Genomic DNA, 72,089 nt, shown 5'->3' on the forward strand with positions numbered 1-72,089 from the left:
ATGACTCTGATCGTGGGTTCTAACCCCACCCGTGGCATTGTTTTTTTGCAATCGTGTCGTTACGATTTCGTGAGTCAGTTTAATGGTTGAAGTATCTTCGGCCCGGGTCAGTGCCCAGTAAGTTAGGTTCATGTGGGTCAGTGCCCAGTAAGTTAGGTTCATGTGGGTCAGTGCCCAGTAAGTTAGGTTCATGTGGGTCAGTGCTCAGTAAGTTAGGTTCATGTGGGTCAGTGCTCAGTAAGTTAGGTTCATGTGGGTCAGTGCCCAGTAAGTTAGGTTCATGTGGGTCAGTGCCCTGTAAGTTAGGTTCATGTGGGTCAGTGCCCAGTAAGTTAGGTTCATGTGGGTCAGTGCCCAGTAAGTTAGGTTCATGTGGGTCAGTGCCCAGTAAGTTAGGTTCACGTGGGTCAGTGCTCAGTAAGTTAGGTTCATGTGGGTCAGTGCTCAATAAGTTAGGTTCATGTGGGTCAGTGCCCAGTAAGTTAGGTTCATGTGGGTCAGTGCTCAGTAAGTTAGGTTCATGTGGGTCAGTGCTCAATAAGTTAGGTTCATGTGGGTCAGTGCTCAGTAAGTTAGGTTCATGTGGGTCAGTGCCCAGTAAGTTAGGTTCATGTGTAGGAAAATTTGTTGATGTAGTGAAATGGTTAATAGAGCCTGGAATCGCTGGAATCCGCACCATGACTGGAAATTACCTTCCTGGAATTGCTGGAATCTGCACCATAACTAGAGATTAGCTCTTCTAAGTGGCTTCAAATTCTAACCACTGTTGTTGTTTCCTGACCATTAAAGGACCTCATTGGAAATAAGTCACTCTGACTTTTTTGGGTTAACCCAGGTTCTCTTACACTTAAGTTGTTATGTACGACAATCTGTGTAACTGTATTTGTGTAGATAAATTAGACACATATGCAACTCTTGGGTATCTTTATTGAGGAAACGTTTCGCCACACAGTGGCTGCATCAGTCCATACAAAGGAGAAACTTGAAGAACAGGAGGAGAATGAGGTAATCAGTCCCTCAACCTTGAGTCGATGTGTTCAGTCCATTCAAGATTGAGAGACTGAACACATCGACTCAAGGTTGAGGGACTGATTACCTCATTCTCCTCCTGTTCTTCAAGTTTCTCCTTCGTATGGACTGATGAAGCCACTGTGTGGCGAAACGTTTCCTCAATAAAGACACCCAAGAGTTGCGTATGTGTCTAATTTATCAACATGTCGGTTCTCTGAACCATTCATCTACAAATGTATTTGTGTATACCTGAGTATACTTACTTAAGGTTCCCGCGGATATTATGTACTGTGGATCCCTATTGTCTAATTTCCTTGAATAGTGATACTGATCCATGTTCAGTAACAAAAGAATGTCTCTTCTGATCGGCTTCAGAATGTTAATAATGATACGTTTTATAAGTAGGATGACACTGTTAAGTTACTTGGAATCATTGTTGGTGTTTGTTATCAAAGGAGACCTTGGTGGTTACTTTGAACTGTGTTTAATAACTAGAGAATGCTTCTTCTAATCGGCTTCAAACCCTAAACGTTGCTGTTTTTTTAACAGGATTTTTTTTTTTTTTTTTATCGATGTTGAGGAGTGTGGATGCCAGTTTGCCATTTTTTAAGCAATATTATCAAATCGAATATTCTTTAAAGAACCAAAATCAAATATTTTTTCTAATATGACCAGAGAAATTTACATAGAATAACTCAGGAAAATAAACAATTGGGTTTTTATGACTTTTTAAGTTAAACGAGGATAATGATTCCCTAGACTTTCCTATTTTCAGTATTTATTCAGCACAATTATTCTCCTCTTTCTCCATAATTATTATATATAACTCGAGAACGTCTTACTGGATCGGCTTCAAATTTTCAACACTGAGTCACTGTGTGTATAGCAACAGCTTGTGTGGGATGGTACCAACTTTGTGTTCCTGTCAAAACAGGAAACATTCTTTATTCAATTTCTAATATACATTGTCTAAATACAAAGCTAATATTATTTTAGTGAGTTTTTCAGCCCATACACCTGGAAAATCCTAGAGGGACTAGTATCGAACTTGCACACGAAAATCACTCACTACGAAAGCAAAAGACTTGGCAGACGATGCACCATCCCCCCAATGAAAAGCATGGGTGTCACTAGCACGTTAAGAGACCATACAATAAGTGTCAGGGGCCCGAGACTGTTCAACTGCCTCCCAGCACACTTAAGGGGGATTACCAACAGACCCCTGGCAGTCTTCAAGCTGGCACTGGACAAGCACCTAAAGTCAGTTCCTGATCAGCCGGGCTGTGGCTCGTACGTTAGTTTGCGTGCAGCCAGCAGCAACAGCCTGGTTGATCAGGCGCTGATCCACCAGGAGGCCTGGTCACAGACCGGGCCGCGGGGGCGTTGACCCCCGAAGCTCTCTCCAGGTAAACTCCAGGTAACCTACAAATTTTTCAAAAAAAATTTTTGAGAAATATTTTTCTAGCCGTTCAGAAGATATTTTTTTTTTTATCTAAAATCTGCAGCGAATGTAAAATATTAATTTTGAAGTACGTAATATTTTAATATTTGCATGGTCTCCATGATATAAACGAGAGATCAAATCTCACGGACTTTTGTTAGACACAGCAAACTGACTGTTTAAGCTGTTATTTGAAATTTAGCTAAACAGGAATTATCTGAGAGTATTGCCGAGTGATAGCAGTAATACTATTATTGCTATCTACCGTCACTGCTACTACTACTACTACTACTACTACTACTAATACTACTACTACTACTACTAATACTACTACTACTACTACTATTACTACTACTACTATTACTACTACTACTATTACTACTACTACTATTACTACTACTACTACTACTATTACTACTACTACTACTACTACTACTACTACTATTACTACTACTAATAATCATAATCATAATAATAATAATAATAAAAATAAAAATAATAAGTCATTATTATTATTATTGTTAGGAATATTATTATTATTATTATTATTATTATTATTATTATTATTATTATTATTATTATTATTACTACTATTATTATTGTTATTAATATTACTATTATTATACAGGCACTACATGATACAACTTATACAGACCATAACTGACATCACTTACATACTATATAGAAAGACCCTTGTTATGCAGAACATTTCTGACAACTTAATCTCGTTCCTTCCCCAGGATGTTACCCACACCAGTCAATTAACACCCACGTACCTACTTACAACTAGGTGAGCAGAGACAGCAGGTGTGAGGAAACATACCCAACGTTTCACCCGTGCCAGAGATCGATCCCGGACCCTCGGTGTGTGAGCTGAGGACACTACCAACCAAGTCACCTTCACAAACACACACAAATACACACATATACATGCCCACGTATACACAGCACACATGTACACAATCATACATGAACATACATGAGCTTTCACTTAAACGCATTCAGATGGGCAGTACATACACATACGTACACACAGATATTCATATGTATAGATTTGAACAAAAGTACATAAATACATAATCTTTTTTAAGCACACATACATAAAAAAATGCATATGATCCTACACATATACATAGACACATATGAGTATGAATATTCATACGTACTCAAGAGTGCACTTTTATACATTCACACGTGAAAAGACACACTCATACAAATGCACAAATATACATATATACTTGTATACATAAAAATGTACATTCTTACATATATCCCCATAATCATACACATACAAAAAAATATATATGTGTAGATGTATACATTAGCACACTCACGCATACATAAATGAATACACAGTTCCATACTTTACTGTATTACAATTTTTATCACTAAATGCTATTTTTTTTGGCGTGCATTGAAGTAGAGGAGGCTGAGCTTATGGTACACGGGGATACCTTTTTCAGATGGAGAAATATCTCTGATTACTTTTCTTCTAACGCTACAGGAGCCAACTGCTTACGTACTTACTTATTAATGTTGATTGTAAAGTCATCTAGTTAAGCACGGAGCAATATTTACGTCCAAACAAGTGGCAGTTCTGATAGTGGAATACGCAACAACTAGTGGGGCAGCAGGTACTGAGAACTAGTGGGGCAGCAGGTACTGAGAACTAGTGGGGCAGCAGGTACTGAGAACTAGTGGGGCAGCAGGTACTGAGAACTAGTGGGGCAGCAGGTACTGAGAACTAGTGGGGCAGCAGGTACTGAGAACTAGTGGGGCAGCAGGTACTGAGAACTAGTGGGACAGCAGGTAGTGATAACTAGTGGGGCAGCAGGTACTGAGAACTAGTGGGGCAACAGGTACTGAGAACTAGTGGGGCAGCAGGTACTGAGAACTAGTGGGGCAACAGGTACTGAGAACTAGTGGGGCAGCAGGTACTGAGAACTAGTGGGGCAGCAGGTATTGAGAACTAGTTGGGCAGCAGGTACTGAGAACTAGTGGGGCAGCAGGTACTGAGAACTAGTGGGACAGCAGGTACTGAGAACTAGTGGGGCAGCAGGTACTGAGAACTAGTGGGGCAACAGGTACTGAGAACTAGTGGGGCAGCAGGTACTGAGAACTAGTGGGGCAGCAGGTATTGAGAACTAGTTGGGCAGCAGATACTGAGAACTAGTGGGGTAGCAGGTACTGAGAACTAGTGGGGCAGCAGGTACTGAGAACTAGTGGGGCAGCAGGTACTGAGAACTAGTGGGGCAGCAGGTACTGAGAACTAGTGGGGCAGCAGGTATTGATAACTAGTGGGGCAGCAGGTACTGAGAACTAGTGGGACAGCAGGTACTGAGAACTAGTGGGGCAGCAGGTACTGAGAACTAGTGGGGCAACAGGTACTGAGAACTAGTGGGGCAGCAGGTACTGAGAACTAGTGGGGCAGCAGGTATTGAGAACTAGTTGGGCAGCAGGTACTGAGAACTAGTGGGACAGCAGGTACTGAGAACTAGTGGGGCAGCAGGTACTGAGAACTAGTGGGGCAGCAGGTACTGAGAACTAGTGGGGCAGCAGGAACTGATAACTAGTGGGGCAGCAGGTACTGAGAACTAGTGGGGCAGCAGGTACTGAGAACTAGTGGGGCAGCAGGTTTTGATAACTAGTGGGGCAGCAGGTACTGAGAACTAGTGGGGCAGCAGGTACTGATAACTAGTGGGGCAGCCGGTACTGAGAACTAGTGGGGCAGCAGGTATTGATAACTAGTGGGGCAGCAGGTATTGATAACTAGTGGGGCAGCAGGTACTGAGAACTAGTGGGGCAGCAGGTACTGAGAACTAGTGGGGCAGCAGGTACTGAGAACTAGTGGGGCAGCAGGTTTTGATAACTAGTGGGGCAGCAGGTACTGAGAACTAGTGGGGCAGCAGGTACTGAGAACTAGTGGGACAGCAGGTACTGAGAACTAGTGGGGCAGCAGGTCCTGAGAACTAGTGGGGCAACAGGTACTGAGAACTAGTGGGGCAGCAGGTACTGAGAACTAGTGGGGCAGCAGGTACTGAGAACTAGTTGGGCAGCAGGTACTGAGAACTAGTGGGACAGCAGGTACTGAGAACTAGTGGGGCAGCAGGTACTGAGAACTAATGGGACAGCAGGCACTGAGAACTAGTGGGGCAGCAGGTACTGAGAACTAGTGGGGCAGCAGGTACTGAGAACTAGTGGGGCAGCAGGTATTGATAACTAGTGGGGCAGCAGGTACTGAGAACTAGTGGGGCAGCAGGTACTGAGAACTAGTGGGGCAGTAGGTTTTGATAACTAGTGGGGCAGCAGGTACTGAGAACTAGTGGGGCAGCAGGTACTGAGAACTAGTGGGACAGCAGGTACTGAGAACTAGTGGGGCAGCAGGTACTGAGAACTAGTGGGGCAACAGGTACTGAGAACTAGTGGGGCAGCAGGTACTGAGAACTAGTGGGGCAGCAGGTATTGAGAACTAGTTGGGCAGCAGGTACTGAGAACTAGTGGGACAGCAGGTACTGAGAACTAGTGGGGCAGCAGGTACTGAGAACTAGTGGGGCAGCAGGTACTGAAAACTAGTGGGGCAGCAGGTATTGATAACTAGTGGGGCAGCAGGTACTGAGAACTAGTGGGGCAGCAGGTACTGAGAACTAGTGGGGCAGCATGATTTGATAACAAGTGGGGCAGCAGGTACTGAGAACTAGTGGGGCAGCAGGTACTGATAACTAGTGGGGCAGCAGGTACTGAGAACTAGTGGGGCAGCAGGTATTGATAACTAGTGCGGCAGCAGGTATTGATAACTAGTGGGGCAGCAGGTACTGAGAACTAGTGGGGCAGCAGGTACTGAGAACTAGTGGGGCAGCAGATACTGAGAACTAGTGGGGCAGCAGGTTTTGATAACTAGTGGGGCAGCAGGTACTGAGAACTAGTGGGTCAGCAGGTACTGAGAACTAGTGGGACAGCAGGTACTGAGAACTAGTGGGGCAGCAGGTACTGAGAACTAGTGGGGCAACAGGTACTGAGAACTAGTGGGGCAGCAGGTACTGAGAACTAGTGGGACAGCAGGTACTGAGAACTAGTTGGGCAGCAGGTACTGAGAACTAGTGGGACAGCAGGTACTGAGAACTAGTGGGACAGCAGGTACTGAGAACTAGTGGGGCAGCAGGTACTGAGAACTAGTGGGGCAGCAGGTATTGATAACTAGTGGGGCAGCAGGTACTGAGAACTAGTGGGGCAGCAGGTACTGAGAACTTGTGGGGTAGCAGGTTTTGATAACTAGTGGGGCAGCAGGTACTGAGAACTAGTGGGGCAGCAGGTACTGAGAACTAGTGGGGCAGCAGGTACTGAGAACTAGTGGGGCAGCAGGTATTGATAACTAGTGGGGCAGCAGGTATTGATAACTAGTGGGGCAGCAGGTACTGAGAACTAGTGGGGCAGCAGGTACTGAGAACTAGTGGGGCAGCAGGTACTGAGAACTAGTGGGGCAGCAGGTTTTGATAACTAGTGGGGCAGCAGGTACTGAGAACTAGTGGGGCAGCAGGTACTGAGAACTAGTGGGACAGCAGGTACTGAGAACTAGTGGGGCAGCAGGTACTGAGAACTAGTGGGGCAACAGGTACTGAGAACTAGTGGGGCAGCAGGTACTGAGAACTAGTGGGGCAGCAGGTACTGAGAACTAGTTGGGCAGCAGGTACTGAGAACTAGTGGGACAGCAGGAACTGAGAACTAGTGGGGCAGCAGGTACTGAGAACTAGTGGGGCAGCAGGTATTGATAACTAGTGGGGCAGCAGGTACTGAGAACTAGTGGGACAGCAGGTACTGAGAACTAGTGGGGCAGCAGGTTTTGATAACTAGTGGGGCAGCAGGTACTGAGAACTAGTGGGGCAGCAGGTACTGATAACTAGTGGGGCAGCAGGTACTGAGAACTAGTGGGGCAGCAGGTATTGATAACTAGTGGGGCAGCAGGTACTGAGAACTAGTGGGGCAGCAGGTACTGAGAACTAGTGGGGCAGCAGGTACTGAGAACTAGTGGGGCAGCAGGTACTGAGAACTAGTGGGGCAGCAGGTACTGATAACTAGTGGGGCAGCAGGTACTGAGAACTAGTGGGGCAGCAGGTATTGATAACTAGTGGGGCAGCAGGTATTGATAACTAGTGGGGCAGCAGGTACTGAGAACTAGTGGGGCAGCAGATACTGAGAACTAGTAGGGCAGCAGGTACTGATAACTAGTGGGGCAGCAGGTACCTCCTTACCAGTAGCCGGATTTAACAGTGAGTAGTTAGATTCAGCAATGAAGCCAAAGATGGTCCTGTTTTTTCTCTTCCCAGAGAATCAGTCTCTCAGGCATGGAATCAGGAACATCGGACAATCCTGCGACCCCGGAATAGGAAGGCTTGATCATGGGCATTTCACTAAATTTACGATGCTCTGTCTATTTTTCCCCGTAAATTATTGTGTCTATCCCTTGATCGGAATCCCCCAAGGTAAGGTCATAATTCTCTTCAGACATTTTCTTCGGCATTGCCTTAGTTATGACTAAAACCGAAGTCTTCTGGGGTTACAACAGGTTTGGGATGCCATCGAGAATTAAGAATGTTGTTGCTGATCAACAGTTAAGCATTTATGAGAAAATCACCCAGATACTCCTGCAATTAAATAACCAGTATAATACTAGCTTTTACGAAAATATGCAATGGAACACGAAACATAGCCCCCTACACACTTATAATAATAATAATAATAATAATAATAATAATAATAATAATAATAATAATAATTTTATTTCTACAAGTACATGTACAAGGTATACAGGCCTAGGCTGATATCAGTGACATAGTACTATATAGAAAGCCCCTTGTTATGCAGAGCATTTCCAGGATGCGACCCACACCAGTCCACTAACACCCAGGTACCCATTTTATACTAATGGGTAAACATGGACAGCAGGTGTCTTAAGGAAACACGTCCTAATGTTTTCCAGCCATACCAGGGATTCGATCACCGGACCTCAGCGTGTGAGATCGAGCTAGGGGATATCGTCTCACAAACTGGAAGTAACAAGCCCTGGTAGTACTGAAGGCAGGTCATTACTCCTCCTTAGAAAAGATTTGACTATAGTAAAAGGTGCCAAAGAAACATCTATGTCCTGCTGATTTGTTTCATAAATACGTAATTATTTTCCTGAGAGGTTGTGGCATAGCTGACGTACCACTAGGAGCACCTTTGTTTAATTTTAGGAGGGTAACTGTTATGCCTTTGACTGCGTAACGTAAATAAATGTCCTGGCTCCTAATGAGTAAACAACCTGCCTAGTCTAGGGGCATTTAAATTACTCAGCATAAACCAACATAGGACCAGCTTGTACGTTCCCATTAAGTGTTAATTAAATGGTTAGTATTAAATTATAAGGAAAGACACAAAAGCTCACTTATACAAAAACTATATATATTAATAGTAAATTAACATGTAAACCATACAACCTACTCTCTACATATGTAAAAATCACACGCCAGTTCACCTTTATCCAGGACTCACATTAGCTCACAAGCACACTGCTACTAGTGGATAAAAACATTAGCATTTATAAACAGGGAGACTCCGTGACCTTCCCTCCCTTCTTCCGGTCTCTAAGCCTGCATGCAACACACTACACGAGTACTCTCCAAAAAAACAGGCCCTTGCACACTAGGGGTTAACAGGTAAACATGAGAGCATCAAAACCAAAAAAATAACCTATGGCCTAAATTCCCCTAAATCCCCTCACCTACTTACACCAACGCCAAACTATGACGACTGGTCCCAGTCGCCGCTCTTATTGTACTGACTAATAAACACACCTCTCCTGCTCCTGTCCTGTCCAGGAATAATATGCTTCCAGTTTCAGAACAAATCCTGGAAAATGACATATATGGAGCATTTTTTATATACATATTATAATACACTGCGTAATAGTGGCCCTGGTGTGGCCAGGCTTTTAGCAGTACTAACAAGTAATGGACACTGGAATCTTGTCATGTGTACTTTTCTGGTTTTGAAGCATGCGTCATGTCTCAACTCTGGCTTCCATAAACAAACCATACCACTGGTGGGAATAGAACCCGCGATCAGAGAGTCTTGAAACTCCAGACCGTCTCTTTAGCAGTTGTAATAAAGTTGGTAGAATTACCGACAATATGTAAAGTAAATGGACACAAGTGCAACTAATGTGACATTTATTGTGGCAACGTTTCGCTCTCCAGGAGCTTTATCAAGCTTGATAAAGCTCCTGGAGAGCGAAACGTTGCCACAATAAATGTCACATTAGTTGCACTTGTGTTTCTTTAGCAGTTGCTACAGTATGGTCTTTTAAAAAGACCCTTTCCTCTGGCCCAACTGACTAAGGCATTATCCACTATGATCATCTCAGAAAACTCATTGAAATTCGAAACAATAGCGGTCTCACACCACTTGGTGAATATTTCAACTGTGCACGCAAAAACTCCACGTGGAATTGATCTGACTGACGCCTGCTTAGTTTAAATTTCCGATTATATTTGGTGGAAAGACACTGATATGCACTGACCACAGCTGCTGTCAAAATGATGTAATTAGAGAAATATTCATCACTCAAACCAGCTGCAATGTGAGGGAAAAGTTCAATAGATAGGAGTAGCGAGGGAGTATATAGTAACAATAGCTTCATTGCCGGCTACTGTTAAGGTAGGGTAAGTTTAGCTCCCGCTATTCCCCCCTTTTTTTCCCCCACCCCGAAAGTGATAGCTTGATTGGCGGCTGCTTGTTAAGGTAGGGTCAGTCTAGCTCCCACTATCCCTTCCCCTCCCTCTTTCCCCCTCCCCGAAAGGTGACGTGTGGGGCTCCGGCCAAACAGTAATCACTCGACTAACAGCTCCCAGCACTACTGTAAGTACATGCCTGCTCATATTCTAGTGGACTTATTGGTTGAAAACTTCACTTTTGACAAATAATAAACTTAGTCCTTTCAGTCTTGCTCTACGTTAAATGTCTTAATAATCACCACGTCTTTTAGGTATTGTACTTATCATGGAGAGTGATTTCTTAAGCAGTGGGTAACCTGTCTCTCTTTCCAGCTTGGAATGACAGAATGGGTCACCAGCCAACCAACGAGTAGAATTGAAATAGCTGGACTAACGTCCTGAGACGTCCCATGTTTTATCTACTTGCCTGTGCACATGTATGAAGAATCAGGACATAACCTTTCATCATTGCAGCGGTAAAGAACCTGATTTCCTGTCATCTGGATAGATTATTTACGGCTATAGACTCTGTGAAGAACGAGCCGGTGGGTTGTCACCAACACCTGCGACCCTCCCCCCACATCATCAGCAACGGCTACGATTTCAACAACACGCAGTGTCACCAACACCAGACACCCAAGTTTTATATATATTAGCGTTGAATTCAGATATCATTTATATTTTTCATTTTTCATTTTCTTTAATGTAGGATCAATATTTCATATTTAAGTGTTTTATATTTTATATTTTCTAAATAATAAAGTGTTTATGTTCGTCAGTTTTTGTTCTTTTTCTATGCATTAATTTTCCTGAGGAGGAGCCAGCCTTGGTAATACTGACTGAAGTTGTTACAGGGCAGAGTAAGCCTTCACAAGTGGCGACCTTGCCAGGATCAACTCGACTGAATCAAGATTCAACTCCATCACGAATCTACCATTGGAACTTCAATGCTGCATACCACCAGCCATGAGTAATCATTCTCTATGGTAGGACTACAGTACAGGTATTTAAAAGATTTGGTGATTGTTATAGTCTCAATTTATTGTAAGTCAAGTCAAGGCAGGAATACTAGTTAATTCTGCCACCTATTTTTGTGTGAGCTTGAAACACTTTGGAGGATTAGACTCAAGGGACCCGAGATTTTCCAGTGACAATTTGTTTCATTGAGCTCTTTATTATATCAAGGGAACTGTCGTAGGACACTCTTGATTTGTTGGTGAGAAGATTGGATGGTCAAGGGACCCCATTCTACTTGCTGTTTGCTCGGAGACGGCATAGAACCCTTCGTTTTCATTAATACATATTGTTTAATTGAAGCAGGGATCGAGCCCTCTGGTTTATTTACAGTTTGAGCAGAGCAGGAATTGAACTCTCTGTTTTCTTTGAGACCCGTTTCATTTATCCCCTGGTAGTTTAAGTTCTTGCAAATATGGAGGAATACCAGTTTTGGATGAATGCTGGAAGTAAGTTAGGGATAACAGGGAAAAATTTAGAATCTTTCATTAGTGCTAAGATCCAGGAAAGACTTGAAAGAGAGAGAATTGAGAGAGAAGAGAGACTGAAAGGGAAAGACAGGAGGAAAAGGAGAGAGAGAGAATCGAAAGAGAAGAGAATAAGGAGAGAGAAGGAATAGAGAGAGAGAATCAAGAAAGACAGAAAGAAAAAGAGAGGATAAAAAGGAGAGAGATCGAATTGAAAGAGAAAACCAAGATAGACAGTTAGAAAGAGAGAGAGAAGACAAAAAGGAGCGTGATAGACTTGATCGTGAGGAGAGAGCTAGAGTACGTGAGGAACAAGCTAAAGTATGTGAGGAATAAGTTAAATTAAGAGAAGTTGAGGAAAGAGCAAAGGATAGAGAAGTTGAGAAACGAGCTAGAGAACGTGAGAAAAGAGCTAGAGAATGGGAGGAAAAAGCTAGAGAACATGAATTAAGAGAGAGGGAAAAGGATCGCGAGCTCGAAAAAGCTCGCCTTGAATTAGAGAATAAAAAGTTAACTCTTGCACAACAACAATTAGAGGATGGAAATGGTATCATATACCGACACAGTGGAAATATAAACACATATGCAGTATAATGTGATCCTTTACTGACAACGTTTCACCCACATAGTGGGTTTTTTCAAGTCACACACAGATCTACCTGGGGTGGAAGGTACGGGAGTATTTATAGTCATGTTCAGAATGTTGAGGTCAGGTGGAGAATGCTGCATCTGATGATCTACCGGGTGGAGTTATAGAGTCTTGGGTAGCTTGGCAGGGGTATTGGACAAGTTGTGAGTAGACCTTCTGCAGTGTTCTATGTTCTTATTTGGGATAGCGATCCCACATAAGAACATAGAACACTGAAGAAGGTCTACTCACAACTTGTCCAATACCCCTGCCAAGCTACCCAAGACTCTATAACTCCACCCGGTAGATCATCAGATGCAGCATTCTCCACCTGACCTCAACATTCTGAACATGACTATAAATACTCCCGTACCTTCCACCCCAGGTAGATCTGTGTGTGACTTGAAAAAGCCCACTGTGTGGGTGAAACGTTGTCAATAAAGGATCACATTATACTGCATATGTGTTTATATTTCCAACAATTAGAGGAAGGAGTAATTGAACATCATGCAGCTAGTGCACATATTCCAACACCTAATTTACCTCCCTTCACAGAGGGTGAAGACATTACTTCATACATTATCAGGTTTGAAAATACCGCTACCCTCTATGAATGGCCTGCTGACACCTGGGCTACCAGGTTAGGAATGTTATTTTCTGGTACAGCTTTGAATATCTATGCAACTTTGTCGCAGGATATCATATGTAATTATAACCTACTGAAGAAGGCAATCCTTAAAGCATATCAAAAAACCACAAATTCTTATAGGAAAGATTTCAGGTATGCCACCTTACAGCTTGGCCAGAACTTTCAGCAGTTACAGGTAACACTTTCGTTTGTTCGACTTTTGGATAGAGAGTTCAGGAATTGATCACAGTTATGAATCTCTTAGAGACTTCATGGATGCTGACCAGTTCCTGACAGCTCTTCCTCACCAGATACGAACATTCATTAGAGAACGTAACCTGATTAAAGCTGAGGAAGTTGCTGAGGCCGCTGACTTGTATGCTGAGGCTCACAATTCCTATAAAGACCTAAAGTAATCGAACCCTAAGGGCAAGGGTTTACCAGATCTTAAGAAATCAAAGCCTCTAGTGGAGAATAAAATGACTTCTTTTATTCCTGTTTGTCATTTGTGTGGTGTTAAGCGACATGAACGTCCAGATTGTCCTTCTAAGAAGGTCCAAAAAGTTGGAAGATGTTTTAAAGACTGTAATGACTAAGCACCCTTCTGTTCAGGAACAGTTAATGGACTTAATGTATCTACCATTTTACGTGACACTGGATGCACATATATAGTCATTTCTGACAAGCTGTTCCCTAATCTTAAAAAAACTCATTCCTCTGCTATACTTTCAGACTACTTGGGCCGTACGGACACTTTTCCTACCATCCGTTGTTACATTAGGTCTAAATGGTTCACAGGTTGGCCTGAAGTCGTACTAGCTCCCATCACTTCTTGCTCCGTACTAATAGGTAATGTAAAAGGTGCCATTCCTCCTTCTGAGGTAGACCTTTCATCACCAAAGATGGACATAAGCTTTACAGATCCTCTTCCTGTAGAGTCAGAGAAGCCCCTCGAAAGTTCAGATGAGACAATGTCTCGTGAGATTCATGTGGGATTAAAAACCAGTGATGCTACTCTCGAAAGCGAGGTAGTAGGATCACCGGTTCACTTGTTACATGAAAGTGAAAATATCACCTCCGATACTATAAATGTCTTGACTAGGGCTCAGACCAAAGCCCAGGCTTCTCCTACTGTCCATCCTTTGATTTTCCCTGACTTCAAGCCTTTAGATATATCAAAGGACTCCTTTATCAATTTACAACGTAATTGCCCTTCTCTTCAGAATTGCCATAATGCCGCTAAACAAAATCAAGTTATCCAAAGGAAAAACTTTTCATATAAATTTGAATATATAAAAGGTATCTTGTACAAGCCAGTATTCAAATTAAATTCAGATGAGATAGACTATTCCCTCTTAGTTGTTCCAAGTCAATGCAGAGAGACTGTTCTTAAAATGGCTAATGACCTGCCAGTGGCCGGACATTTCTCGCATCGTAAAACCTTAAATAAAATTAGGGAAACCTATTTTTGGCCAAAAATGTCCTGAGATGTTACTACCTATTGTAGATCGTGTAAAGTTTGCCAACTGTCATCCTCCCGAGGTACCAGGCGAGTACCTATGGTCAAAATGCCAGTCTTTACGGCACCTTTTGAAAGAGTAGCTATTGACATCGTTGGTCCTTTATCTCCACTTTCATCTGGGGGACATAGATATATATTAACATTAGTTGATTATGCTTCGAGTTTCCCTGAAGCCGTACCCTTAAAGACCATAACTACTACAGAGGTGGCTGAATCCCTTTTGTCCATCTTCTCCAGAGTGGGCATCCCTAGAGAAATTTTGTCTGACCGTGGGACACAATTCACATCTGACTTAATGCAACATCTCTACCAACTTCTGGGAGTGAAGCCTCTCTTCACCACCCCCTATCATCCCAGCTGTAATGGGAGGATTGAGCGCCAACATTCGATTCTCAAGTCCATTTTTAGGAAACTTTGCTCCCTTAAACCTAAGGAGAGGCATCGTTACCTACCCTGTGCTTTGCCATGAGGGAAGTTCCCAGTGACTCTTTGGGGTTTTCACCTTTTGAACTTCTCTATGGTAGACAGGCCAGAGGTCCATTGTCCATCCTTCATGACTTATGGACTAATGAGGAGGTAAATGCTGAGGTTAAGTCTTCTTACCAGTTTCTCCTTGACCTTAGATCCAAACTTGAGGAGACCTCTGACATAGTTTCGAAAAACTTACACTTGTCAATGGACCAGTACAAAACCTATTTTGATTCCAAAAGTCAGAGGAGAAGTTTTAAAGTAGGGGATGAAGTTCTGGTACTTTTGCCTATCAAGTCAAATGAATTATTAGTAGCATGGAAAGGTCCATATAAAGTATTAAAAATTTGTGGGAAGGTTGATTACCTCATAGAAGTCAAGGGGAAACCTAAGCTCTATCATATAAACATCCTTAAGAAATATTACCGAAGAAATTCGGTTAACTGCCTTAATAACTTTGACTTAGTTTTTCCACACGAACTTGATAAGACAACTGAAGAATGTAAGGTATGCGTAATTGACACCTCTAACTTAGACTATGATGAAGAACTACATGACTTGGTGACTCTTGACCACTGGGGGTCAACAAGCATTAATATTAATGAATCTTTGGATGACCATAAGAGACATGAACTACTTCAATGTGTGAGTAACTTTTCAGACGTCTTTACTGATATTCCAGGTGTTACCTCCACGGTAGTCCATATGATTGACTTATTGACGGACAATCCTATCAAACGGAAATTATACCCAGTTCCAGTTCACCTTAGGGATGCATTTGACCGAGAGGTAGACAAATTATTAAAACTAAAGATCATTGAACCTTCAGTATCTGCATATTGTTCACCAGTAGTCATGGTTAAGAAGGAGGATAATTCATATAGACTTGCTATTGACTTCAGAGGCCTTAATGCTATAACTCGGTGGGATGCTGAGCCTATGCCCTTAATAGATAGCGATCTACACAAATTTTATGACGCTTCCTTCTTTTCAGAGATTGATATTGCGCAAGCATATCATCAAGTAATGTTAGATCCTTCTTCTAAGCAGTACACCGCTTTTCCTACACACCAAGGACTGATGTAGTATAGAACTATGCCCTTCGGGTTGGTAACTGCCTGTGCTACCTACGTGAGACTGATGAAGAAGGTCTTGGGTAATATGCCAAATGTTTCAGTTTATTTTGATAACATTTACGTAATGACATCCACGTGGGGTGAACATATCCAAACATTAACATCAGTTTTGCGTAGGTTACGCTCACATGGCCTCACTGCCAAGCCGAAGAAATGTTTCCTTGGGTATAACAAGATTAGGTATCTTGGACTGATACTTTCTAATAACTCTTTGCAGCCTCTCCCCAGTAAGATCAAAGCTTTATTGGAATTTAAATTCCCCAAAACCAAGAAGCTCATGCATAGCTTTCTTGGTTCTGTAAACTTTTATGCATGGTTTATCCCGAACCTTACTGATCTTACAAGCATCTTATCCGACTTCCTTAAAAAGTCTGTGAAGGAACCTCTTGAACTTTCCAACGTAGCTTGGGAAAAGTTTAATGAGATTAAAAATATCTTTTCGAAAGACCCTATACTTAAGATTCCAGATACTAATAAAACATTTTGTTTGAGAACTGATGCCTCCAATACTGGCTTAGGTGTGGTGTTACTACAATACCATGATGGTACTCCCTTCCCTGTATGCTTCCTAAGCCGGAAACTCCTTCCCACAGAAACGAGATACTCCACCATAGAAAAGGAATGTTTGGCTCTTGTGTGGGGTATCTCCAAGTTTAAATTTTATCTACTGGGAAAAGAATTCATTTTAGAAACGGATCACAAGCCTTTGATATACCTAGAAACTTTTAAGGGAACCAACAGTCGCCTCTTAAGGTGGACCTTGGCACTCCAAGCTTTTAAGTTCCATATTGTGTATATCAATGGTTCATCCAATTATTTCTCTGACTGGTTAAGTCGTGACAGTCAGTAGAAGATTTGTTGTCTTACGTGACTTCCACATGTTAGAACTTTTTCCTCGCCTATTCTTCTTATACTCCTTGACTATAAGTCTTGGTATGGGGGAGTGTGAGGGAAAAGTTCATTAGATAGGAGTAGCGAGGGAGTATATAGTAACAATAGTTTCATTGCCGGCTACTTGTTAAGGGTAGGGTAAGTCTAGATCCCGCTATTCCCCCCTTTTTTTCCCCCACCCTGAAAGTGATAGTTTGATTGCCGGCTGCTTGTTAAGGTAGGGTCAGTCTAGCTCCCACTATCCCTTCCCCTCCCTCTTTCCCCCCCCCCCCCCGAAAGGTGACGTGTGGGGCTCCGGCCAAACAGCAATCACTCGACTCACAGCTCCCAGCACTACTGTAAGTACATGCCTGCTCATATTCTAGTGGACTTATTGGTTGAAAGCTTCACTTCTGACCAATAATAAACTTAGTCCTTTCAGTCTTGCTCTACGTTAAATGCCTTAATAATCACCACATCTTTTAGGTATTGTACTTATCATGGAGAGTGATTTCTTAAGCAGTGGGTAACCTGTCTCTCTTTCCAGCTTGGAATGACAGAATGGGTCACCTGCCAACCAACGAGTAGAATTGAAGGAGACGGAATAACGTCCTGAGACGTCCCATGTTTTATCTACTTGCCTGTGCACATGTATGACGAATCAGGATATAACCCCTCATCATTGCAGCAGTAAAGAACCTGATTTCCTGTCATCTGGATAGATTATTTACGGCTATAGACTCTGTGAAGAACGAGCCGGTGGGTTGTCACCAACACCTGCGATCCCAGTCCCCCCCCCCCACATCATCAGCAACGGCTACGATTTCAACAACACGCAGTGTCACCAACACCAGACACCCAAGTTTTATATATATTAGCGTTGAATTCAGATATTTATATATTTAATTTTTCATTTTCTTTAATGTAGGATCAATATTTCATATTTAAGTGTTTTATATTTTATATTTTCTAAATAATAAAGTGTTTATGTTTGTCAGTTTTTGTTCTTTTTCTATGCATTAATTTTCCTGAGGAGGAGCCAGCCTTAGTAATACTGACTGAAGTTGTTACAGGGCTGAGTAAGCCTTCACATGCAAATTAATGCGCTTTACCATATAATGCTGTATGAACCAGTGCTGCCCAATTCTCGACTGGCCATTGCAAAGCTCGAGCCTGATTTTCAAAAGACTCAGGCTCGGAATCAGATAATGAAATTGTCATTTATAATACGGAGAAGCTGTCTCTCTTTTTCTCTTTTTCAAATTCCTCCTTAGCGAAGGCACGCTGCTCCCTGGTGTGCTCAAGACTGACTCTAGCTAAGTCAAGCCTTAACGAAGGTGACTCCCCCGAGTCAAAACTGATTCACCACCTGTTTCCACAGGTAGATAGTTGACCTGTTGTTCCAGAGTCTATACCCTTCCTTTATGATTAAACAATCGAAATGGGGTGTGGCGCTGTGCCCTCTCAGCACCTGAAGTCTCAGCCTGAGACGCCATGTTGCATAAGTCAGACCTTAGTTTCTTGTGGATACACTCACTAAGCTGTGCAGCAGTAATAGTGCGTTAATACTCTGTGCCAATAGAATGAGAAATTCGCTATCAACGCTGTAGTTTTAGCCTGGGCAGGATTTCCTAAGTGAACTGAGATATTCAAAGGCTGTGAGACCGGACATCTCTTTCTGGGTTCTGAGAGAGGAAGCAGAGGCACACACAGTGCCTCTGCTCTTTCAACACATATGTCGAAACAGGGCAGCTACCTGAGGTGTGGAAGACAGCAATTGTAATCCATGACTCAAACCATACCACGGTGTCAGGGAAAGGAAATCCTGTGTCACAAATCTTCTGGAGTTTTAGAACAAGGTGCCAGAAGTATGAAAGGAGAGAAAGTGGTGGGTAGACTGCATATTCTTGGAGTGTAAGAAGGCTTTCGACACAGATCCACACAAGAGATTAGTATGAAAGCCATAGGTGTTGGCAGGAATAACAGGAAAGGCACTGCAATAGATCTGAGAATACCTGACAGGAAGGAAACAGCAAATAATGGTACATGACAAGGTGTCAGAGTGGGCGCCTGTGACGAGTGGAGTTCGGCAAGGGTCAGTCCTAGGACCAGTGCTGTTTCTGATATATGTGAATAACATGAAGGAAGGAATAGATTCACAGGTGTTCCTGTGAATCTATAATGCGGAGAATTCAAACGGATGAAGATCAGGCAGGAATACAAAGGGACCTGGACAGGTTGCAAACCTGGTCCAACAACTGGCTTCTGAAGATTGGGGAGGGTGAAAAAAGACTGCAGACGGAGTAAAGGCTAGGAGGCCATAGGCTGCAAACCTCACTGAAGGATCTTGGGGTGAGTATAATACCAAGCACATCTTCTGAGGTGCATATCAGCCAAATAACTGCTGCATCATATGGGCGCCTGGCAAACCAAAGAATATCGTTTCGACACCTGAGTAAGGACTTATTCAAGACTGTACACCGTGTACGTCAGGCCCATGTTAGAGTATGCAGCACCCGTAAAGAACCCACACTTGCTCAAGCACGTCCATAAATTAGAGAAACTGCAATGGTTTGTAACAGGACTAGTCCCAAAGCTAAAGGGTATGTCCTACGAGGAGAGGTTAAGGAAAATCAACCTGACGACACTAAAGGTTCTGTTCTGTTGTAGATTCGCCGGTACATTTGCCGGCTCGGGTCTGTTCCAGATGGTGACCCGGCCTTGGCTCCCAGGAATGGGAGTGTCTTGACAGGCATGCCAGCTGCGCCGCAGCTGGCGATGCGCGGAATGCTGCATAGCTGCACAGCAGCATGCGGTGTCGGGAAGGGCCGAGAAAGCAGCCATTACTAGGTCCATTAGAGCCATACCCTAATTTTAGGCCGTGGCCTGAGTGCTAGGGAACTCAACTTCACGGTGTTTGGTAGATGGGAAGCTTGTTAGTGGAGTGAACCATTTGGAGGTATCTGAATTTCTTCCTTGACAGGTAGTCCATTTTAATCAGGGTTTTCATGTTTGCTATACGCTTGCTGATGAGTTGAAGCATTCGTGCAGTGGTGCAAACAGAATTCAAGTGGTAGGCAAACTTAACAGTACCATCCTAGAGTCCATGGTGAATTTCTCCGGCAAGCATTTCGTCACTGTGTTTGTCAGTTGTGTAGAACCTGATATCAGCCAAAGCCACGTATTCAGGCTCATTATCAAGGGCTGAGGCAGCCACAGGAGGACTGGCAGTGGTGACAATTGAAGGAGTGACTGAGTGAGCCGAGGCAGCGGGAGGTTCTTCATCGGGTGGTAGTGTTTTAGCTCTCTTGACCGGGTAGATTGCGTTTGCTTGGTCTGTAAGAATGCGTTTGACACAGTTCCACACAAGAGATTAGTGCATAAGCTGGAGAACCAGACAGGGATAACAGGGAAGGGAATTAGGGAATGCCTGTCAGGAGGATAACAGCGAATCATGGTACGTGGCGTGGTGTCATAGTGGGCACCTGTGACGAGCTGGATTCTACAAGGGTCAGTCCTAGGACCGGTGCTGTTTTTGGTATTTGTGAACTACATGACGGAAAGAGTAGACTCAGGAATGTCCGTGCTTGCAGATGATGTGAAGTTGATGAGAAGTATTCAATCAGACGAGTACTAGGCAGAACTATAAAGATATCTGGACAGGCGGAATGCTTGGTCCGGCAACTGGCTCCTTGAGTTTAACCCCTCCTGAGGCGCACACTAACCAAATATCTGCTGCAGCATACAGGAGCCTAGCAAACCCAAGAACAGCAGGACCCTTTACACCGTGTACGTTAGGCCTAAACTGGAGTATGCAGCACCAGTTTGGAACCCACACCTAGCCAAGCACGTAAGGAAACTAGATAAAGTGCAAAGGTTTGCAACAAGACTAGTCCCGGAGCTAAGGGGCATGTCCTACGAGGGGAGATTAAAAGGGATATCGACCTGACGACACTGGAGGACAGGAGAGATAGGGAGGGGGAATATGATAACGACATGCAAAATACTGAGAGGAATTGGCAAGGTGGACAGAGACAGGATGTTCCAGAGATGAGACACAGCAACAAGAGGTCACAATTGAAAGTTGAAGATTCGGATGAATCACAGGGATGTTAGGAAGTATTTCTTCAGTCACAGAATTGTCAGGAAGTAATAGATTCCGAAGTGTCCATGTTTGCAGATGACGTGAAGTTGATGAGAAGAATTCATTCGATCGAAGACCAGGCAGATCTACAAAGGGATCTGGACAGGCTGCAGACCTGGTCCAGCAATTGGCTCCTGGAGTTCAACCCCACCAAGTGCAGAGTCATGAAGATTGGAGAAAGGCAAAGAAAACCGTAGACGGAGTACAGTCTAGGGGGCCAGAGACTACAAACGTCACTCAAGGAAAACGATCTTGGGGTGAGTATAACACCAGGCACATCTCCTGAGGCGCACATCAATCAAATAACTGCTGCAGCACATGGGCGCCTAGCAAACCTAAGAACAGCATTCCGACATCTTAATAAGGAATCGTTCAGTACCCTGTACACTGTGACCGTTAGGCCCATATTGGAGTTTGCGGCACCAGTTTGAAACCCACATCTAGCCAAGCACGTAAGGAAACTAGAGAAAGTGCTAAGGGGTATGTCCTACGACGACACTGGAGGACAGAAGAGATAGGGGGGACATGATAACGACATATATAATACTGAGAGGAATTGACAAGGTGGACAGAGGCAGAATGCTTCAAAGATGGGACACAGCAACAAGGGGTCACAGTTGGAAGATGAAGACTCAGATGAATCACAGGGATGTGAGGAAGTACAGAGTTGTCAGGAAGTGGAATAGTTTGAGAAGCGATGCAGTGGAGGCAGGATCTATACATAGGTTCAAGAAGAGGTATGATAAAGCTCACGGTTCAGGAAGAGTGACCTAGTAGCGACCAGTGAAGAGGCGGGGCCAGGAGCTGTGAATCGACCCCTGCAACTACAGCTAGGTGAGTACAACTAGGTGAGTACACACACACACGGGAAAAAGAGGTCAGTTGGAAGTTGAAGACTCAGATGAGTCAAAGGGATGTTTGGAAGTATTTCTTCAGTCAAAAAGTAGTCAGGAAGTGGAATAGTCTGGTAAGTGATGTAGTGGAGGGAGGAGCCATACATAGCTTTAAGACGAGGAACGATAAAGCTGATGGAGCAGGGAGAGACAGGACCTAGTAGCGATCAGTGAAAAGGTGGGGCCAGGAGCTATGTGTCAACCCCTGCAACCACAATTAGGTGAGTACAATTAGGTGAGTACACACACACACACACACACACAGAGTGGGAGCCTGTGACCAGTGGGGCCCCACAGGGGTCAGTCCTAGGACCAGTGCTGTTTTTGGTATTTGTGAACGACATGACGGAAGGAATAGACTCCGAAGTGTCCCTGTTTGCAGATGACGTGAAGGAACTATCTGAAGATCTTCAGATAGTTCCTGACTATGGAACTGAACTTCTCCAGGCTGAGGGACTGACAACCTCAAATCTACGACTTCAAGGGTGATGGATTGATTACATCGTCTTCACATCTCTACTGTTCCTGCCTACTTTCTGTATTCGACTGAAGAAGCCTTCTGTGTAGGCGAAACGTTTCGGAATAAAGTTGCCTAACTGTTGCCTATGTGTCTTACATACTAAGTAGGTCTTGTAGAGGTCTGAGCGTCGCTCAGACCTCTACAACACAATTGTTCTCAAAGATTTGTTAAGTTATACCAGGAATTAATGAAAGATCCTGGACTTCACCTTACGAAAGAGATGAAGTAAATTCGATAGTAATTATGTACACGGTAGATGAAAGTGAAAAAATGTAACTACTCGAAGGTAGTTATATTTAAGAGCTAAGGCCACGCCAGAGAATTTGGTCATAACAGTAGTTTATCGATTTTTTTACGCATATTAGCAATTGGTCCCAACAATGTATGTGCCGGAAATTTCATGCAAATAGCTTAAAAAAATATATTTGTTGCAGTTTCATGCAATTTGGGATCATAATGAAGCATACAGTGGACAATATTATTAACACATGTCATAACTGTTACATGAACTTACAAAAAAGTTTTTTGTAACCACTGACAAAAATAAATCTAAAAATGTTTGTTTTAAATATGAAAGCAAAATGATTATATGTAAATTGTAGGAAAAAGGCAGCCATGTGCATGGTTAAAAGTGTTTATTGTCTAATTCATAACCAGACTTCAGTAATGTGAATCTGAGAGCTACAGCTGGAATCTGTAACAGTTTGTCGGAAACTGCGAGAAGCTACACAGAACTGAGAGGTTAGTGCTGTCAGTGAGTGCTGTTGTGCCTGCATCCAGCCAGAAACTTGTGCTGTCAATAAGTCCCGATGTGGCTGCAACCAGCCAGAACCTAGTGCTGTCAGTGAGTGCTGTTTTGGCTGCATCCAGCCAGAACCTAGTGCTGTCAGTGAGTGCTGTTTTGGCTGCATCCAGCCAGAACCTAGTGCTGTCAGTGAGTGCTGTTGTCGCTGTTTCCAGCCAGAACTTAGTGCTGTCAGTGAGTGCTCTTGTGGTTGTATCCAACCAGAACCTAGTACTGTCAGTGAGTGCTGTTTTGACTATATCCAGCCAGAACCTACTGCTGTCAGTGAGTGCTGTTGACGCTGTATCCAATCAGAACCTAGTGCTCTCAGTGTTGTGGCTGTATTCAGTCAGAATCTAGTGCTTTCAGTGATTGCTGTTATGACTGTATCGAGCCACAACCTAGTGCTGTCAGTGAGTGCTGTTTTGGCTGTATCCAACCAGAACATGCGCTGTCAGGGAGTGCTGTTTTGGCAGTATCCAGCCAGGACCTAGTGCTGTCAGTGAGTGCTGTTGTGGCTGTATGCAGCCAGAACCTAGTCCTGTTAGTGCTGTTTTAGCTGTATTCAGCCAGATCCTAGTGGTGTCATTGAGTGCTGTTGTGGCTATATCCAGCCAGAACCTAGAGCTGTTAGTGAGTGCATTTGTGTCTATATCCGGCCAGAGTCTAGTGCTGTCAGTGAATGCTTTTTTGGCTGTATCCAGCCAGAATCTATTGCTGTCAGCGAGTGCTGCTGTGGCTGTATCCAACCAGAACCTAGTGCTGCGAGTGCTGTTTTGGCTGTGTCCAGCCAGAACCTAGTGCTGTCAGTGGCTGTATCCAACCAGAACCTAGTGCTGTCAGTGAGTGCTGTTGTGGCTGTATGCAGCAAGAACCTAGAGCTGTCAGTGAGTGCTGTTGTGGCTATATTCCGACAGAGCCTAGTTGTCATTGTTTACCTTGCGTGCTGTTATGTGTTTGTGTACCCGCCGCATCTGTGTGTGTGTGTGTGTGTGTGTGTTTGTGTGTGTGTGTGTGTGTGTGTGTGTGTGTGTTTGTGTGTGTGTGTGTGTGTGTGTGTGTGTGTGTGTGTGTGTGTGTGTGTGTGTGTTTGTGTGTTTGTGTCTGTGTGTACTCGCCTATGTGTAGTTGCAGGGGTCCCGTCACAGCTCCTGGCCCCACGTCCTCTCTATGTCCACTCTCTCTCTCTCTCTCTCTCTCTCTCTCTCTCTGGGCTTCAAGTGCTTGATCATACATCTTCCTAAAGCTATGTATGGATGCTGTCTCAACTACATCACTCTCCAGATTATTCCATTTCCTGACAACTATAAGGCTAAAGAAACACTTCTTAACATTACTGTGATTCCTCTGAGTTTTCAACTTTCAGCTGTGCCTTCGTGTTTCTCTTTCCCATTTCTCAAGTATTCTGCCCCTGTCCACTTTGTCAATTCCTCTAAGTATGTTCGTTATCATTTTTTCCTTGCCCTCTGTCCTCCAGTGTTGAGTTTCCTTAATCTCTTCTCATGGTACATGCCCCTATTGTTATTGCAGACCTCTGCACTGTCTCTTATTTCTTGACATGCTTGACTAGGTGTAGGTTTCATACTGGCGCTGCGTACTCCAATATGAACCTGACGCACAAGGAATCTTGAATGACTCCTCACTTAGATGTCGGATATAATACTCAGCCCCTGGGCCGTCTCCTTGAATGAGGTTCGAAGCCTTTGCCCTCCAAGCCTGTATTCCGTCTATGGTCTTTTTCCTCCTCCAGCTTCAAAATTTTGCACTTGATGGGGTTAAACTCCAGAAACCATTTGTCAGACCAGACTTGCAGCCTGTCCAGATTCATACGTAGCCTTTCTTGGTCCTCGTCCGCCTGTATTCTCTTCATTAGCATCACGTCATCTGAGAAAAGAGACTCCTCTGTCTCTATATCTTCCGTTGTCATATTCGTATACAAGAAACAACATTGGACCTAAAACTGATACTTGTGGAACCTCACTCATTAGATGCACTTATTCCGACACCTCTGAACGGATCATTACTTGTTGTTTTCTTCCTGTCAGGTATGCCTTGATCTATATCAGTACCTTTCGTTTATTCCTGCCTGCTCCTCTAGCTTTTGTACCAGTCTTTTGTGCGGTACTACTTCTGAGGGTCCAACAAAATACAATCTACCCGTCTCTTTCTCTCCTGTCTTTTTTCTGTTTGCCATGGAACTCCAGTAGGTTTGAGTCACAGAAATCTCCATGCCTGAAGCCATGTTGGTTGTCTTGTGAACCCAGTCCTTCCTAGGGGCTTCACCACTCTTCTCCTGATAATCTTCTCCATGACTACATACTCTACAAGTCAGTGACACTGGTTTGTAATTAAATGCTGCCTGTCTTTCTCCTTTCTTAAAAACTGGGGCTGCATTTACTGACTTCCACACTGGCATTGCCATGCGTCGACATATGAGTTGAAAATTGTTATTAGCGGTACCCACAGTGCCTCTGCTCCGTCTCTGGGGACCCAGGGAGAGACATCTGATACCACTGCTATGGAGAGATATCATCTGATCCCACTGCCACATAGAAGTTTCTCCGCCTCCTCCCCGGTTGTGCATATTGTGTCCAACACTTGCTGGTGTACTCTACTGCCTGTTTGCTGGAAGCCTTTCCGTCTCCTCAGAGAGTGCCTCCCTAAATCTCATGCTGAGCACTTCACATATTTCCTGGTCAATCCTTGTGAGCTCCCTTCTTTCGTTCTTCAGCCACATTACCTAGTCCTTGACTGTTGTTTTTCTCCTGATGTGCATATAACAACTTTTGGTCGGATTTGGCTTTCAATGCTATGTCATTCTCAGATTGCCGTTGAGCCTCCATTTTCATTCCTGCATACTCCTTTCTGGCTATTTGGCTCAATTTCTTGTTTTCTTGAATTCTTTGAATTTTATACTTTTTTTCCATGCTTTAGCACATTTGGACTTTTGGCTTTGGCCTTTACACCTCTGGGTAAACCATGGGTTCACTTGTTTTCCGATTGTTTCGATTGCACTTGGGTACGAACTTCTCCTCTGTCTCCCTGAACTTTATGGCTACGTACTCTATCTCATTCACTGCATATCCTCCCATTTCTCTCTCACACCGCACCTCATAGAAAAACTTCCTCGCGACTGTACAGTCACCTCTTTTGAAGTTTGGCTTCTCATATCCTTTCCTTGCTGCTACACTTTCCACTGTTACTCTCACAGGGTATTCTAAACTCAGGACTATGTATTCACTAGCACAAAGGGGCCTTTCCAGTGTAACATGTCCTACACTGAAATTGCTCAGGATGAATACAATGTCCAACTTTGTTATTCTCTATTACCACCGCCAGCATTTTAACCCTCCAAGAGTCTAGTCTCCCATGTGGCTCCAGGTTTTCTCATTTAATCTCCTTGTGGTTAAAGTCCCCCATGACCAGTGGCTTTACCCTGCCCATACGGGCCCTTCTGACCACCTCAGCTAGTGTATCCACCATTGCTTTGGTGCTTTCATCATATTAATAGAAATGGTTTTGTTTACTATTGTCTAATACTCTGACTAGTGGGACTGTGAGTATTACTTCTCTCCATCCTAACAATTCCTCTTTGAGAATAATAATAATAATAATAATAATAATAATAATTTTTATTTCTGTGTACCTCTTTATTTGCCAACAGTCTTAGACTGAGTAATCTGCCTATTCCGACCCTGCTGTTCTTTTTCTTATGATTTTCTCAGCTACTTTTCCTTATAGATGCTTTTGAGATTTATCAAGAACAGCCTATAACATACATTTCACCTTAGAGTAAGATTTATCAAGGACTATTGAGGACACACAACATTAAGTTATATCTCCAGTAAGGATGTGGAAAGAGAGGTCTTGGCCAGGGACAAGACATGAAGACAATTGCTTACATGTTAGTGCTTGTTCAGCAAATTAATTTTACAAGAGGAGATGCATAATGAATGTGAAGGTTTACTCAGCCCTGTAACAACTTCAGACAGTATTACCTAGGCTGGCTCCTCCTCAGGAAAATTAATGTATAGAAAAAGAATAAAAACTGACAAACATAAACACTTTATTATATAGAAAATATAAAATATAAAACACTTAAATATGAAATATTGATCCTTCATTAAAGAAAATGAAAAATTAAAAATATAAATGATAACTGAATTCAACGCTAATATAAATGTATATAAAACGTGGGTGTCTGGTGTTGGTGACACTGCGTGTTGTTGAAATCGTAGCCGTTGCTGATGATGGGGGGGGGAAGGGGGGGGTCGCAGGTGTTGGTGACAACCCACCGGCTCGTTCTTCAGATTTTCTAGCCGTCTATAATCCTTCCAGATGACAGGAAAGCAGGTTTTCTCCACTGCAATGATGAGGGGTTATATCCTGCTACTTGCATACACAAACAGGTAAGTGGATCAAAATTTGGGACATCTCCGAACGTTAGTCCGTCTCCTTCAATTCTGCTCGTTGATTGGCAGGTGACCCTCTCTGTCATCCAAGCTGGAAAGATAGACAGGTTACCCACTGCTTAAGAAATCACTCTCCATGATAAGTACAATACCCAAAAGATATGGTGATTATTACAACAGTCAACTTACAGCAAGACTGAAAGGACTAAGTTTATTATTGGTCAAAAGTGAAGCTTTTAACCAATAAATCCACTAGAATACGAGGCAGGCATGTACTTACAGTAGTGCTGGGAGCTGTGAGTCTGGTGATTACTGTTTGGACCGGAGCCCCACACGTCACCTTTCGGGGGGGGGGGGAAGAAGGAGGGGAAGGGATAGTGGGAGCTAGACTTACCTTACCTTAACAAGTAACCGGCAAGCAAACTATCACTTTCGGGGAGGGGAAAAAGGGGAGGGGGAATAGCGGGAGCTGGACTTACCCTACCTTAACAAGCAGCCGGCAATGAAACTATTGTTACTATAACACTACTCCTATCTATTTAACTTTTCCCTCACAATGAATCCCCTCTCATTCTGTTCAATGGTGCTTCGTCATTGTATATATGATCCCTACATGTTTTTCTTGTTTTCCTTGGGGTATACAAGCCCTGCTCTGTGTTCCTTCATAAGACTTGAACAAATTGACGCTTCGGTACTAGTGAGTTCCTTTGTAAGACTTGAAAAATCTGATACTTGAGTACTATGGAGTTCCTTAGTAATACACAAGAAGGCAGTTGACGCTTTAGCACCAGTGAGTTCCTTTTTCATTAACAGTTCGCCCTGGTGTGTTTACACTTATTCGTCAGCAACTGTTGTCATATACAAAAGAAAACAAAAGAAACACTTGTGAAAGTCAAGTGATATACACAGGTACATGTTACCAGGCAATAATGGTTAAAACTAAAAGGTGATTTTCCAAAACTTAGAAAGTCTAGTAGTAACTGTGTCAATAATAATGATCACTATTGCAATAAGTAACTGATAGTGACCGGTACTGATGTTACATGAAGGGTGATGTTACTGATGTTATATGAAGGGTGATGTTACATGAAGGGTGATGTTACTGATGTTATATGAAGGGTGATGTTACTGATGTTGCATGAAGAATGATGTTACTGATGTTACATGAAGGGTGATGTTACTGATGTTACACGAAGAATGATGTTACTGATGTTACACCAAGAATGATGTCACTGATGTTACACGAAGAATGATGCTACTGATGTTACACGAAGAATGATGTTACTGATGTTACACGAAGAATGATGTTACTGATGTTACACGAAGAATGATGTTACTGATGTTACACGAAGAATGATGTTACTGATGTTACACGAAGAATGATGTTACTGATGTTACACGAAGAATGATGTTACTGATGTAACACGAAGAATGATGTTACTGATGTTACACGAAAAATGATGTTACTGATGTTACACGAAGAATGATGTTACTGATGTTACACGAAGAATGATGTTACTGATGTTACACGAAGAATGATGTTACTGATGTTACACGAAGAATGATGTTACTGATGTTACACGAAGAATGATGTTACTGATGTTACACGAAGAATGATGTTACTTATGTTACACGAAGAATGACGTTACTGATGTTACACGAAGAATGACGTTACTGATGTTACACGAAGAATGATGTTACTGATGTTACACGAAGAATGATGTTACTGATGTTACACGAAGAATGATGTTACTGATGTTACACGAAGAATAATGTTACTGATGTTACACGAAGAATGATGTTACTGATGTTACACGAAGAATGATGTTACTGATGTTACACGAAGAATGACGTTACTGATGTTACACGAAGAATGATGTTACTGATATTACACGAAGAATGATGTTACTGATGTTACACGAAGAATGATGTTACTGATGTTACACGAAGAATGATGTTACTGATGTTACACGAAGAATAATGTTACTGATGTTACACGAAGAATGATGTTACTGATGTTACACGAAGAATGACGTTACTGATGTTACACGAAGAATGATGTTACTGATATTACACGAAGAATGATGTTACTGATGTTACACGAAGAATGATGTTACTGATGTTACACGAAGAATGACGTTACTGATGTTACACGAAGAATGACGTTACTGATGTTACACGAAGAATGATGTTACTGATGTTACACGAAGAATGATGTTACTGATGTTACACGAAGAATGATGTTACTGATGTTACACGAAGAATGACGTTACTGATGTTACACGAAGAATGATGTTACTGATGTTACACGAAGAATGATGTTACTGATGTTACACGAAGAATGATGTTACTGATGTTACACGAAGAATGATGTTACTGATGTTACACGAAGAATGATGTTACTGATGTTACACGAAGAATAATGTTACTGATGTTACACGAAGAATGATGTTACTGATGTTACACGAAGAATGATGTTACTGATGTTACACGAAGAATGACGTTACTGATGTTACACGAAGAATGATGTTACTGATATTACACGAAGAATGATGTTACTGATGTTACACGAAGAATGATGTTACTGATGTTACACGAAGAATGATATTACTGATGTTACACGAAGAATAATGTTACTGATGTTACACGAAGAATGATGTTACTGATGTTACACGAAGAATGACGTTACTGATGTTACACGAAGAATGATGTTACTGATATTACACGAAGAATGATGTTACTGATGTTACACGAAGAATGATGTTACTGATGTTACACGAAGAATGACGTTACTGATGTTACACGAAGAATGACGTTACTGATGTTACACGAAGAATGATGTTACTGATGTTACACGAAGAATGATGTTACTGATGTTACACGAAGAATGATTTTACTGATGTTACACGAAGAATGACGTTACTGATGTTACACGAAGAATGATGTTACTGATGTTACACGAAGAATGACGTTACTGATGTTACACGAAGAATGATGTTACTGATGTTACACGAAGAATGATGTTACTGATGTTACACGAAGAATGACGTTACTGATGTTACACGAAGAATGACGTTACTGATGTTACACGAAGAATGATGTTACTGATGTTACACGAAGAATGATGTTACTGATGTTACACGAAGAATGATGTTACTGATGTTACACGAAGAATGATGTTACTGATGTTACACGAAGAATGTTGTTACTGATGTTACACGAAGAATGATGTTACTGATGTTACACGAATAATGATGTTACTGATGTTACACGAAGAATGATGTTACTGATGTTACACGAAGAATGATGTTACTGATGTTACACGAAGAATGATGTTACTGATGTTACACGAAGAATGATGTTACTGATGTTACACGAAGAATGATGTTACTGATGTTACACGAAGAATGATGTTACTGATGTTACACGAAGAATGATGTTACTGATGTTACACGAAGAATGATGTTACTGATATTACACGAAGAATGATGTTACTGATGTTACACGAAGAATGATGTTACTGATGTTACACGAAGAATGATGTTACTGATGTTACACGAAGAATGATGTTACTGATGTTACACGAAGAATGATGTTACTGATGTTACACGAAGAATGATGTTACTGATGTTACACGAAGAATGATGTTACTGATGTTACACGAAGAATGATGTTACTGATGTTACACGAAGAATGACGTTACTGATGTTACACGAAGAATGATGTTACTGATGTTACACGAAGAATGATGTTACTGATGTTACACGAAGAATGATGTTACTGATGTTACACGAAGAATGATGTTACTGATGTTACACGAAGAATGATGTTACTGATGTTACACGAAGAATGATGTTACTGATGTTACACGAAGAATGATGTTACTGATGTTACACGAAGAATGTTACTGATGTTACACGAAGAATGATGTTACTGATGTTACACGAAGAATGATGTTACTGATGTTACACGAAGAATGATGTTACTGATGTTACACGAAGAATGATGTTACTGATGTTACACGAAGAATGATGTTACTGATGTTACACGAAGAATGACGTTACTGATGTTACACGAAGAATAATGTTACTGATGTTACACGAAGAATGATGTTACTGATGTTACACGAAGAATGATGTTACTGATGTTACACGAAGAATGATGTTACTGATGTTACACGAAGAATGATGTTACTGATGTTACACGAAGAATGATGTTACTGATGTTACACGAAGAATGATGTTACTGATGTTACACGAAGAATGATGTTACTGATGTTACACGAAGAATGATGTTACTGATGTTACACGAAGAATGATGTTACTGATGTTACACGAAGAATGATGTTACTGATGTTACACGAAGAATGATGTTACTGATGTTACACGAAGAATGATGTTACTGATGTTACACGAAGAATGATGTTACTGATGTTACACGAAGAATGATGTTACTGATGTTACACGAAGAATGATGTTACTGATGTTACACGAAGAATGATGTTACTGATGTTACACGAAGAATGATGTTACACGAAGAATGATGTTACTGATGTTACACGAAGAATGATGTTACTGATGTTACACGAAGAATGATGTTACTGATGTTACACGAAGAATGATGTTACTGATGTTACACGAAGAATGATGTTACTGATGTTACATGAAGAATGATGTCACTGATGTTACACGAAGAATGATGTTACTGATGTTACACGAAGAATGATGTTACTGATGTTACACGAAGAATGATGTTACTGATGTTACACGAAGAATGATGTTACTGATGTTACACGAAGAATGACGTTACTGATGTTACACGAAGAATGATGTTACTGATGTTACACGAAGAATGATGTTACTGATGTTACACGAAGAATTATGTTACTGATGTTACACGAAGAATGATGTTACTGATGTTACACGAAGAATGATGTTACTGATGTTACACGAAGAATGACGTTACTGATGTTACACGAAGAATGATGTTACTGATGTTACACGAAGAATGACGTTACTGATGTTACACGAAGAATGACGTTACTGATGTTACACGAAGAATGATGTTACTGATGTTACACGAAGAATGATGTTACTGATGTTACACGAAGAATGATGTTACTGATGTTACACGAAGAATGATGTTACTGATGTTACACGAAGAATGATGTTACTGATGTTACACGAAGAATGATGTTACTGATGTTACACGAAGAATGACGTTACTGATGTTACACGAAGAATGATGTTACTGATGTTACACGAAGAATGACGTTACTGATGTTACACGAAGAATGACGTTACTGATGTTACACGAAGAATGATGTTACTGATGTTACACGAAGAATGATGTTACTGATGTTACACGAAGAATGATGTTACTGATGTTACACGAAGAATGACGTTACTGATGTTACACGAAGAATGACGTTACTGATGTTACACGAAGAATGATGTTACTGATGTTACACGAAGAATGATGTTACTGATGTTACACGAAGAATGATGTTACTGATGTTACACGAAGAATGATGTTACTGATGTTACACGAAGAATGATGTTACTGATGTTACACGAAGAATGACGTTACTGATGTTACACGAAGAATGATGTTACTTATGTTACACGAAGAATGATGTTACTGATGTTACACGAAGAATGACGTTACTGATGTTACACGAAGAATGACGTTACTGATGTTACACGAAGAATGACGTTACTGATGTTCCATCAAGTTTAAATAACTCAAAGTAGATTTAATTTTGTTTCATTTTTGAATAATCTTCTGCTTTGCTGACACTGTATGGCGTCAGGTTAATCTTTCCTGACTGCTGCTGACAGTATATGGGGTCCCGTTCATCTGTTCTGACAGCTGCTGATACTGTGGGGTCAAATTTATCTTTGTTGATTACTTATTAACACTCGGTGTTCTTGTTTCCTGACGCTGTTATATAAGAACATAACATATGAAAGAAGGAACACTGCAACAGGCCTACTGACCCATGCGAAGCAGGTCCATGTGCCCCCCGGATTAGCCCAATGACCCACCTAGTCTGGTCACCTCCACTCAAGGATGGAGCCCGGCACCAGACCCAGCAGCACAAGCTAGTCAGGTCCAACTCACACCCACCCACACTCATGTACTTATCTAACCTATTTTTAAAACTACACAACGTTTTAGCCCCAATAACTGTACTTTGGAGTTTGTTCCACTCATCCACAACTCTATTACCAAACCAGTGCTTTCCTATATCCTTCCTGAATCTGAATTTTTCCAACTTGAAACCATTGCTGCGAGTCCTGTCTTGGCTGGAAATTTTCAGCACGCTATTTACATCCCCTTTATTTATTCCTGTTTTCCATTTATACACCTCGATCATATCTTCCGTAATTCTACGCCTTTCGAGAGAGTGCAGATTCAAGGCCTCAGTCTATCCTCATATGGAAGATTTCTGATACATGGGATCATCTTTGTCATCCTCCTCTGTACGTTTTCCAGAGCATTTATATCCATTCTGTAATACGGTGACCAGAACTGAGCAGCATAATCTAAATGAGGTCTAACCAAGGATATATAGAGTTGAAGAACAACCTGAGGACTTCTATTATTTATACTTCTAGATATGAAGCCAAGAATTCTGTTAGCTTTATTGCGAACACTAATGCACTGTTGTCTTGGTTTTAGATTACTGCTAACCAGAACTCCTAAATCCTTTTCGCAATCTGTAGTATTAAGATCTACATTATTTAGTTTATATGTGGCATGGTTATTTAACTGTCCAACATTTAGAACTTTGCATTTGTTAATATTAATCTGCATCTGCCACTTCTCCAACCATTGCATCAGTCTATTCAAATCATCCTGGAGTGCTCTAGTGTCCTCATTAGAATGAATTTGACGGCCTATTTTGGTGTCATCAGCAAATTTGCATATGTCGCTATTTATTCCCTCATCTATGTCGTTTATGTAAATTGTGAACAACAACGGGCCCAACACTGACCCCCGAGGAACACCGCTTGTGACGTGCCCCCATTCTGATTTCTCCCCATTTATGCAAACTCTCTGCTGCCTTTTTCTCAGCCATGCTTCTACCCAGGAAAAAATTTCTCCTCCTATTCCGTGTGCCTTAAGTTTCCTCAATAGCCCCTGGTGTGGAACTTTATCAAAAGCCTTACTGAAGTCCATATACACAATATCATATTCATTACCATGATCTACCTTCTCAAACACCTTAGTGAAAAAAGTTAGTAAATTCGTAAGACAGGAACACCCCTTTGTAAAGCCGTGTTGAGATTTATTAATCAATCTGTGCCTGTCAAGATGGCTACGGATTGCTTCGGCAATTATTGATTCCATAAATTTTCCCACTATGGAGGTAAGGCCATGAAAATAGGTATTACATTTGCCATTTTCCACTTATCAGGCACTATGCCAGTTTGTAGTGATATATTAAAAAGATTAGCCAAAGGTATGCTAAGTTCCTCTTTACATTCCTTTAACTCCCTTGCAAACAGTTCATCAGGACCTGGGGATTTGTTAGGTTTTAGTTTCTCTATTTGTCTGAGGACCATGTCACAAGTTACCTCAATCGTACATAGTTTATTATCATCCTGTTCTACATAATCTATTATTTCAGGAATATCGCTAGTATTTTCCTGGGTGAAAACTTAGAGGAAGTAGGCGTTGAGAATTTCACACATATCCTTATCACTGTCAGTGATCTGACCAGTTACTCTTAAGTGGGCCAATCTTGTCCCTAATTTTACCTCTGTATGCCTGAAAGAACCCTTTTGGGTCTTTGAATCCCTTGCGACCTTAGCCTCATAATCCCTTTTTGCTTTTCTTCTTCCTTTCTTTATTTCTCTCTATAATTGAATATATTGATTTTTTAACTGCCCATCCCCTCTTTTGATACGCCTATGTATGCCTCTGTTTTGTTCAATGAGATGTTTTAATCTATTGTTCATCCATTTGGGATCATTTTTGTTAGATCTAATTTCCCTACTCGGAACAAAAGTTGTCTGGGCAGCTAGAACTATGCTCTGAAAAACGTCATATTGGCAACCAAGATCACCTACCTGACCCATAGTCAGGACATCCCAGTTTAGCCCACCCAGGTAACTTTTCAGTTCCATGAAGTCGGCCAAGCGAAAATCTGGGACAGAGATTTGATTGCAGTTATCTGGGTAATTCCATGATATATTGAGACTAAGTGATTTGTGATCACTTTCCCCAAGCTCATCATTAACCTCAAGATTATTAATTAGTGAATCTTTGTTGGCAAGAACCAAGTCAAGCAGATTGTTTCCTCTAGTTGGTTCTGTCACAACCTGTTCTAAAAAGCAATCCTGAACCGCATCAAGAAAGCCACTAGACTCAAGATTTCCTGTCATATTGTTTCAATCAATTTGTCTAAAGTTAAAATCTCCCATTATCACAACATTTTCATATCTAGATACCTTATGAATTTCGTCCTATAACAGCTTACTGCACTCCCTATCAAGGTTTGGGGGCCTATAAATCACACCCAAAATGAATTTGTGACGTCCCTCGAGAAACTGTAGCCAAACAGATTCTGTGTTCGATGTTTCTAATCTTATATCATGTCTAAGAAAACAATTTAAATTTTCTCTGACTTACATCGCCACTCCACCACCCTGTTGATCCTATCAGTGTGGAATAGCTTATAACCCTGTATGTTGCATTCAGAAGGCATTTCTCTATCTTTCAGGTTGAACCAGGTCTCTGTTATACCAATAATATCTATATTACCTACACTTGCAAGTAATCTTAGCTCATCTGTCTTATTTCGTAGACTCCTACTATTTGTATAGTAAACCTTAAGGGAGCTAGTCACTCGTTGCCCTCTGCTATCTCTCTATGTTGACCAATTGATTTGCCATTACTAGCAACTTTATTTTGAATATTATCTTTTAAACATATCCCTGAGGTATCCCGGTAATTACTGCTGTTTTTAACCTTAATGCTGCAGCCTGATTGTTTCCCACAAACACCTATACCTTTATAATCTCAGTTGAAATTCCTAGACAAGTCATCAATTACCCTCTCAATCGAATTGGATAATGCAACCACTCCATCCCCAGAGAGATGAGCCCCATCCCTTGCATACATATCACGTTTGAAAAAGAATAGGTCCCAGTTATCAATGAATGAGATTGCAAGTTCCTTGCAGTACCTGTCTAGCCAGTAATTTATACCAATTGCCCTAGACATCCATTCATTGCCCACTTCCTTTCTGGGCAAGATGCTACATATGACTGGGGTCCCTCCCTTAGACCTATACAATGTAAGTATGTTTCCCCATGATACATTGTTTATACATTAACGGGTGACATCTAACAACATTTTGGTGCATAACATGAGAAAGGAGGAACACTGCAGTAGGTCTACTGGCCCATACTAGGCAGGTCCTTCACAATCCATCCCACTAACAAAATAACTAAGCTTCATTATACTGAGGGTCATTATTTTATAATAAGTCTTCATTGTACTGTGCATCATTGTATTGTAAGTTATTGTTGTGTAGGTCATTATAGTGTAGGTTATTGTAATGTAGCTCATTATAGTGTAGGTCATTGTAATGTAGGTGATTGTAATGTAGACCATTGTAATGTAGGCCATAATGTAGGTCATTGTAGTTTAGGTCATTGAAATGAAGGTCATTGTAGTGTAAATCATTGTAGTGTACGTCATTGTAGTGTAGATCATTGTAGTGTAGGTTATTATAGTGTAGGTCATTGTAGTTTAGGTCACTGTAGTGTAGATCACTGTAGTGTAGGTCATTGTGGAGTAGGTCATTGTAATGTAGGTCACTGTAGTGTAGGTCATTGTAGTGTAGGTCATTGTTTCTGGATAATTTTGTTATGTTTTATCATTTTTTCGATCAGAAATCTTCCTGGTGACGTCAGTAGTGAGTCAAAAGTACTTCATGGTGACGTCAGTAGTGAATCAAAAATTACTTCTTTTTCCTGGTGACTTTAGTAGTGAGTCAAAAGTATTTCTTTTTCCTGGTGACTCAGTAGTGAGTCAAAAGTACTTCTTCTTCCTTGTGACGTCAGTAGTGAGTCAAAAGTACTTCTTCCTTGTGACGTCAGTAGTGAGTCAAAAGTACTTCTTCCTGGTGACGTCAGTAGTAAGTCAAAAGTACTTCCTGGTGACGTCAGTAGTGAGTCACCAGTACTTGTTCTTCCTGGTGACGTCAGTAGTGAGTCATCAGTACTTTTTCATGGTGACGTCATTAGTGAGTAACCAGTACTTTTTCATGGTGACGTCATTAGTGAGTTACCAATACTTTTTCCTGGTGACGTCAGTAGTGAATCACCACTACTACTACTTTCTTGGCGACGTCAATAGTGAGTCACCACTATTACTTTCTTGACGTTAGTAATGAGTCACCACTACTTTCCTGGTGAGGTCAGTAGTGAGTCACCACTACTTTCTTGGTGATGTCAGTAGTCACCACTACTACTTTCCTAATGACGTCAATAGTGAGTCACCACTGCTACTTTCCTGGTGACGTCAGTAGTGAGTCACCACTACTACTTTCCTAGTGACGTCAGTAGTGAGTCACCACTACTACTTTCCTGGTGACGTCAATAGTGAGTCACCACTACTTTCTTGGTGTCGTCAGTAGTGAGTCACCACTGCTACTTTCCTGGTGACGTCAGTAGTGAGTCACCACTACTACTTTCCTAGTGACGTCAGTAGTGAGTCACCACTACTACTTTCCTAGTGACGTCAGTAGTGAGTCACCACTACTACTTTCCTGGCGACGTCAATAGTGAGTCACCAATGCTACTTTCCTAGTGACGTCAGTAGTGAGTCACCCCTGCTACTTTCCTGGTGACGTCAGTAGTGAGTCACCACTGCTACTTTCCTGGTGACGTCAGTAGTGAGTCACCACTACTACATTCCTGGTGACGTCAATAGTGAGTCACCACTGCTACTTTCCTGGTGACGTCAGTAGTGAGTCACCACTGCTACTTTCCTGGTGACGTCAATAGTGAGTCACCAGTACTACTTTCCTGGTGACGTCAGTAGTGAGTCACCACTGCTACTTTCCTGGTGACGTCAGTAGTGAGTCACCACTACTACATTCCTGGTCACGTCAATAGTGAGTCACCACTGCTACTTTCCTGGTGACATCAGTAGTGAGTCACCACTGCTACTTTCCTGGTGACGTCAATAGTGAGTCACCAGTACTACATTCCTGGTGACGTCAATAGTGAGTCACCACTGCTACTTTCCTGGTGATGTCAATAGTGAGTCACCAGTGCTACTTTCCTGGTGACGTCAGTAGTGAGTCACCACTGCTACTTTCCTGGTGACGTCAATAGTGAGTCACCAGTACTACTTTCCTGGTGACGTCAGTAGTGAGTCACCACTGCTACTTTCCTGGTGACGTCAGTAGTGAGTCACCACTACTACATTCCTGGTGACGTCAATAGTGAGTCACCACTGCTACTTTCCTGGTGACATCAGTAGTGTGTCACCACTGCTACTTTCCTGGTGACGTCAATAGTGAGTCACCAGTACTACATTCCTGGTGACGTCAATAGTGAGTCACCACTGCTACTTTCCTGGTGATGTCAGTAGCGAGTCACCACTACTTTCCTGGTGACGTCAGTAGTGAGTCACCACTGCTACTTTCCTGGTGACGTCAGTAGTGAGTCACCACTGCTACTTTCCTGGTGACGTCAGTAGTGAGTCACCACTGCTACTTTCCTGGTGACGTCAGTAGTGAGTCACCACTGCTACTTTCCTAATCTGCACACAGAACTCACTCTTTATGAAAGCGAAAGACTTGGTAGGCGATGCAACCAACCCCCAGTTAAAAGTAGGAGCGCCATTAGTACAATAATAGAAAACACAATAAGTATCCGGGGCCCAAGACTGTTCAACAGTCTCCCACCAGCCATAATGGGGATTACCAATAGGCCCCTGGCTGCCTTCAAGAAGGAGGTGGACGGATACTTAAAGTCGGTGCCGGATCAGCCGGGCTGTGGTTCGTACGTTGGAATACGTGCGGCGAGCAGTAACAGCCTGGTTGATCAGCCCCTGATCCATCGGGAGGCCTGGTCGTGGACCAGGCCGCGGGGGCGTTGATTCCTGGAATACCCTCCAGGGAGACGTCAGTAGTGAGTCACCATTACTTTCTTCCTATTGACAACAGTAACTATCGTCTCGCTTCTAGTTCTCTGTTCGCCCCTCCCTCCTTCCCTTCCTTCCACTCCTCATTTTCCCTACCTTTACCTCCCTTCTTACCTTCTGTTTTTCCACATTCCTCCATTCTTTTATTGTATCTCTTCCCGTTTTCCTTACCTTTTTCTTGCTTACCTAATTAACATCTTTCATTCTTCCAGCCTTCATCCGCTCAGCCTCCCTCCCTTCCTCTTTCTCTAGTCCCTATTCGCTACACTCATCCATTTTTTTCCTCTCTTCCCACCTCCCTTTCTATCTCTATTCTCCTTCCATTTCTCCTTCATCCTTCTCACTTCTATCCTGCTTACATCCTTCCTTCATCCTACCCTACCTCTACCTTCCTGGTATTCCTACTTCATCCCTCCCTCCTTTACCCTCCTTTAATTTCTCCTTCATCCCTTCCTTTTCTACCCACCTTACATCCCATCATCCTTCCATCCTCTATCCTCCCAGCATCCCTCCTCCATCCTTACCTCCTCTATCTTCCCAGCATCCCTCCATCCTTTCATCCTCTATCCTCCCAGCATCCCTCCTTCATCCTTCCTTCCTTTATCCTCTCAGCATCCCTCCTTCATTCTTCCCTCCTCTATCCTCCCAGCATCCCTCCTGCATCCTTCCCTCCTCTATCCTCCCAGCATCCCTCCTTCATCCTTCCTTTATTCTCCCAGCATCCCTCCTTCATTCTTCCCTCCTCTAACCTCCCAGCATCCCTCCTTCATCCTTCCTTTATTCTCCCAGCATCCCTCCTTCATTCTTCCCTCCTCTAACCTCCCAGCATCCCTCCTTCATCCTTCCTTTATTCTCCCAGCATCCCTCCTTCATTCTTCCCTCCTCTAACCTCCCAGCATCCCTCCTTCATCCTTCCTTTATTCTCCCAGCATCCCTCCATCCTTTCATCCTCTATCCTCCCAGCATCCCTCCTTCATCCTTCCCTCCTCTATTCTCCCAGCATCCCTCCTTCATTCTTCCATCCTCTATCCTCCCAACATCCCTCATTCATCCTTCCCTCCTCTATCCTCCCAGCATCCCTCCTTCATTCTTCCATCCTCTATCCTCCCAGCATCCCTCCTTCATTCTTCCCTCCTCTATCCTCCCAACATCCCTCCTTCATCCTTCCCTCCTCAGCATCCTGCTCTCTCCTCGACTCTGACTAACAAACAACTGCCTGAGATAACGCTGCAACTGGCAGAGATCACAAGAAAGTCATTAGCTTCCTACTTTAAGCGTCTTTATGGTAAAACTTCAACGTACTTTCCACATAGAGAGTCACTGGCGTCTGCAAAGATTTGGTCCGTGTAGGAACTTGGATGGGATATGATGTTGGCGTCTAGTTCGTAACCCCGCTTTAATTAGAATAAATTAAATCGAAAAAATATCAGGTTTGAAAAAGAGTTTATTTGAAAATGGTAAACTCTATATTGGGGGGGGGAGACTGCTTTTATTCTTAACTTCTACCGAATCATAAAATAAAATATACTGCAGTTGGTAGTGGGGTAATGTATATTTTTACTTATAATTCTGAGTTTGATTTTTTCCAGTTCCAGCTTCTGGATCTCTAACCAAGAATAACCCAAAAGTTTTTGTTATATATTCATTCTTCCTTTAAAATCTTGCATCAAATTATCACTTATTTTTAATGACCCATTTGTTAATCTTGACACTGTTTGTTATAACAATAATGTAAGTAACTGTGTAACAATTATTAGCTGAATTAAAGAGAGAGCTAGTGAAGAGTCCTCCAGGTCAAGGCGTGACCTGACCTTCGTAATTAAGATGAAGTCAAGCATTTATAACTTAATTAGAAATTTAAATTTGCAGGGGCCTTTTCTTTGGCCTCTTTTATTTCTTCATGAGCCTCCCCAGGGCTCAGGCTTCGGCCCAAGACTGGGGGTGTGGCTTCAAAAGGATCCTGTATTGCTGCCTCCTGCCCCACAGAACGAAGCCGTCTGCTGCACCACCGTAGCTGCCACGCCTTCGAGCCCCATGGGGGCGGGGTAAGTGGCAGAACAGCTCTGAGTGAAGAAATACACCAGAGAGCAATACTGAACTTAGACGCCACAGCAATGAAGACATGGACAGTAGTCAACTGCTAGTCTCTGTAGACGTGCCAGCTTCTCCCTGCTAGCTCCGTGAAGGCGGGGATTATGGCTGGGACGTTCCCAACGAAGACTGCTGCTTCTGAAGCAACAGACACCACCAAGAAATTCACTGCAGATGGGAACTGTCAACACAGCTTCGAAATCAATCCTCTTCCACCGACTCCAGAGCCCAGAGAATGTAACTCAGTCGAGACGAAGTGCTCACGTCAGTGCAACTGCGAATACGAACCCCTCTTACGACTTCGACTGCAGCTCACGTGCTGCGACACAAACGGTCATTGCAAGACTAAGACACTGGACATGTCCTGCCGAGCATTTAACATTATATTTCATATTTATGCAACATATTTTCCAAAAATTATGACACTGTTTCCTGACTGATCCAGTTCCAAACAAAAACCTCTATACTGTCCCATGGAAACACAGGCATATTGTTCGTATTATTGCTACCAAGAAATCCATCAGAGATGTGTCCACTGCTGTTATTCCTTCTCTAAAGTATATTTTATATTCAGATCAGTTAGGCAGGAGGCTACGAACTGTTCTCCTACCTCAGCTCATTTCAAAGCCCAGCCCTATCCACGTAAGGTATATTATCAGTCCCCGAGATGCCCTCCACAAGAGCCGAATATACCCAGGTTCCTACTTACTGCTAGGTGAAAAGGGGCAACTGGTAAATGGAAACATGCCACACTTTTCCACCCATCCCTTATCATCACCCTCTCCGAGAGATGATAAGGGAAACAAAGGAGATGCTTAAATTGAATATAGAGATATGAAGGGAAAAGAAATGGGAAAAAGAGAGCGAGAGGTCAGTAATTATTCATGGGTTTCAGGAGGCTGAAGAGACAACCTATGATGAAAGAAAACAATGGGAGAAAAAAGAGATTGAGAGCATCATCGCAATAACAGGAGAGAAGGACATGTCCCAGCTGACAAATTTTCGCAGAATTAGTGAATATTTGAGGAAAATCGCCCAGTCAGACTGACATTCAAGAAAAAAGTGGTACAGAACAGGATCCTACAACAGAAACCATTGTTAAAGGACTCCCAAAATTATCAGCGAGTGTACCTGGACTGAGAACACATGACAGACAGGGCAGGAATAGGCAGACAGGGCAGCTCAGCCTGAAGGGGAATACCAAACACAACTGTTCACAGAACTCCCTCAACCCCTACCACCCCATACCAACCAAACACGAAAACCAGAAACAAACCACATTCCAAAGCCCATCACAGCAGACTTACATAATATCCCACCCTGCCTTCCACACCCCAGTCTACATCAACCCCTCCCACCACCCAGAGTACTGGAAAGGAAGCTGAAGGTATGGTACACCAACGCAGATGGAATAACAAAGAGCGAACAGTGGCAAGAACGAATCACTGAGGCATCTCCGGACATCATAGCACTCAGGGAGACAAAGCTCACAACGATGATTACAGATGCAATCTTCCCGACTGGATATCAGATCTTGATGAAAGACAGAGAGAAGAGAGGGGAGAGGAGGAGTTGCACTGCTTATTAAAAACAGTGAAGTTTTGATGAGATTGGAAGAATGGACAGAGGGGAAGCAGTTGACTTCACAGTAGGAACACGTCAGACCTGGATTCCAAAGATGATGATAACACTTTGCAGCAAAAGGCCAAGACAAGAGTACGATGAGAGCAACAGAGCAATGGTGGATGCACTAGCCGAGGTAGCCAGAAGGGCCCACATGGGTAAGGCAGAGTTTCTGGTCATGGGGGATCTCAATCACAAGGAGATTGACTGGGAAAATCTAGAGACACATGGGGGACCAGTAACGTGAGTGGCTAAGATGCCGGAGACAGTATCGGAAAACTTCCTGTACCAATATATTAGGGATAGAACAAGAGAGAGAGGAGAGGATGTACCAGAAAGGCTAGACCTCATATTCACCGTGAACAGTTCAGATATAGGGAATATTACACACGAAAGACCCCTTAGAGCTAGTGATAATATAGTTCTGAATTTCAGATACCTTGAACAGTTAACGGTGTAGAGTGAAGCAGGACCAGATGGACTGGAGAAGCCAAACTTCAAAACTGGGGACTACACAGGTATGAGGAAATTCTTGCATGAGGTACAATGGGAAAGAGAACTAGAGGGAAAGATAGTAAATGAAATGATGGAACTAGTGACCACAATGGATAAGAAGGCAGAGAAGTTCATACCAAGGGGTAACAGAATCAATACATAGACCAGAATGAGTCCATGGTTTTACTGGAGGTGTAAAGAGGCCAAAGCCAAGTGTGCTAGAGCATGGAAAAAGTATAGAAGGCATAGGACTCAAGAAAGGAAGGAATCGAGCCGAAGAACCAGAAACGAATGTGCATGGGAAGGAGAGAGAACCAGTGGCAATAGAAGAATGACAGCATAAACATCCAAATCTGACCCAAAGTTGTTGAACAGTCACTTCAGAAGGAAAACAACAGTCAAGAACCAGGTAATCAAGCTGAGGAAGAAAGCAGGAAAACTCACAAAGAGAGACCAGGAAGGATGTGATGAGCTCAGCACAAGATATAGAGAAGTATTCACAGTGGAGACAGAAATGATTCCAGCAACCTGAGACGGTAGGGTACACCAGAAAGTACTGGACACACTGTACATAACAAAGGAGCAGGTAAAGAAACTGCGATGGGTCCAGATAACATCTGAGAGGGAGCAGAGGAATTGCGTGTGCCCGGAGACAGCTCTAGCACACGACTGAGTGTCAATGATGAAGCTGTCTTACTCTCGGGGTAATGGTGGGTATCCTAAAAAATTAACAAGCTAATGTTACATGACGTTATTATCCTATCATTATAAACTAAATTACTCTAAAAAAATAATAAATGAGATTTTTATAGTGAATAATAATCAGTACAAATTTTTTTACAACGAGTTTGTATTTTAACGAACATCACATAAATCTTTGTTAAGGTCCTAAGAATTTTTGTTGTCAATTTAATTTCACATTTTTTAAATATTTTTATAAATAATGTTTTCATGTTTTTAAATCTTTGTTATGGTTTAAAATTTCTTATACATATTAAACCATATTTAAATAAAAATAAATAATCGTTACGTAATGACTTCGAGAGTGTGTAAATCTGTAGTGGAAGGAAGGCGGGGTAGGGGCGACCTAGGAAAGGCTGGAGGGAGGGGGTAAACGAGGTTTTGTGTGCGAGGGGCTTGGACTTCCAGCAAGCATGCGTGAGCGTGTTAGGAGCGAATGGAGACAAATGGTTTCTAGGACTTGACGTGCTATTGGAGTGTGAGCAAAGTAACATTTATGAAGGGGTTCAGGTAAACCGACAGGCCGGACTTGAGTCCTGGAGATGGGAAGTACAGTGCCTGCACTCTGAAGGAGGGGTGTTAATGTTGCAGTTTTATAACTGTAGTGTAAAGCATCCCTCTGGCTAGATAGTGGAGTGAATGTTCATTGAAGTTTTTCTTTCTCGGGCTACCCTGCCTTGGTGGGAGACGGCCGATGTGTTAATAAAAAAAGTAAGTGTAAGGGAGGTAGGAAACACAATGTTCCAACACAACTCTGCTAATATTATGAGACATTATTCAGCATGGTGATACAGTTAATTAAAAATCACAGAAAATAACTGTTAAAAAGTCATAATTAACAATGTTGTCCATTAGACGAATCTCATTTTCGTTCTAAGTTAACTCTCTCAGTACTCTGTCATAACTTTTGTTAAGCACGTTGATATCCTCAATAATTTAACTCTCCATGAATAACAAAAAAGGCACAATAACGTGACTGGAACAACACACAAATAATGGTCCAAGTGGGACCGAAACGTCGTGGTAAGCTCCTCTCTTCTATGTACGGGTTATTTGTCTATTGTGTATTTAACTCACCATTTTTATTTATGCTTCATGGGTATCCAACACATCATGTCGGTTTCTTCCATCATAACCAGAGAGCAGCTGCTGTAAACTTCCTCTGGCAACATTCAACACGATCTTAAAATACTGTAGTTTTAAAAGGGCGGCTCTGACTGGGAGGTGAGCCTAGGGACTTAGGGGCGGCTCTGACTGGGAGGTGAGCCTAGGGACTTAGGGGCGGCTCTGACTGGGAGGTGAGCCTAGGGACTTAGGGGCGGCTCTGACTGGGAGGTGAGCCTAGGGACTTAGGGGCGGCTCTGACTGGGAGGTGAGCCTAGGGACTTAGGGGCGGCTCTGACTGGGAGGTGAGCCTAGGGACTTAGGGGCGGCTCTGACTGGGAGGTGAGCCTAGGGAATTAGGGGCGGCTCTGACTGGGAGGTGAGCCTAGGGAATTAGGGGCGGCTCCGACTGGGAGGTGAGCCTAGGGAATTAGGGGCGGCTCTGACTGGTAGGTGAGCCTAGGGACTTAGGGGCGGCTCTGACTGGGAGGTGAGCCTAGGGACTTAGGGACGGCTCTGACTGGGAGGTGAGTCTAGGGACTTAGGGGCGGCTCTGACTGGGAGGTGAGCCTAGGGACTTAGGGGCGGCTCTGACTGGGAGGTGAGCCTAGGGACTTAGGGGCGGCTCTGACTGGGAGGTGAGCCTAGGGACTTAGGGGCGGCTCTGACTGGGAGGTGAGTCTAGGGACTTAGGGGCGGCTCTGACTGGGAGGTGAGCCTAGGGACTTAGGGGCGGCTCTGACTGGGAGGTGAGCCTAGGGACTTAGGGGCGGCTCTGACTGGGAGGTGAGCCTAGGGACTTAGGGGCGGCTCTGACTGGGAGGTGAGCCTAGGGACTTAGGGGCGGCTCTGACTGGGAGGAGAACCTAGGGACTTAGGGGCGGCTCTGTCTGGAAGGTGAGCCTAGGGACTTAGGGGCGGCTCTGTCTGGAAGGTGAGCCTAGGGACTTAGGGGCGGCTCTGTCTGGGAGGTGAGCCTAGGGACTTAGGGGCGGCTCTGTCTGGGAGGTGAGCCTAGGAACTTAAGGGCGGCTCTGTCTGGGAGGTGAGCCTAGGGACTTAGGGGCGGCTCTGTCTGGTAGGTGAGCCTAGGGACTTAGGGGCGGCTCTGTCTGGGAGGTGAGCCTAGGGACTTAGGGGCGGCTCTGTCTTGGATGTGAGCCTAGGGACTTAGGGGCGGCTCTGTCTGGAAGGGGAGCCTAGGGACTTTGGGGCGGCTCTGTCTGGGAGGTGAGCCTAGGGACTTAGGGGCGGCTCTGTCTGGGAGGTGAGCCTAGGGACTTACGGGCGGCTCTGTCTGGGATGTGAGCCTAGGGACTTAAGGGCGGCTCTGTCTGGGAGGTGAGCCTAGGGACTTAAGGGCGGCTCTGTCTGGGAGGTGAGCCTAGAGACTTAGGGGCGGCTCTGTCTGGGAGGTGAGCCTAGGGACTTAGGGGCGGCTCTGTCTGGGAGGTGAGCCTAGAGACTTAGGGGCGGCTCTGTCTGGGAGGTCAGCCTAGGGACTTACGGGCGGCTCTGTCTGGGAGGTGAGCCTAGGGACTTAAGGGCGGCTCTGTCTGGGAGGTGAGCCTAGGGACTTAAGAGCGTCTCTGTCTGGGAGGTGAGCCTAGAGATTTAGGGGCGGCTCTGTCTGGGAGGTGAGCCTAGGGACTTAGGGGCGGCTCTATCTGGGAGGTGAGCCTAGGGACTTAAGGGCGGCTCTGTCTGGGAGGTGAGCCTAGGGACTTAAGAGCGGCTCTGTCCGGGAGGTGAGCCTAGAGACTTAGGGGCGGCTCTGTCTGGGAGGTGAGCCTAGGGACTTAGGGGCGGCTCTGTTTGGGAGGTGAGCCTAGAGACTTAGGGGCGGCTCTGTCTGGGAGGTGAGCCTAGGGACTTAGGGGCGGCTCTGTCTGGAAGGTGAGCCTAGGGACTTAGGGGCGGCTCTGTCTGGGAGGTGAGCCTAGGGACTTAAGGGCGGCTCTGTCTGGAAGGTGAGCCTAGGGACTTAAGGGCGGCTCTGTCTGGGAGGTGAGCCTAGGGACTTAAGGGCGGCTCTGTCTGGAAGGTGAGCCTAGGGACTTAAGGGCGGCTCTGTATGGAAGGTGAGCCTAGGGACTTAAGGGCGGCTCTGTCTGGAAGGTGAGCCTAGGTACTTAAGGGCGGCTCTGTCTGGAAGGTGAGCCTAGGGACTTAAGGGCGGCTCTGTCTGGAAGGTGAGCCTAGGTACTTAAGGGCGGCTCTGTCTGGAAGGTGAGCCTAGGGACTTAAGGGCGGCTCTGTCTGGAAGGTGAGCCTAGGGACTTTAGGGCGGCTCTGTCTGGAAGGTGAGCCTAGGGACTTAAGGGCGGCTCTGTCTGGAAGGTGAGCCTAGGGACTTAAGGGCGGCTCTGTCTGGGAGGTGAGCCTAGGGACTTAAGGGCGGCTCTGTCTGGAAGGTGAGCCTAGGGACTTAAGGGCGGCTCTGTCTGGAAGGTGAGCCTAGGGACTTAAGGGCGGCTCTGTCTGGGAGGTGAGCCTAGGGACTTAAGGGCGGCTCTGTCTGGAAGGTGAGCCTACGGACTTAAGGGCGGCTCTGTCTGGAAGGTGAGCCTACGGACTTAAGGGCGGCTCTGTCTGGAAGGTGAGCCTACGGACTTAAGGGCGGCTCTGTCTGGAAGGTGAGCCTAGGGACTTAAGGGCGGCTCTGTCTGGAAGGTGAGCCTACGGACTTAAGGGCGGCTCTGTCTGGAAGGTGAGCCTACGGACTTAAGGGCGGCTCTGTCTGGAAGGTGAGCCTACGGACTTAAGGGCGGCTCTGTCTGGAAGGTGAGCCTACGGACTTAAGGGCGGCTCTGTCTGGAAGGTGAGCCTACGGACTTAAGGGCGGCTCTGTCTGGAAGGTGAGCCTACGGACTTAAGGGCGGCTCTGTCTGGAAGGTGAGCCTAGGGACTTAAGGGCGGCTCTGTCTGGAAGGTGAGCGTAGGGACTTAAGGGCGGCTCTGTCTGGGAGGTGAGCCTAGGGACTTAAGGGCGGCTCTGTCTGGAAGGTGAGCCTACGGACTTAAGGGCGGCTCTGTCTGGAAGGTGAGCCTACGGACTTAAGGGCGGCTCTGTCTGGAAGGTGAGCCTACGGACTTAAGGGCGGCTCTGTCTGGAAGGTGAGCCTAGGGACTTAAGGGCGGCTCTGTCTGGAAGGTGAGCCTAGGGACTTTAGGGCGGCTCTGTCTGGAAGGTGAGCCTAGGGACTTAAGGGCGGCTCTGTCTGGAAGGTGAGCCTAGGGACTTAAGGGCGGCTCTGTCTGGGAGGTGAGCCTAGGGACTTAAGGGCGGCTCTGTCTGGGAGGTGAGCCTAGGGACTTAAGGGCGGCTCTGTCTGGGAGGTGAGCCTAGGGACTTAAGGGCGGCTCTGTCTGGAAGGTGAGCCTAGGGACTTAAGGGCGGCTCTGTCTGGGAGGTGAGCCTAGGGACTTAAGGGCGGCTCTGTCTGGAAGGTGAGCCTAGGGACTTAAGGGCGGCTCTGTCTGGGAGGTGAGCCTAGGGACTTAAGGGCGGCTCTGTCTGGAAGGTGAGCCTAGGGACTTAAGGGCGGCTCTGTCTGGAGGGTGAGCCTAGGGACTTGTTTTCAAGCACATTCATTATTAGTCTTGTTTTTGGGTGGGAGTGAGAGAATTTAGGGAGACTTTATCCCCTCAAGTCCCTACTTAGACCCGCCCCTGGGAATTACCAGGGTGAAGGTACAACCAGGGTGAAGGTGTAACCAGGGTGAAGGTACAACCAGGGTGAAGGTATAACCAGGGTGAAGGTATAACCAGGGTGAAGGTATAACCAGGGTGAAGGTGTAACCAGGGTGAAGGTATAACCAGGGTGGAGGTATAACCATGGTGAAGGTATAACAAGGGTGAAGGTATAACCAGGGTGAAGGTATAACCATGGTGAAGGTATAACCATGGTGAAGGTATAACCATGGTGAAGGTATAACCATGGTGAAGGTATAACCATGGTGAAGGTATAACCAGGGTGAAGGTATAACCATGGTGAAGGTATAACCAGGGTGGAGGTATAACAAGGGTGAAGGTATAACCAGGGTGAAGGTATAACAAGGGTGAAGGTATAACCATGGTGAAGGTATAACCAGGGTGAAGGTATAACCAGGGTGAAGGTATAACCAGGGTGAAGGTATAACCAGGGTGAATGTATAACCAAGATGAAGGTATAACAAGGGTGAAGGTATAACCAGGGTGAAGGTATAACAAGGGTGAAGGTATAACCATGGTGAAGGTATAACCATGGTGAAGGTATAACCAGGGTGAAGGTATAACCATGGTGAAGGTATAACCAGGGTGAAGGTATAACCAGGGTGGAGGTATAACCATGGTGGAGGTATAACCATGGTGAAGGTATAACCAGGGTGAAGGTATAACCATGGTGAAGGTATAACCATGGTGGAGGTATAACCATGGTGAAGGTATAACCAGGGTGAAGGTATAACCAGGGTGGAGGTATAACCATGGTGGAGGTATAACCATGGTGAAGGTATAACCAGGGTGAAGGTATAACCATGGTGAAGGTATAACCAGGGTGAAGGTATAACCAGGGTGGAGGTATAACCATGGTGGAGGTATAACCATGGTGAAGGTATAACCAGGGTGAAGGTATAACCAGGGTGAAGGCATAACCAAGGTGAAGGTATAACCAGGGTGAAGGTATAACCAGGGTGAAGGTATAACCAGGGTGAAGGCATAACCAAGGTGAAGGTATAATCAGGGTGAAGGTATAACCAAGATGAAGGTATAACAAGGGTGAAGGTATAACCATGGTGAACGAGACATAACCAGGATGAACAAGACATATCCAGGGTGAACAAGACATAACCAGGATGAACAAGACATAACCAGGATGAACAAGACATAACCAGGATGAACAAGACATAACCAGGATGAACAAGACATAACCAGGATGAACAAGTCATAACCAGGATGAACAAGTCATAACCAGGATGAACAAGACATAACCAGGGTGAACAAGACATAACCAGGATGAACAAGACATAACCAGGATGAACAAAATATAACCAGGGTGAACAAGACATAACCAGGATGAACAAGACATAACCAGGATGAACAAGTCATAACCAGGATGAACAAGTCATAACCAGGATGAACAAGACATAACCAGGGTGAACAAGACATAACCAGGATGAACAAGTCATAACCAGGATGAACAAGACATAACCAGGATGAACAAGACATAACCAGGGTGAACAAGAAATAACCAGGATGAACAAAATATAACCAGGGTGAACAAGACATAACCAGGATGAACAAGACATAACCAGGATGAACAAGTCATAACCAGGATGAACAAGACATAACCAGGATGAACAAGACATAACCAGGGTGAACAAGAAATAACCAGGATGAACAAAATATAACCAGGGTGAACAAGACATAACCAGGATGAACAAGACATAACCAGGATGAACAAGACATAACCAGGATGAACAAGACATAACCAGGATGAACAAGACATAACCAGGGTGAACAAGACATAACCAGGATGAACAAGACATAACCAGGATCAACAAGACATAACCAGGATGAACAAGACATAACCAGGATGAACAAGACATAACCAGGGAGAACAAGACATAACCAGGATGTGTCATGTGGGTTTCGAAAACGTGGATAGGGTAAAAATACTCACGTAGGCTGGTAGTACTTATAATATAACGGAAAGTGTGGGAAGCACCAACAGCCGACCTGCCTCTCTCTGGCTCCCTGACTAGACTAACTGACCCACCAGTGTCTATGGGTGAGGTGGTGTTTGAAATCCTGCTATGGTCAGCAGCAATATGAATACAGTCAGTGATTCACGCAGAGACGGTTGGTAGTGAGTCATCTACTGGTACACTGGTTACTGGTAACTGGTTACTAGGAACTGGTACTACTACTGAGAGCTCGGCGACGCTAACTAATACAAACTAGAGACGGCAGGTGTACGGCTTGGGCTGATTCTATACAATGTCAAAGTACACAACAATTGAACATTATAACATACATAAGTAGAATATTGGAATGGAAGCTTACGTAACTGAAACTGTAATGAAACTGTAATGCAATACAAGGTATAATATAGCACAACTCATCGAATGAAAGTCAACGTTGAGATTACACAGTAGAAGTGATAAAAAAAAAATTTGATCGATCGATCTGTATTCATGTGATCTACGGATTCTGAGGAAGGAATATATACAAAGAAAGAAGTGTTTAACAGAAGCAGATTCGGTGCACTCAAATCTAGACTGTTAACTCTCAGAATTCGGAGAGAACGTGAACACAAAAAAAAAATTCTTGAATACTGATAAGTTGATACTCTAATTATTCATCTATACAGGTTATTTACATTTATCCTCAACTCTGCTAGGGTGAGATTGACATATGCAGAATGGGTGTCATCTCTGGGAGGATCAAACTGTTGCACTGGCTAACTCATGCACCGACCCACTGGTCAGGTGGCAACTCATCCTCTACCTGAACAGGGTAAGGATAGTGAACAAGGTCAACAAGATTGGTATTAGCTCTGAGACGATCACTGTGACCAGAAGTGTTAGCAAGGAAGAAATGGATCTTACTATCTCTTACAACATGTAAGGATGGTTCAACAAATAGACCTTTTACTTTGCAAGAATCACTGTCAACTAGGACGTTATCACCATCTGGAACACTAGGAACAACAACAGACACTCTAGTGAGGGCACTAGCTGCGACAGAAACGTCTTTCTGCAGACGGCATGTGACATCAACAAGAGATGGCATTACTAGTTGCAAGTAACTGTTTTCCGACAAGGCGTCCCCTGTGGAGAAACTACTTGAACTAGCAGACATTGCAGGGATAGGCTCAGCACTCAAGGTAGTCAGAGCGTCCTCGGACACTTGAGGTAACTGGACACTATCTTGCAAGTCTGAAGTTGCAGGAACACAGACAGGAGTGACAGGATCATCAGTGCCTGACCGCTTGGGTACGCTACGGGAAAATGCACTGGCCTGTAAGGACTTAATTCGAATGTCGTACTCTGCGGCAGTATGGCAGATCTCGGATCCAAGCTGGTAACCCCAAAATGGTACGATCAAGTCATCAATTTGGGCATGCCATCGATAAGGGTCGAGCACAATGCGTAAGTCTCGCATGGAAGCAAAGCCCAGTAGGTCACCAGAGAAAGTAATCTGGTCGACAACGAGGAAAGAAGCAGTGAAGTCTCTACCTTGGATAGAAAAAGTGAGGGAAGTCCGACCTCGGACACGCAGGTGAGAACCAGCTACTCCACTAAGGGAGGACACATGAGTCAGTTCTACGAGAAGGACATGTCGTAACTGCTTATCCCTAAACAAACTAGACCTAATAATATTAACTTGTGCACCAGAGTCCATGAACAAATGAACGGGCGCATTATGAACAGATGCTTGCACTATAGGGCCTATGGTTGCATTGGAAGTTATGTGCAAACAAAAAGGTGGATTGTCATCAGCAAAGATTTGTTCCACTTCATCCCCAAAATCATCTATGTCAGAGACATGTGAAGCAACATCATCAGCAGGATTGTCATTCTCGAGACTGCATAAGGCTTCAAAGGAATTGTGAACGGGGATGGAGTACTCATTATCACCTACTGTCACCATGGGACGGTTTGACTGGGGGCGCTCGAATTCCCCCGAATTGGAAGAATGAGTCTGGTTCTGGTTAGTTTGAGAACCACGACGTCTGTTTCCTCTACGGGTTCTGCGGTTGGAACGGCTACGGAAAGACCTAGAGTACTGAAGGTTGTAGAGAGCATTGCACTCATATGTGTCATGTCCATGTATTCTATGATAAGTACAGTAGGGAAGATCTGACTGGTACTCATCATCAGTACGACGCCTCTTAGGGTAACTATCAGGACAATTAATTGCAGTATGGCCACGGAAACCACAGTTGTAACAAGTCCGCTGAGTATGGTTACTAAATGTACTATGAATACTACGAGGTGATCCTTGGTGATCGCGGAGATGGTTGACGACCACGATTTGTCTCTGTGGCGCAAACAAGAGGTGGTGCAGACTGAGGCATAGGTGTGAAATTACTTTTGATACATGGGAAAGTACCCTGGGGGCACAAGGAACGTACATGATTTAGGGCTGTAAGTGGTTCCATCGTCACAGTTGGAGGATTAGCCTCATAAGCACACACGGAAGCAGGCGGCATTAGTTCTTTGATTGCTCCAAAAGCTGCTATTTTAGCAAACGGTACTGTAGATGGTTTATCCTCGTCAGTGATAAAAGCTGAGGACTGGACAGCATTGATAAATGATGATAAAAGTTTGTCTAATCTAACAGCAAAGACACTCAACGATTCATTAGTCATGGGTGTAGCATTCACAAGTTCCCTAAGAACGACATATGGATCAGCTGTTTTTACTGGTACAAGGAAAGAACGAATCAGTTCCTCATATTGTGACCACTTAGTAAGATTCCTGAAGTCTCGCATATCAAGGAGATCAACAACGTGAACAGCAGCAGGGGATCGATGAAGAGCTTCTTTCGCAAGTCTGATAAGACTTTCCTCTGAAGGAGGACCTTCAACTAGAACATTAGCACGAGAACGAATGGCAGTGAACCATGCTTCAAGACTATGTACATGGCCATTGAATAAAGGTAACGCATCAAGGGAATCACGAGTATAACTATAGTATCTCAGTGTCTGGGTCGGTCTGTCAGTCGCTAAGGAACTGTGAGGACTGATGACAGGAGCAGCAGTAGCCTGAGAGGTCTGAGTGTCGACATTCACTAAAGTATCACTTGACGGTATGTGAGACATAATGGCAAAGAAGTTGCACGAGAACAAATAAGGCAAAAATAATGAACAATAAAAATGATACAAAATGCTAAAATTGAAATAAAAGAGATGCAACTAATTCTGCAGAAGTAATAAAAAAATGTCTAAGATACACTGCAAGAGGAAGGACAACTCAATGTAAAGGACTGCTGGACAAGATAAAAAAATTACATTGAAATTTACAAGTAAAAATATTACTGGAGACTGAATTAAATGCAAAATGAGCTGTCTGTACTCTTGCTAATAAAGGAATTAACTAATAAAATTTTAAATCAATGTAAAAAGTATAAAATAAAATTACTAAATTGTATGCAACGAGAGATAACTGGGAAATTTAAATATTTTCTAAGAATGCATAAACAAAATTAAAATATAATGCAAAGACAACATCAGGAAAATTAATAAAATGAAAAACAAGATGCAATAATGAACTGAGAATAATAATGCATAAAAAATATCAATAAAAGAAAATAATTCACTGCAGAACAAGTGCAACAAAATAAGGCGCAGAAATAATCACTGCAGTAATAAAGTTACACTGGGAAAATGTAGGTTAAATAATAAAAATAAAAATATGAAGAAAAACTGATTGAACACTTTAACTCTTAATTGTAAATTAGACAAAACAATTTACTCAGAGTAACGAAAACACTTTACGTTAAAAAGAAATTGAAATTACACTAAGAGTGAATTTGTTCAAAGAAATATGAAAAATATGAATAAAATAAAACAAGAAACAAACGGGAAGTGTAACACTTACAAGTGGCGGGGCACACAACACTTACAAGTGGCGGGGCACACAACACTTACAAGTGGCGGGGCACACAACACTTACAAGTGGTGGGGCACACAACACTTAATCACGTATTCCTTATTTTAGTATATTCTTACAACAAAATCTTGCTGTGACTGATACGACAAAAATTTGCTGGCAAAAATAATGGTACACAAGTCTGCGAAAAAATTAGAGGAATGAGACACTGCTGGCATACGAAAAAAGACACACATAGAAATAAATGGATAATTTAGGATACTGGGGTGAATATCACTGCATGAAATACAATGACAAATACTGGAGAATACAATGCTGAAAGAATACCAGATTAAAAAATGAATTACTTCACACAGAGTGACTGACTGGTACACTACACAATAATACTTACTACAGACAGAGAGTAGCATAAAATAAACACAGATAAAAAAAAATATGAGATGAGCAATAACACTGAAAAAATTACAAAAATAACGAGTCAAAGAAACACTGAGTCTACACTGAAAACAGAAGGCTTAGAGTACACAAGAAATTCACTAAAAATGTCTCACACACGCAAATGTCTTTAAATGCAAGAAAAATGTCTCTAAACAGAAAATTATCACTGGAGTCTGGAGTAGTAGATGGGATGACTAGTGATGAGGGGAAGGTTGTCCTGTGCGGGTGATACGCCTCCTACGCCTCCTACACTCACACTGTCGTCGTGAAGAAATGCGCTTTCTAGGTGAACTCACATAACTGGCTTTATCGTTGGCGCTCAGCTACAATCTCTTGACCAATTATGTGAGCCAAAACAGTATTAGGACCCGGTACAAGGGTGAAAACAGCCACAGGTAGGTGAGTGAAGAGTGTGTGGCAGGTGGGTGAAGGGAGCGTGACTCTCGCTGGCGCTCTGGCGTGCACTCCACTCACTACCCACGAAGGTGGCTTGATAAGCCACTCTATGCCACAGGGATGGTGAAGACCACTCTTAGCATCATCCAAATGGCGATATATGAGACAATACTTCAGAGGAACTTGCGTGGCTTACTTCTCTCTCTCAGCTGGGTTAGAAGCTGGGTTTGCTGACTGGCTTAACCCATGAGAATGGCTGACTGGAAGACGTGTAACGATGCACACAGCATGAAGAAGCAGGTGGATGACAAGAGACAGGCTGGATGGTAGGCTGAGGCAGGCTGACTAGCGTTCACTTCCACAGTCCGGCTTACTGACTGGCTTAATTGCAAAATCCGGGTCAACCCCTCGGAGACTGAAGCAATTAGCACACGAACTAAGCCAGGAAGCTTGAAAAACGGCTGCAACAGGCTTGCAGGCTGGAGTACACAGGGTGGTGGAGGGTGAGGGTAGCGAGTGGCTGGAGGCGGCGGACGGTTCACCTTTGACCTGCCGGCTACTCACAAACAGTCTTCTAACGTCTTGAAATACCCTTAAATCCACGCTCCCACACCGCTGTCACCATTTGTCATGTGGGTTTCGAAAACATGGATAGGGTAAAAATACTCACGTAGGCCTGGTAGTACGTATAATATAACGGAAAGTGTGGGAAGCACCAACAGCCGACCTGCCTCTCTTTGGCTCCCTGACTAGACTAACTGACCCACCAGTGTCTATGGGTGAGGTGGTGTTTGAAATCCTGCTATGGTCAGCAGCAATATAAATACAGTCAGTGATTCACGCAGAGATGGTTGGTAGTGAGTCATCTACTGGTACACTGGTTACTGGAAACTGGTTACTAGGAACTGGTACTACTACTGAGAGATGAACAAGACATAACCAGGATGAACAAGACATAACCAGGATGAACAAGACATATCCAGGATGAACAAGACATAACCAGGATGAACAAGACATAACCAGGATGAACAAGACATATCCAGGATGAACAAGACATAACCAGGATGAACAAGACATAACTGGGATGAACAAGACATAACCAGGATGAACGAGACATAACCAGGATGAACGAGACATAACCAGGATGAACGAGACATAACCGGGATGAACAAGACATAACCAGGATGAACGAGACATAACCAGGATGAACGAGACATAACCAGGATGAACAAGAGTAACTCTTCTACCCTCAACATCCCGTAATTAACTCTTTTATTTAAATTAAAGATTATTAAAAGCATTAACTGACCACTTGAATAATACTGTTAATATTAAGATAATCATGAGATAAACGAACTGAAAAAATATAGAATTGCACTTCATTGACAATTATCTGATAAACTCTTAATTAGGGATTTAACTCAGGAAGATTAATATTAAATATAAGTGTAGACTGGGTTTACAGGTAAACATAAGCTCTGGATGCAAGGCAAACTGGAGTATTACTTAGAGAGTTAATGGAATGCAACTTTAATTAATAGTTTCAGCCTCCAGCTCCGCTTTCAACACAGGTTCACCACCAAATCCTGCTGACTGCTCACTACATCAGCTTATAATTAAAGATTTCCCGTCTCTCTAGTTTAGTTTGCTTCTAGGGAAACTCCACCATGTGATCAGGCGACTCTGAGGTTAATAGTCACAAGAGGATGTATGTATCCTGAGCTGTTCAGGAGGTTTAAAATGATGAAGTGCACTATGGTTTGTTTCTGTAGTGTCTTAAACTCTGAGATCAAGATGCTGAAGCAGGAGGTTTGACTTCTCAAGGAAGATAATAGAAATTTCAGTTAAGCGGTTAGGGTTAGTGAAGGTAAACTGGTTACCAGCACTGGTATGCTGGTAAACTGGTTACCAGCACTGGTATACTGGTAAACTGGTTACCAGCACTGGTATGCTGGTAAACTGGTTACCAGCACTGGTATACTGGTAAACTGGTTACCAGCACTGGTATGCTGGTAAACTGGTTACCAGCACTGGTATACTGGTAAACTGGTTACCAGCACTGGCATGCTGGTAAACTGGTTACCAGCACTGGTATGCTGGTAAACTGGTTACCAGCACTGGTATGCTGGTAAACTGGTTACTTGCACTGATATGCTGGTAAACTGGTTACCAGCACTGATATGCTGGTAAACTGGTTACCAGCACTGATAAACAGGTTGGTGGCCGGTACAAGTGAATACTTTCCTGTAAAGGAAGAAACATCAAGGTGCAGAAGGTTAAAAGAGTAGATTTAAAGATAGGAAACCACTTTTCTCCAGGACGAATGTATTTCAATAATCAGTGAGGTTAAAGGCACCACTAACTCCTCTGCTAAAAATGGTAAGCATATTTCTGTGGTCGGTGACTCTCAGGTAAGATATATTGATGGTGCTTTCCGTAACAGAGATCGGAAGGCGAGAGAGAGGGTGTGTTTCCAAGGAGTTGGTATTAGTGATATAGTCAACAGGTTGGATAATATGTCAGGTAATGTGAACAAGCCCATTATCTGCCTTAATGCTGGTGGAAAGGGTATTAGGAAGGACAGGAGACTGATGTTATGAACAGGACAGCTATAGAATTAAGGCTAAAGTAGGGATTCCGATTATATAGCATTTTACCTAGAAGAAGAGGGGGCAATGAATAGATGTCTAGGGCAACTGGGACAATTTCTATGGCAAACCTGATGCACAAATAACCCGCACATAGGAGAGAGGAACTTACGACGACGTTTCGGTCCGACCTGGACTATTTACAAAGTCGGAACGTAACGTTGTTGTAAGCTCCTCTTTCCTATGTGTGGGTTATTTGTGTATTATTCTAGTCACGGTATTGTGACTTTTTGTTCTTTGCAAACTTGACAGGTATGTACGGGATGGGGTGCATCTCTCTGGGGCAGGGACAGCAGCATTAGCCAACTCTGTGCAGGTAACTGTTGCTGAGTTGTCTGGTACTTTAAAACTGATAGAATATAGAGGTATGGATGTGTTTGGGAAACAAATAAGTTACATCACGAGGGATGAGTGCCACAAAAATTGCCAGGATACCTCAAGAATATGTTCAGTGGGAATCGTTCATCATAAAGTTACTGGTCAACAAACAAAGAGAGACAAGAGGGCAGCGACTGACCACCTCAAAACAACTCCTTCCAGGGTGATGGACTGATTGTATCGTCATTACATCTCTACTTCTTTTGCTGCCTTCTGTGTTTTGGACTGAAGAAGCCTACTATATAGGCGAATCATTTCAGAATAAAGATACTTAACTGTTGCACATCTTAATTTATTACATGGGTCTATAGGCTTAATACTTCCCACGAATAAAGAAAATATTCCTACTATACATCTGAGAGAAGCTCCTCGTGTTGGTGTTCGATATCCTGGCAATCTTGGTTTCATGACCTTGGTTTCATGATCTTGGTTTCATGATCTTGGTTTCATGATCTTGGTTTTATGATCTTGGTTTCATGATCTTGGTTTCATGAACTTGGTTTCATGATCTTGGTTTCATGACCTTGGTTTCATGACCTTGGTTTCATGATCTTGGTTTCATGACCTTGGTTTCATGACCTTGGTTTCATGACCTTGGTTTCATGATCTTGGTTTCATGACCTTGGTTTCATGACCTTGGTTTCATGACCTTGGTTTCATGATCTTGGTTTCATGACCTTGGTTTCATGATCTTGGTTTTATGATCTTGGTTTCATGATCTTGGTTTCATGATCTTGGTTTCATGATCTTGGTTTCATGATCTTGGTTTCATGAACTTGGTTTCATGAACTTGGTTTCATGATCTTGGTTTCATGATCTTGGTTTCATGATCTTGGTTTCATGATCTTGGTTTCATGATCTTGGTTTCATGACCTTGGTTTCATGACCTTGGTTTCATGATCTTGGTTTCATGACCTTGGTTTCATGACCTTGGTTTCATGATCTTGGTTTCATGATCTTGGTTTCATGATCTTGGTTTTATGATCTTGGTTTCATGATCTTGGTTTCATGATCTTGGTTTCATGATCTTGGTTTCATGATCTTGGTTTCATGAACTTGGTTTCATGATCTTGGTTTCATGACCTTGGTTTCATGACCTTGGTTTCATGATCTTGGTTTCATGACCTTGGTTTCATGACCTTGGTTTCATGATCTTGGTTTCATGACCTTGGTTTCATGACCTTGGTTTCATGATCTTGGTTTCATGATCTTGGTTTCATGACCTTGGTTTCATGATCTTGGTTTCATGATCTTGGTTTCATGATCTTGGTTTCATGATCTTGGTTTCATGATCTTGGTTTCATGACCTTGGTTTTATGACCTTGGTTTCATGATCTTGGTTTCATGATCTTGGTTTCATGACCTTGGTTTCATGACCTTGGTTTCATGACCTTGGTTTCATGACCTTGGTTTCCGCTTCTCATTTTTTTGTCTTCTCTCTTAAGTTAAATTTATTTGTAATGTGAAGTGCATACAAAGTGACGTACAGACACTCAGACTTTTTTTTGATAAATAGACATAAAGGTGTTTGGAAATATAGTTAAGTGACATGTCGAATAACACACAATTATTCATGATATTTGTGTGTGTTATCAGTTACTTAATATTATTAATATATTTATATGCCTTTTATCTTAAGTCCACAAAACATTTTCACCTAATATTGCAATAATTGGAGTCCCTTCAGGATTCTGAAGAGCTAGAGCTCAACTTTCCAGGATTCTATAGCCCAGAGATGGTGCTTAATTGTCCAGAAGAAGTTCTTTTACTATATGATATTAAGGTATTGATATTAAACGTAGTATTTTGCTAAACAAAAATCGTGTAACCATGATCTTTTTCTCAGAAAATAGACATTTTCAATTTCTACACCTGTGGAACATATGGCAACTTCAACACTAAGTAAACATAGTAACTTCAAGCAAGGAACGTATAGGAGAGTTGCAGTATCTTTTGGAACAGCTTATAATCATAACTTCTCTGCACAAAATATAAGAGGAATAAACACACAGGTTCAATTTCCTGTGAGACGAGAACTACTGAGAGAGGTTCCAGCTGAGAAGGGAATTGTATCTCTTCCAACCTTTAGTACAGCTCTGGTAACTCAATCTCATTCACTGCAATGCTCTTACACGATGAAAATGCTCATGGAATTACACATAGTCACAGAGACATATGGTCTCCTGGGAGTAAACAACACAGTTCCTTGTCTGTTCCTGTCAGAGTAGATCCTCCTCAGGACCCAGATGCTCATTAGAGACAAGATATTAGGACTCAAACCTAAAGGCCTTACTAGCTTACAGTTTCCAGCCACACCTTCAATACCTGACTTGTTGACTGGTCTTTGACCTATGGAACAGAGTGACAGGATGGAGAGGATATTTAAGTTACAGTTGCAGTATCCAACTGCCCAACGATGTTAAACAAGGACTGGAATGGAGAAGAAATAAGGTAACATTGATCTAAGATTAACACTCAACAGCAATATACAGTTCCATAAATTAGAATTATCGCAGGCTAAAATTAATCCAAACTTTTTACTAAGTAATATTAACTATCGTTCAGAGTTGAAGCAAAAACTCGAATGCATATAAGTATTTAAGTTTTATTTATGTTTTGGTTACAAAACATAAACAGGTGGGGATAGAACCCGCGGTCAGAGAGTCATAAAACTCCAGACCGACGCGTTAGCCACTGGGCCAGCTGGCTACAACAAGATTCATCCAGCTAGGTATATTGGACGAATCTTATTGTAGCCAGCTGGCCCAGTGGCTAACGCGTCGGTCTGGAGTTTTATGACTCTCTGACCGCGAGTTCTAACCCCACCCGTGGTATAGTTGTTTGCAATCGTGTCATTACGATTTCATTAGTCATACTGATACTTATTTCTGATCAGAGGTGACACTGTCCAGCTACTTATCTAAAACCAAATTTATTAGTAAAATTGGTATATTGAAACTTATAATTCCTGAAGTCAAGGAAAATTTTCTTCTTAAGGAAAATATCTCAGTATTTAGTGACTGAAGCTGACCAGAAGACACATTTTTCTGTTATTATATAGAATCCAACAAAATTTACTTTTACTCAGATTAACCCCCCCCCAAAAAAAAAAAATCACCTATTTAAATGAATCAGCTATTAATGATTCATTTAACTCTGGGAAAAGATTCAACCTAAGGTTAATGTGGCACCTGTGTTATGGGAGGCATTCAGGTGAAGGGCAGCAAAATTTCAGTCTATAGATCAAGAGCCACTAGGCAGCATTAAGGCAAAATAATGCAATACTATAAAATTATACTATTCCATTTTGAGATTAAGCGTCCAAATGGCGCCTACACACTCCATTAACAACACCAATCTGTTTTTTTTAAGTTGGATTCATTAATGTTGAAATTTTAAACGGGTCAATTGAGACTCTAAAATGATCTCAGAGAACCCACCTACAGGAATAGATACACAAATAACCCACACATAGAAGAGAGGAGCTTACGACGAGGTTTCGGTCCGACTTGGACCATTTAAAAGTCACACTAACGAAAAGGAGAGAAGGAGGGAGTATATATAGGCAGGAGGTGTTAATGGTAGTAGTGGGGAAAGTAGTAAAGAGGAGGAAGAGCCAGTCAAATACTACTGAAGAGGAGCACTGTAAAGGTGCTAGGTGCTCACAGAGGGTAAGAGCAAGGACACAGAGGGGGTGAAAATAAATAAATAATGAAGGAACAAATACCCAAGGCAGAAGAAAGACAACCGAAAGGAGAAAAAGGAATGAGGAAATGAGAAGAAGAAGAAAGAGGAAGAATCAGGTTAAGTCACGGGTGTTCTGAAGTTTGGAGCATTTTACAATGTAGTGGGAAAGGAAGGCATCTACAGAGACGAAGCCACGACTAAGATTCATACAAGGAAAGTTGTGTATTAGAGAGGATTCAACCAGACGGCGACTGTTAAAGTCAACAGGATGACTGTGATCTCTGACGTGACAGAAAAGAGCATTGTTAGTGTCGGCAAGCCAAACACTACTTTTGTGCTCCCTAAATCTGTCAGAAAGAGATTGGCCAGTTTCTCCAAAGTAATAAACAGGACAGGAGGAGCAAGAAATAGAGTAGACACCAGGAGCATCAGTAGAGGGAGGAGAGGTATGAACGAGATTAGTGCGAAGAGTGTTAGTCTGGCGGAAAGTAAGTTTGATGTCTAAGGAACGGAGAGAGTTGTTGAGATTAGAAAGACCGGAAATGTAGGGAAGGCAGAGGACAGAAGAGTTCCTATAAGTAGAGTTTGGGAGAGAAGAAATTACGTTTAGCACGTGAGAAGGCAGTCTATGAAATGGGAAGGGTAGCCAAGACGGGAAAATGAGTTATGAAGAGTGGAAATTTCTGACTGAAGGAACTGAGGATCACAGATGCGAAGAGCACCGAGAAAGAGGGAGATATGCTTCCTCTCTTAAGAAAAGTGTTAAGAAAAGTAGTGAATGTACATGCCACTTTACGGAGAAGGCAAAACCTGTATCTGAGCGGTGGACATGGACATCAGGAAAGGAAGCAAGGAATTAGATTCCCATTCAGCTTTAAACTTAATGGAAGAGGCAAGATTATTAAGAGTTTCAAGAAAAGGTTGGAAGAGACTGGAGTCATGATGCCACAGAACAAAGATGTCATCAACATAGCGGAGACAGAGTGAAGGTTGCACATCGATGATAGGAAGAAGAACAGTCTCGAAGTATTCCATGTAAAGATTAGAAAGGACAGGAGAGAGAGGAGAGCCCATAGCCACACCGAAGGTTTGAGAATAATATTTACCTTGGAAGGAAAAGGAATTAGAGCCCACACAGAGGCGGATAAGATCAAGAAAGACATCAATAGGTATAGGGAGATGAAGAAATCCTTCATTAACCTTCTTTCTAAGAAAATCAAGGACATCATCAAGAGGGACATTGGTGAAGAGGGACTCAACATCAAGACTAAGCATCTTACAGGTCGGGAGAGAGCGAACCCGTTCAATGAAATCTTGAGAGTGACGGAGGTGGGCAGGAGAAAAATTACCATGAAAGGGAGTGAGGGTTTTAGCCAGTCACGGTATTGTGCTTTTTTTTTGTTATTCAGAAATAGAACTAAGGGAAACCAGCTACAGGAATAGATCACGAGGAAACCAGCTACAGGAATAGATCTCGAGGAAACCAGCTACAGGAATAGATCTCGAGGAAACCAGCTACAGGAATAGATCTCGAGGAAACCAGCTACAGGAATAGATCTCGAGGAAACCAGCTACAGGAATAGATCACGAGGAAACCAGCTACAGGAATAGATCTCGAGGAAACCAGCTACAGGAATAGATCACGAGGAAACCAGCTACAGGAATAGATCTCGAGGAAACCAGCTACAGGAATAGATCACGAGGAAACCAGCTACAGGAATAGATCTCGAGGAAACCAGCTACAGGAATAGATCTCGAGGAAACCAGCTACAGGAATAGATCTCGAGGAAACCAGCTACAGGAATAGATCTCGAGGAAACCAGCTACAGGAATAGATCTCGAGGAAACCAGCTACAGGAATAGATCTCGAGGAAACCAGCTACAGGAATAAATCTCGAGGAAACCAGGTACAGGAATAGATCTCGAGGAAACCAGCTACAGGAATAGATCTCGAGGAAACCAGCTACAGGAATAGATCTCGAGGAAACCAGCTACAGGAATAGATCTCGAGGAAACCAGCTACAGGAATAGATCTCGAGGAAACCAGCTACAGGAATAGATCTCGAGGAAACCAGCTACAGGAATAGATCTCGAGGAAACCAGCTACAGGAATAGATCTCGAGGAAACCAGCTACAGGAATAGATCTCGAGGAAACCAGCTACAGGAATAGATCTCGAGGAAACCAGCTACAGGAATAGTCTACAAAAAACTGAGCAGAGGACACCTGCACTTGCCAGTTGCTCTGCAAATCTTTACTTAGTAATAGTTAACCCGGACTGACAATTTTAAGTCGATCTAATAAGACATTAAGTTATAATTATTACAATTACCATAAAAACGCTCTTTCAGCGTTTCTTTTCTGTTTAAAAATCGTTTACGATAAAACATATGCTGCTGTGTTTAAAAAAAATCGTTTTGATGAGGAAAAGTCTATAATATTTTCAAAAAAGTCTTATATGAAGCCCAGACTCAGTAAGAGCATAAACAATTTAATTAAGATACACCAGCGTTTGAAGCCGATCGGAAGAGAGATTTTAAATCATTACATATAAACGAAATTATTTAATAAAATTTACTATCACAAATTTACATAGCGTAAAGTGCAACTCAAGTTTCCTTTTAATAAAGGCCATCAGCACCAAAAGTTTGAAGGCTACCAGAAGAATCGTTCTACAGAAATTGCTCTGTATCCATCGATTTCAAGTTTTTAACAATTTAATAAAACTTGAGATTCATCTCATGGGCTGCATCAGCAGTGTTAATATTTAGAAACCAGTAAGACGACGAATTCTTTAATGAATGGGAATTAAAATCACTATTTGTGTTTCTATAAGACATTTGTCCCTGTCCCTGTTCACCCATCAGTGTAAAATGGTGTTAGTGGACTGGTGTGGGTCGCATCCTGGGACAAAACTGACCTAATTTTCGGGAAATGCTCAGTATAACAAGCGGCTTTCTGTATAGTAGTATGTCACTGATGTCAACTATGGTCTGTGTACCTTGTACATGTAGTAAATAAAGATATATTATTGTTAATGAGATGCTCAGACTGAGGCTTGTAAAGCTCCGTAACACCGCCATCATTACCTTGTGGAACACTTCTCCCTCAACGAAGGTTCTTTGATCCTGGTGACGGCCTCTTGGATATGTGCTCCAGTTCCCTGAGTTAAACCTGAACGCCTTACACATCCCCTCACAGGTGCTGTATAATCCTACAGGTTTAGTGCTTCCCCTTGATAATAATAATAATAATAATAATAATAATAATAATAATAATGATAATGATAATAATAGAACACTCACCAACGGGCAAGTGGCCATAAAATTAGAAATTAGAACTGAACTCCCTATGGTGGATAGAGTAACTCAATATAAAGTCAACGAGCCTATATAAATGGAATTCTGATGGTTAGTTTTCAAGCAACTGCAAATCTCCGAAGCACGAAAATTTATGCCCTTGCCCGACAAAGGGAGTATAAATCAGAATGTTGCAAACTGTGCAATTGTTAATAAAACACCCAATAACTATTTTTTAAATTTATTATACAAACAGACAATATCAAAAACATAAATGGAACTTGTATCAAAACAGTTTGTATGTATTAGAAAAATATAAAAATGAAACAAATAGCAACAAGGACACATTGCAAAGGGATAAAACTTTTAAGTCCCATATTCCTGAGATTCATGAGGAAGACCAATTATTCTTGTTCCTAATTCATAGTATGGTAGTCCTTGCTAGTCCGTGGAATCTGTCATTATCCTTTTCTGTGTTGTCATTGAAATGAATAGCACGTCTAAGTAACCTAAACCTCTTAGACCCCATGGCTTTTGCAACCTGGGGGATCCTAAATGCACTTTTCCAATAGTCTTCAAGTGATGGTAATTGAGCAATACCCATGAACAATAAAATACCTATGAACCTCATGATCTCTTCAGAATCTGTTGCAAAATTATTATTTATGTTTTTTTGCTTGGCGTACAAATTTGTTTGATATGCTATGTTATCTACCATGTCTGGAGTACAGGAAATAGAAAAATACTCATATGGAGACCTAATTACAAGAGGCTTTTGATGTTTATATGCCAGCAAAGGATCATTTTTGAGGTCAACCTGAGACCACTGAGATGGACCTTGAAGAGCAATATCTTCATAAATATCTTCCTCATCTGGGTACTCCTCGATCGTAACACCTTTCTTTTTCTTCACTAATTTCTGCTTTTTGGCTGGCCTTTCTTCCTCCTCATCACTTGACACCTCTGCATCCAGTGGCAAGTATTCATCACCACTATCCAGCAATTCTGGGTCATCTACTTCTGGTTCTGAGTCACTGTCGTCGAAAATGCAGACATATTTTGGCCTGGTGCTGGAGGGCTCCCCATAAAACAACTTCTCATTGATCTGGAAGGACAATAAAAACCTTCTGTATAGATCCAGACCACTACAGAATTCATATATACAATAGAATTTTTTTTATAAATATTTATTTTACTGAAATTGTACTTTGTCACCTCTCGGGCAGCCATGAAAATTTGAGGGCTTCCTTTGTTGCACTTTTTTCAACTGCATGCTACACTCACATTATGCTTCACAGGGACTTTATGTATATATCAAAATATGCCTAAACTATTCATGTATGCACTAAACACAACAATAAGTACTTACCGACATTGTAAAGGGTAAAATCCAAGAGTATATTAGTGACACTGGATGGAAAAAACCCACTCTGGGCGACGCCAAGCCACAAGTGTTCATGTTTTGTTCTCTCAACCAATGGGAAGGCGGCAAACGCCATCACCACTTAGCTGAAGCGACTCAGGGAAGTCTTGTGATTGGTTAGAATTAAAGAACGGGAATCCAGATGCGCGGCGCGTGTAGGATGACACGCGCAAACTTGCACGTGTTTAAGCACGAAAACTTTAGGGCCTGCCCGATAAAGGGTTAAATGTCAATGAGAAGAAACGTTCCAGAGTAATCATATGGATTACAACGTTTCTCTCTCTCTCTCTCTCTCTCTCTCTCTCTCTCTCTCTCTCAACATATATATATATATATATATATATATATATATATATATATATATATATATATATATATATATATATATATATATATATTATCACACTGGCCGATTCCCACCAAGGCAGGGTGGCCCGAAAAAGAAAAACTTTCACCATCATTCACTCCATCACTGTCTTGCCAGAAGGGTGCTTTACACTACAGTTTTTAAACTACAACATTAACACCCCTCCTTCAGAGTGCAGGCACTGCACTTCCCATCTCCAGGACTCAAGTCCGGCCTGCCGGTTTCTCTGAACCCCTTCATAAATGTTACTTTGCTCACACTCCAACAGCACGTCAAGTATTAAAAACCATTTGTCTCCATTCACTCCTATCAAACACACTCACGCATGCCTGCTGGAAGTCCAAGCCCCTCGCACACAAAACCTCCTTTACTCCCTCCCTCCAACCTTTCCTAGGCCGACCCCTACCCCGCCTTCCTTCCACTACAGACTGATACACTCTTGAAGTCACTCTGTTTCGCTCCATTCTCTCTACATGTCCGAACTACCTCAACAACCCTTCCTCAGCCCTCTGGACAACAGTTTTGGTAATCCCGCACCTCCTCCTAACTTCAAAACTACGAATTCTCTGCATTATATTCACACCACACATTGCCCTCAGACATGACATCTCCACTGCCTCCAGTCTTCTCCTCGCTGCAATATTCATCACCCATACTTCACACCCATATAAGAGCGTTCGTAACTATACTCTCATACATTCCCCTCTTTGCTTCCAAGGACAAAGTTCTTTGCCTCCACAGACTCCTAAGTGCACCACTCACCCTTTTCCCCTCATCAATTCTAAGATTCACCTCATCTTTCATAGACCCATCCGCTGACACGTCCACTCCCAAATATCTGAATACATTCACCTCCTCCATACTCTCTCCCTCCAATCTGATATCCAATCTTTCATCACCTAATCTTTTTGTTATCCTCATAACCTTACTCTTTCCTGTATTCACTTTTAATTTTCTTCTTTTGCACACCCTACCAAATTCATCCACCAATCCTGCAACTTCTCTTCAGAATCTCCCAAGAGCATAGAGTCATCAGCAAAGAGCAACTGTGACAACTCCCACTTTATGTGTGATTCTTTATCTTTTAACTCCACGCCTCTTGCCAAGACCCTCGCATTTACTTCTCTTACAACCCCATCTATAAATATATTAAACAACCACGGTGACATCACACATCCTTGTCTAAGGCCTACTTTTACTGGGAAATAATTTCCCTCTTTCCTACATACTCTAACTTGAGCCTCACTATCCTCGTAAAAACTCTTCACTGCTTTCAGTAACCTACCTCCTACACCATACACCTGCAACACCTGCCACATTGCCCCCCTATCCACCCTGTCATACGCCTTTTCCAAATCCATAAATGCCACAAAGACCTCTTTAGCCTTATCTAAATACTGTTCACTTATATGTTTCACTGTAAACACCTGGTCCACACACCCCCTACCTTTCCTAAAGCCTCCTTGTTCATCTGCTATCCTATTCTCCGTCTTACTCTTAATTCTTTCAATAATAACTCTACCATACACTTTACCAGGTATACTCAACAGACTTATCCCCCTATAATTTTTGCACTCTATTTTGTCCCCTTTGCCTTTATACAAAGGAACTATGCATGCTCTCTGCCAATCCCTAGGTACCTTACCCTCTTCCATACATTTAGGTACCTAGGGATTGGCAGAAAGCATGCATAGTTCCTTTGTATAAAGGCAAAGGGGACAAAAGAGAGTACAAAAATTATAGGGGGATAAGTCTGTTGAGTATACCTGGTAAAGTGTATGGTAGAGTTATTATTGAAAGAATTAAGAGTAAGACGGAGAATAGGATAGCAGATGAACATTATATATATATATATATATATATATATATATATATATATATATATATATATATATATATATATATATGTCGTGCCGAATATGTAAAACTGGTCAATTAGCAAGAACTCATTTAAAATTAAGTCCTTTCGAAAAATTTCTCTTATACGTTTAAAGATATATTTTTTTCATTAATGTTAATGTAAAAATTTATAATTTTGCACCAAAAGGAACTTAGAAAACTTACCTAACCTTATTATAACAAGAACAATTTATTTTAGCCTAACCCAACTAAAAATATTTTAGATTTGTTTACAATAATTTAATACTAAACAAACACAGTGAAATATATTTTTTTCGTTAGGTTCAGAATGATTTTGGCGAAATTATTGCATACACAGATTTTCACTTGTCCTATATGGCAAGATGAGCGTTGCTATTTAAGCCAAGATCGCAAGTTCTGCCTATTCGGCACGACATATATATATATATATACATATACATATATTTATACATATATATATATATATATATATATATATATATATATATATATATATATATATATATATATATATATATATATATATATATATATATATACATATACATATATTTATACATATATTTATATGTGTGTGCGTGTGATTAGATGGAAAACAAATTTGATATTATTTTACTCATAAAACAGAAAAAAAACTCGCTCGAATTTCACTCTTCACAATCGTCAAATTCGGAGGCGCCTTTTTCAATATTTAAAGCAACGCAGCAGAGTTATGGAGGTTATCGGAGATATTCCAGGATGCTGGGAATGGGTCCTAGAACATTGCTCATAGGGAACCTGCACGTGCTAATTGTTCCTAGAATATTGTTCTAGCTACTACTACTACTAGTAATAATATCTTTATTTACTACAAGTAGATTTACAAGGTATACAGACCATAGTTGACATCAATAACATACTACTATATAGAAAGCCACTTGTTATGCTGAGTATTTCCCGCAAACTAGGTCAGTTTTGTCGCAGGATGCGACTCACACCAGTCCACTAATACCCAGGTACCTTTTTACTGATGGTGAACATAGACAACCAATGTTTCTTCCCTCGCTGGGAATCGAACCCTGACCCTGGCCAAGTGAAGCGAGAATTTTAGCCATCAGGCCACGGGGCCACTAATGGTGACAGTTTGAAGCCTATCGACAGAGGCCTTCTCGTTTTATGAGCAAAATGAAAATGATAAGTTGGAAAAAAAAATTCTGGTAATCACATAAATGTCAGCCTTCAGAGGCATTTAATACCATTTAAAATAGAAGGTATTTCTTTCTCATTGTCAGCGAGCTCTCCAGAGTTATTCTAAGTTCGTCTAACTTTTCTCTAATCCTTGTTTTATATTCTTGGGAAAACTTTTGTATACGTCTTTGTATCCTCCGTAACTTTAGTTTCGTAGCTTCGTTTAGCTTTTCTTAAATTTTTTTTTGACCTGTTTTTAAATATTAATATATTGATTCATAGATGAGACACAAATCTATTGATATGCCTACAAATTCCTGTCCTGCCTCCTTCTTTCCTTTTTGTTAGTGTGACTTCGTAAATGATCCAAGTTGGACCGAAACGTCGTTCTAAGTTCCTCTTTTCTATGTGCCGGTTGTTTGTGTGTTGTGTATTCCTTACCTTTCACTTAAGTCTCCTGTTCATCCAATTTGGATCATTTTCTTTCATACTTATTTCTGTTTACAGTGGAACCTCTGGTCACGAACGCTTCCGAACACGAACAAATCGGTTCACGACCAAAAAATTCTCCAAATTTTTACATCTGATCACGAACACATAATCGGGTGCCGAACAAACACGGCATTTTCATATTCCGCTTCATTTTTTTCGCACGCACCAATTTTCCTCACTTCCTGTAATTATGACAGTGATAAATTCGGATTAACAATGTTTTATCAGCAGGTCGTAACGAAACAGCTTCTCGCAGTGCCAGTACCCGGCTAGGGTTTGCCATACATGATTTTTTGTAAATATTCTTTTTCTCAGTTGTTTGTTTGGCTATCTTATTGAAACTTGGGCAATGTTTGATGGAAAAATGCTTCTTAAGGTACACCAAACATGAAAGAAATCGGACA

Source organism: Cherax quadricarinatus, chromosome 73 (genome assembly GCF_038502225.1).
Source record: "Cherax quadricarinatus isolate ZL_2023a chromosome 73, ASM3850222v1, whole genome shotgun sequence".
In the NCBI taxonomy this organism is placed as follows: domain Eukaryota; kingdom Metazoa; phylum Arthropoda; class Malacostraca; order Decapoda; family Parastacidae; genus Cherax; species Cherax quadricarinatus.